The 55,382-nt window shown below is 41.1% G+C and overlaps 3 protein-coding genes across 5 annotated transcripts; 2 read left to right on the top strand and 1 right to left on the bottom strand.

The window, feature by feature from the left end:
- The first annotated feature begins 32,859 nt into the window (after positions 1 to 32,859).
- crygmxl2 (crystallin, gamma MX, like 2) lies at positions 32,860 to 34,556 on the top strand. Its single transcript, XM_035955397.2, has 3 exons — positions 32,860 to 33,012; positions 33,499 to 33,741; positions 34,231 to 34,556. Exons 1-3 carry the CDS (start codon positions 33,004 to 33,006, stop codon positions 34,504 to 34,506), a joined length of 528 nt encoding a protein of 175 aa, XP_035811290.2. The 5' UTR covers positions 32,860 to 33,003; the 3' UTR covers positions 34,507 to 34,556.
- Positions 34,557 to 34,695: 139 nt separating this feature from the next.
- Positions 34,696 to 36,881, top strand: crygmx (crystallin, gamma MX). Its single transcript, XM_023286118.3, has 3 exons — positions 34,696 to 35,013; positions 35,723 to 35,965; positions 36,245 to 36,881. Exons 1-3 carry the CDS (start codon positions 35,005 to 35,007, stop codon positions 36,518 to 36,520), a joined length of 528 nt encoding a protein of 175 aa, XP_023141886.2. The 5' UTR covers positions 34,696 to 35,004; the 3' UTR covers positions 36,521 to 36,881.
- A 2,455-nt stretch (positions 36,882 to 39,336) lies between these two features.
- aldh18a1 (aldehyde dehydrogenase 18 family, member A1) lies at positions 39,337 to 54,473 on the bottom strand. Of its 3 annotated transcripts, none has more exons than XM_035955395.2 (18): positions 54,089 to 54,473; positions 53,771 to 53,875; positions 52,160 to 52,311; positions 50,235 to 50,384; positions 49,357 to 49,461; positions 49,081 to 49,239; positions 48,155 to 48,245; positions 47,578 to 47,702; positions 46,690 to 46,834; positions 46,511 to 46,584; positions 45,351 to 45,450; positions 44,654 to 44,874; positions 44,370 to 44,507; positions 43,990 to 44,185; positions 43,687 to 43,808; positions 42,668 to 42,854; positions 41,008 to 41,103; positions 39,337 to 40,827 (listed from the first exon to the last, which is right to left on the bottom strand). In XM_035955395.2, the coding sequence occupies exons 2-18, from the start codon at positions 53,859 to 53,861 to the stop codon at positions 40,631 to 40,633; spliced, it is 2,349 nt and encodes a 782-aa protein (XP_035811288.1). In that variant the 5' UTR covers positions 53,862 to 53,875; positions 54,089 to 54,473; the 3' UTR covers positions 39,337 to 40,630. The 3 variants fall into 3 exon arrangements, with proteins under 3 accessions (XP_035811288.1, XP_023141923.1, XP_035811289.1); XM_023286155.3 differs by having other exon boundaries at positions 49,087 to 49,239; XM_035955396.2 differs by having other exon boundaries at positions 54,094 to 54,473.
- Between the last annotated feature and the right edge of the window lie 909 nt (positions 54,474 to 55,382).

Raw genomic sequence — 55,382 nt, 5'->3', positions numbered from 1 at the left:
ACAGCCTCTTCCTTCTACTGAGCTTCTTTTTAAAAAAAACAAAAAACTCTTCTTTCTTCTTAATATTGTTAGTACAACTAAAGCTTTTACTGTTAACAATCCATTTATCTGCAGTCTTGCAACCATTATCTGACCCAGCAGTTTAGAACCGCCGTCACTCTCTCCCTCATCACTTTCCTCTTCTTACATCGTTGAGATAATGGTCTTGTCCCCTCTGGGGGGAGAAGGAGTGACTGGTCTTCTCTGGGACTGGAGAAGATCAAGTTCACCTCATTATTAACCTACACACCCCCTCTGACCTTTTCCAGCTCCCACCCACCAGGCAGCAACATGTGCATCTCATTGTGGGAGGATTCATTGGCCTCCTTTCTTTAACCCCAGCCCTTCCTGCGGTTGGCTCGTGTGGAGATCCAGAGCTGATTTATGGGCCTAACAGATTGGTCCCGAGTGACTTAGATGCTTTGCAAAATGTGACGCATGACTAAGGGCTGGCACAAGCGCTTCTCGCATGATTGCATGATTGCTGAACAAGCAGACTCACAGTGATTTAAGATGTTGTGATTTTAGAAAATGTGAAAAAGTCCCGTTAGGTCACTCGTGTTGTTTTTTTTTTTTTGTAAAAACAGACAACTATCTTCAGACAGATCACCAAAAAGAAACATGTATTTACTTACATATACACATAAAAAACACAAAAACAGTGTCATTACCAATGTTTTGAGTGTTTCTGTAAACCCCCATGAATGCTGGAGTGATGAAAGCTTAAGCTATTGATAATCTGTGAAGTACATAAACCCACCCAATGATAAAATATAATTATGCCCTTTGGGTTTACTTCTAAACGCATTTCCTTACACACATTTATTCATCATTGGACTTGCACAGGAGGCTTTTCTGTTGCATATTAATTTTTAGAAGCGATGAGGCAGATGGTGATATCCAGCAAGACCCAAGTGCATTGATGTGTTTGCATGATGGAGTGAATATCAGCTTTTATAACGTGAACAAACGTGACACACTTGTACTCGCTGAAAAATTTATTCAATTCTTATTCACAGTGTTGAGAGTAATAGTCTATTGTAAATTTACATTCAAGTGTGTGCGGGTGGATGTTTTTGTTTGTGTTGTAAGCATCCTGAGCGATCGCGGCCTTCAGCTGCACTGTCGTGCATTCGCATCATTTTGAGAGTTTTATTTTTTACATTGAAAACAAATACCAGAAAAAATGCTTGGACCATAGAGGGAGGCATTTCTTTAAGTCAGACACAGCTAGATGAGACGCAAAACAGAAGGACAGAGGGCCGACAGTTTGGTAAAAGAATAAATATGCAAAAGGAACAAAAAAAGTAGAGGTACTGTACAAAACACACAGACACACACATCCACACACACAACACAGATCCTCTATTTCTCACTTACTCACTCTCTCTTTCACTCTCTTTTTCACTCTCTTTGTCATCCAGTCTCAGTGCTAGCGAGAGTGCTGGCATCCACTCAGGCTGGGAGATGTTCTAAGACCTCTTCTTACTTTGTGCCAGCTCTGCTATACCCTAGTGGGTGTGCGTTTAAGTTTCCCCATCTGCTTCTGTTCACATTATCTAGCTCCAGGGCAGGCACCTTGCCTAAAATACACACATGCGCACACACATGCACTTCGCGCACAGACACACACACCCCAGAGTTTCATCTTTGTGCTGATGACGCAGTTTTAGAGTTGTGTGAAGCCCACACACACAGCATAGCAGGGGTGTTTTTTTTTTTTTTTTATCTTTACCTTCCCTTTCTTTTTCGACAGAACAGGCAAAATCAAGAGGAAGTGCTGGCCTCTGGAGAGTGGAGGCCGCTAACTTCCTCTGAGCGTTGTGATCACTGGCTGCTCATCCCTGGAGGTTAAATCAGCGGTGGAGCTCAGAGGACGTAGGGGAGCAAACATCACTGGCGGTTCTGCTGTGAACGAGGGGCCAAATTTGCATCAGAGTTCTTCTTTTTTTAAATGCCTCCTCACTTGGATCGTATTCTTCCAGCGTCGGGTTATGACTTTCGAGGTACGGGCAAGACATATAAAAGCGGCAGACGCTTCAGATTATTAAAGAGCACTGATTACGAATTGGGAAAACAGAGGGAGTGAGTAATGTATGAGACCAACGCGTGAATGCCCAAAGTGATTCGCCATGTCACGCTATTAATTTAGGGCCTAACGTTGCAGCTATGTGACTGAGGAAAGGTTAGAGTGAGGAAGGAAACTCTAAAGAGGCAGCCGATGTGTGTGTGTTTTTTCACCCAGAAGCATGTGACGTGGCTGTGCTCTCTTCTCTCTTTTCTCTGCTTTGACTGGTGCCATAAAAAGCTGATTGAGCTGTCTGCTCAGGGGGTCAGAGGTCAAATCCATCCTGTCAGAAGGAGGCTGGTGGTGAGCCGCAGGGAGGGGTTAGAGGGTTGTGACCTGTTGATTGTCCAAGATATGATGGACTGGGAGGGGGCAGAGGGAGGCCGCGGTGTGTGGCTCCCGTGAACTATGAAGAAAATCAGCGGCGACATGAGGTGACTCTGGGTGGACGGGCAATTTTGTCACCACCTGACGCTCTTTTCCTGGTAGCAAAGGAAGCTGAAGAGGAGAGAGAGGGGGGAAAAAAGATGTCCAGCAGGGGGCTTGTTCTTCTAAGAATATTTTAGTTCAAAGATTGAAGGCAGACATCATTCAGAGTTATTTGAAAAGACATCAGTTGAAGTTAAAAATAAAAAGCACCATGAGGTACCTGGCACAATCACATAGCTATTATGTAACAAGCTAAAATTCATGAAAAAGACTTAGTCCATTTCTGGAAGCCTGCATCTCGACAAATTTATGCATGCACGCTATTTCCGCCTCTGCTAACTAAACCTCGAGGGCAACGTCCAACGGGTCTGTGAGCGTAGCAGAGCGTCAGCAGCAATACCTTCCACACTGTATATGTGTGTGGAAACCAAGAGAGCCTGACAGCCATGCAGCACCATCAAACAAACAATTTTTTCCCCATTTAAAAAAAGGAGTACCTTCACATGCTTAGTTTTCATGTCTTTTTCAGTTGCTCATCTGGGCCCCTCACGTTTCATGGCCAACGAGATGTTGCATGTATCCCTGTGTGCTCGTCTCCCCTCTCCCTTTTTTGCTTTACGTTTGCTTATCTGTTTGCCTTTACTTATTCATATCTGTGTTTTGGGCGCTCCTTTCTTGCCTCTTGATATTTGTCAATATGGGCTTGACCTCAGCGGGCCAAGTCTCTCTTCTGAAGTAGAAGCTGGCGATAGCCTTGAAAACAGACCTTTAAATTAAACGAGGGAGAACACAGATTGTTGTATAATTCATCTAGACCCCCCGCCGAGGATCCTCTGTGCAGTCGTGTTACTGTCTAGATTAGAATTTCCTTTTGTTGCTGCCTGTTTGTGTAATACACAATGTGGATCCTGCCAGGGCCCAGTAAATTACCTCTTTAAACATTCATTTGCCTTAACCAAGAGGAAGGGGAAGCCGGAGCGGAGGGGAGAAAGGAAAAAAACCTCTTGATTTCACATACAATGAATAAGTTAATAAAAAGATTTTTCCCTCTCCTGTGCATGCATTTTTTCCCCCTCCACACTTGAAATCATCCTTACCAAATCAAAAAGTAAGAGAAAGGGAGGGTAGAAGAAAGAAAGACAGAGAACTAGAGTGAGACAGAGAATGTCTGCGTATGCAGAAGTACAACAACAACAAGAAAGAGGAAAGGAGTGAAGCCGATTGGAGAGGAGAGAGGAAGCAAGAGGGAGAGAGACAGAGAGAAAGAACCAGATGAGCTCTTGGAATGATGTGCCTTATAGTTCCCGCTTGCGTATCCCAAAATACCTGGTGCTGGAAATGTGAAAGCCAGGCGCACGACGGACGCCATTCCCCAGAGAGGCTCCGCTGGTATCATTAGCGAGGGAAACGGCGGGCTCAAGTGGCGTACAAACTTCAGCAAAACGTCAAGCGAGAGAAATGTGCACGCACTGCGCCTCTTTTTTCCCCTCCCCTCCTTCCCCCTTTTTCTCACTCTCCCTCTCTCCTTTTTTCTTTCTTTGTGTTGTGTTTCAGATACGACACCACTCTTCTACCAAATTAATATTTCTCAAAATAAAAGCCAGGACAACTTTAAACTAGCGAGTGAAGAAAGGGGAGGGAAGAAAAGAGGAGAGACGGGGTGGAGAGAGAGAGGCAGAGGGAGAATTTGGTTCGGTTTGCACGCCTCTTGTGAAGTGGAGTCTCTGTCTTCCTGCTCCTCTCATTTTGAGGTCTGTGGTTTTGTCGTCTCCGTCTTGGAGTCAGCTCTATCTAACTGATGAGGTCGTCACAACTGCTTATGAATGCCAAATGAAGGAACACAGCAAGCATCTGTGCCAGAAGAGGGGACATTTCCATACAGTTTGTATCATAAGCAAAAATCCTCCTCGACCTGGACAAAGAATTGTCACATTGAGAGACTGTTCTGCTATTTCCAGAAGAAATTTAAGCACAAAAACAGCATTATGTGCCAACCGGACCTCCAATTGCATTTACTTTGGTTTGTTAGTCTTCCACTTTCTCAGGCATAAACTTAACAGATACCTGTTTAATGGTGAGAAATCAAAGTGTTCCTTCTGTCATGTAAAATATTCCCTGATACTAACACATTCAGAACAGTTGAGTCACTTACAATTGCCACTTAAACGAGATCTTGGTGGTTCTGTTCTCCCAGAGCCACTGGGATGGCACGGCTACAGTGCACAGCTGTAATCAAACGGGACAGCGAGCGCCCTTTGACGATTGGCTGGCGAGTGGAGCCAAATATGTCTTTTCTACGTGCCGCAGTCTGTCGCAGACGTAATTACAAGTTAGATCTAAATAAACAAACAGCTGCAGCCTGACCGCCCCTTCAGGAGCTGTTTGGTGGCTGCTGCTGGAGATGTATGCTTGCTTTGCTGCAGCACAATCACAGAAGAGCAGACATGTTCTATATCGAGTGCACACAGCACAACAACTAACCCTGTTATCATCCGAGACCTCACATGCACTGCTCACTTCTTAATGACAACTCTAGTACTGAGGATAAACATACACAACGCATAGATTCAGACGCACAATGTGTAATTTCAGCCGTGACACCCTATAGAGGTGAAAGAGGGGATTTTGCTGTCAGACAGAAAAGAAGGCGGCTCGAATACGGAGAAATTGTTGAGCAAACTAACAATTAGCCCTTTTATTTTAATTGGAGCTTTTCAAAGTGAGTCAGAGGGCCTCTGAGGCTAACCAAAAGTGCCCAGTGGTGCTAAACTTGGAAAGTGCAGGTCTGGTTTTTCACCTCTCCTATTTTAGAAAAGTGCAACTGACCGGGACGTATAGAAGTCAGGAGAGGTGATGCATACTGTGAAATTCCAAACAGACTCTGCCCCCTCAAAGAAGCATATTTGTGGCGAACCACTACAGAATCACTTAACATACGACACATCCACCCTCCTCCGGGGAAAATTACAGGTGGTGAACAATCTAATCAGCGCGATGTGTACTTAAGTGTGATGACATGGAGTTAGATGGTCATTAACAGCTAAATCTGTTTAAATTGGCTCAAAGCTTAAACAGCTGGAACCTGTGGTAATAATGTAAGTCAACCTGCTACTGGTTAGTGTTAAAATATAATCTGATGTGACATGTCACACGAAAACAGATGTCTGCTTCTTGTTTAAGCACCAAAAAACTGCTCTGACATTTAAGTATGGATGTTATTTGTGAGTTTCAGGTATGGGATTAAGATAAGATAAAACCTGATTAATCCTGAGAGAAATTCTTTCGCTAGACATTGCTGAGAAACTAAATTCTATAACATTAGGAAATGCAGTGCCTTCTAGAAAAGCAGTAAGAAATAGATTATTGAAAATAAAATAGGTATGCTAACATAAGGCTATAGAATAGAAAAGTAAAAAGCAATACTGGCAATAATACTGACTGAGGTAGTAAAGTAATATCACACTATTGCACATAAAAAATCAGATATTGCTCGGGTTTCTGTTAAATTGCTTGAGATAGGGTCAATTGCCTTTAAAAAATGTTTTTAATAATGTCATATTTTGCTCAATTACTAGTAGGCAAACAGCCGGATGAAGTCTTTCATCATACGATTAGGAGGCAAACAGCCGGATGAAGTCTTTCGTCATACGATTAGGCTATAGATATTTATTTTATCTGACATTTCTACACATTGAAATTATCATTGCTTTCATTTTATATGATACAAGAGGTAATAGGTCTCAGTCAGTCATAACAAAAATAATTTAATTAAAACCTCATGTTTTAGAGACATAATGTAGAATTTTATAAGTGGCTTCTTTGCAATCATGACATGAATCACTATGAGTTAGCAGTGTAAATTAGCCACCGGAATCACACTGAATCTGCGGTGTCATGTTTACTTAATGCATTTCAAAAACAGAACAAACAATTAAGAAAATCTAATTTCTAGACATGAGAATTACAAAACCAAACCAAGCATTTAGGCAAACTGCAGCGAGCATGTAAAATAACATCTGTCCATCTGACCAATCAAAGATGCTGGAGGAGAGTCGACTCAACTGGCAATAAAGGAAGCTCCTACTGCTCAACGGTTAATCCAGATGCTTTCTGGTGAAAGTGGTTGGAAACTGTCTTGGGGAAATGGACCCTGCAGATGTGAATTCTTAGAGCTGCTGTCTTTCAAAATCGTGTTATTACTGTTCAGCTAATTGATGAACTGGCAAAGCAGTTGGCATGATTCTCTTAGTGGTGCTGGATTTGTCTTCTTTTCTAACAGATGGTCAGCTATGTCAGAAAGCACAGAGCACAGCCAGCAACATCTGAGATTCCAACTATGTAAGGTACGTGTTTATTTGTGTCAAACTGCTGTTTAGGGACTTCATTTATCTTCTAGCATTTTGCACTAGTTGATTTCTGGTGTGTTCAGGCAATCAGTGTCCAAGATTGTCCAGCACTAAACACAAACCTGCCACTGACGGAGGAATGGCAAGTGTTTTAGGAAAGTTACTGGAAAGACATACAAGCAGTAAAATGAACAGAAGAATTGCAGAGGGATGACGGTGTTTCCCAGCAAAAACAAGAAGCATTCTGCAAATTGCTTGAGTGTCGTAGCAAAGTGGACGGTGAGAATCCAGTGAGCAGAGTTGAAAGGTCGCTCGCCCCTCTTTCTTTTTTCAAACTGTGCTACATTGTCCCCCTGCAGAAACATTAGCCATTGATAGTGGTTTTAGAGCAGCTAATGCGCGGATAACACATTACATTTGAAGGTTTCAGTGCTTTGAAACACTGGAGGGATGAGTTGTGGGAATCCAATCCATTAGATAAAGCTAACAGTAATAGGTATCCCATATCAAAGGGATATAGTTTAAACTGCAGGGGCTTTGGATGCGCTCATTGCTATTTATTGTTTTAAGTGGAGCTTTATGCACAGGAGGTGATATCAACACACTAACAAAACCCTTTCAACACCAGTGGGCTTTGAGTGACATCAAATGTGTCTATTAACCAACCTCTTGACAAGCCAAGGTGATTCATCTCTACTGTGGTGCATGTGTGTGTCTGCTCCGTGTGTGTGTGTGTGTGTGTGTGCGCGGATGTTTTCTAAATCTAGATAGCGATTTCAGTGTAGCCTAAAAACAAACCAAACCGAACATTAACTATTATAACCACTCTTTAGAAGTCATTTTCAAAGTGACTTTTTCCTTTCAAATTGTTTCCAAAAATTCTACTTTTCTTCTCAACCGGTGCAAAATAAAAAAAAAAAAAAACAACAACAATAATAATAAAAAATAAAAATTGAACACAAAATCCTAAAAGAAAAAACCTAATTTCTCCCCTTCAAAAGGATTGGACTTGGTAGTGGCTTAGTACAATAAACTGTTAAGACTCCAATCTCTTTGTGTGAAGCTTTCGGTGTGTTAGAAAGAAAAAAAAAAGTTAACCGTCATACGCTGACAGCTCACCAGATTCCTGACGCCCGGCAGCTAAACCCAATGCCATTCTGAAAAACAACAAGAGGCCCTAAAATCAAAGTCCCCCTTCAGCTCAATCACTCTGGCTGCCTCTCCCAAACACTAATAATCACTTTCCTCCCTTCCTTTTTTCTCCCTTGTGTGAAACATCGCATTGCCTTTGATTGGGCTGTTTAAATGATTAGCACACCACCTCGGCAGAGACGGCTGGCAGTGGCACCGGGGAGAAGGGGAGCGCGAGCCTCCCGCTGAGTGTTCTGAGATGCACGGTGTAGAGATGAGGCATGGACCCCCCCGTCACATCACAAAGAAGATGGCGTCCAATAAACACTTGCGACGGCCACAACTCTTCCTGCACAGTTTGCCTAGCTTACCTACATGTTTTCACTTAGTATTTGTTCCCTGGAGGGTTGTTTTATGAAGAGGGAGTTGTGCGGGTGCGGGTGGAGGGGGGCCTTGTTTTGTTGTGTGGCTACTAGTGTGATGCAAATCTGGGTGCAGGTACGGTGTCACAGTTGGCAGCTAAGTGTAAGATTTAATGGATGTCCTCAGAATACATAGAAGAGACCAAAAAAGGGGGCAGTTTTCAGGAGCTGCATTGTTTCCGTGTGAGGAACAGGCCCTTCCCTTTTACATGTGATCTGACAAAACACCAAAGTGCAACATTAGGACTGTTTTTAAGGAGTTGATTCTACCCAGAATCCTCTGCACTTGCAAACGCGTGCAGTGACAATACCTTCATACAATAATGGCTTTGTAGGAGGAAAAAAAACATGCAGCCTTGATCCTTGACTACTTGAGAATGAGCGTCTAAAAGAGGTGAATTGTGGTGACCGTTGGTATTCGGTGGCCCTGGTTCCTCTGGGCAGAGTGGAAAAATACAAGTGGGCAGACAATTGGAACAAGCAAAAATATGGAGCCAATGCCAAAGCCAGATTTGTATTTTTTTTCCCCCCACTTTGAGGACACAACTTTGGTCTCAATGCCCAGAGTCTTAAATGAATAGCATGGAGGGAGACTTTGATGTCACAATCATTCCCAAGCTAATTTGTCTTCAGTCACAAGTGCTCAGGGCATCTAGTGTGTTATCAGTAGGAAGACAAAGAAACACTACAGAAAAAACTGTTTTCTGAATAATGTTCCCACTTTGATACGCCGGCTGATCGGTGCCTACCTAAAGGCTAGACTGGAAATTAAGATCTATAAAGACGATGCATCAGTCGGAGACGGTTATTATGCAATATCTACATATTCATCAATTTCTTTACATTGCATTCATTCCTGGACACACACACACAGTCACATATGAGCATAATAAAATGTTTAGATAAATGAGTAAAGTTACATCTGCATTATCTGAAAGGGAACAGACTACATTTAGTCAGAGGGAAAAAAATCTAAAAAAGACACTGATGTAAATATCATGTGCTTTTATGTTGCATACGAAACTATTTCTGCCAGTATATTTTAAATACATTTGCAAGCTAAATATTTATATTATTATTATATTAATAAGTTATAATTTAGGCTCAACTTTAAGAAATTGAACTTGAAAGCAACTGCAAACTGTGCACAATAAACAGGCCTATGTAATGGCTCTTGTTCATACATTTTTAAAGAACAACTATTAAATTATATAAAAATAAAAATGTGATTGATAGATGACTATGTGTGCTTCTAAAAAACCATTTGATTTTTACCAACGACATACATTGTTCTCACTTTTATCCTCACCTAGTTCAGTTTTTGTGCCTACAGCATCATGTTTTCATGCTTTTCACCTTAACCCATTGAATTGTATGGATATGCTAAAGCTACGTAATTGAATGCTGTAAATCCTTTTATCTGATCCTCAACAATTTTACTTGACGCCGCCTGCATTTTAGTTCATTATTGCAATTCAACAACTCATCTTTTTGCAAAAACAAAAAAACCTTTTAAGATGAATCAAGGCCTTGTCTATTAATGCACTTGCATGTGTACAACTGCAGCCATGTGATCATGAACCATATCTGCATTCTTCACTGTAACTTTAACAATAATTCCCAGGGCTGTTGGGGTAGTTGTTTTTTTTTTTATTTTTTTGCATTTGGTTTGCACACAGTTAAAAAAGAACCTCTCCTTGCTGTCTCTGGTGAGCAAAGCTGAGCGGTTTCAAAGAGAGCGGTGTTCCTTGTGCTCTTCTGCCACCCGGTGGCCGCTGGGGAGAACAGAGAAAAATCTCCTAAGAGCCTTTGCCTGGAGAGGTTGATCAGTCCTCATCCTGCATCAAAATATCATGATTGCATCTTAGGAGATTCTTAGCCATCAGCCTGGAAGGCAAAAATAAACCTCTCTCAACTCTCTTTTCTTCACATCTCTCTGTCTTCCCTTCCTCTTTATGTCTTTGTCAGTGCCATGACAGCTGATACCTCTTTAATGACTAAGACAATTAACTTTCTTGTGGGTGTAAAATAAGCAATAAGGGGTTTGCGGTGGGGGTGGTGGGGTGGGGGGCTCTTAAAGGCAGAGAAAGAAGCTATGTCTGTTTACCCACGTCATCATTAAAGTGACGACCAACACCAGCCCAATGGGCTCATCTGCATAATTGAATAGAGTTAAGAGTTGCACCAAAGCCCATGATTTCAGGCTGTGTGTGGACTCTGGAGACTCAGTTTCTTCCTCTTGGTACAAACGTCATCATTAGACCTCCTTAGCCCAGCGCATAACAAAGAGTTAGCTCATTACTGACAAAAATATCTTTGCTAATGTCCCCCTCGCTTTGCCCGACTCTCTTCTAATCTCTCTTGGCACAAATGACTTCAATTTCATGATGATAACATAGGAGGGTGGGGGGGGGGGAAGAAAAAATGCACAGAGGAACTGGAAGAGAAAAAGAAACAGCTTCACTGACATGGCCACACTGTGTACAGAGATAGGCATGCCAAAATACAGAGAAAATAAAAAGAAATGAAAGAGCTTTCTTCCTGGCAACATTCCTGCCAACATCTGTCACAGGCAATGCTCGCTGTGTGAAGGTGTGTCTGTGTGCTATACAGTATGTGCCATCCGTGTGCAATGGCGGTGTGTTCGCTTTCTTAATGCGAAGGGAATACATATTCATGTTGTGTGAGGAGCGTGTACATCTGCGTACAAATGTGTGTTTATGTGATTCCATTTCAATGTCTGCGGGAGTATGCATTCACACACACGGGCACTTGTGTTTTTTATATGTACATCCAAAGCCTCTTCTCCTCATTTCCTGCGTATTTTCTGTGTGTGAGAGCGAGTGTGCAGCTTCATGTGCATGTAAGTGTGTGCGAGGCCAACCCATACATACAAAGCTTCCTCGTTTACCCCATATTTGTAGGTGTGTGTGTGTGTGTGTGTGTGTGTGTGTGTGTGTGTGTAGGTTTTGTGTATGTGTGCTCCAGCATGCCATTAAGATGAGCAATGACAGCTGTAGCCTCTTCACCCTGCAGCCCTCCTTTCTGCTTCTAGAAATGCGCCTCCTGCTTGTCATAGAGGATCTTGGCCTCTCGCTACTACCATATATCAAACCGCCGAGCAGAGGTGGAAAGAGTGCAGAAATATTTTACTCAAGTACAATCGCTGCACCTTCAGTAAGTGCCCCTTTTTAATGTTGTCGCGACGCTGACTTCAGTGCGAGCTGAATGAAATGATAGAAAAGTGCTTTTAAAATGAATCACAGGGAAGTAAAGGCCCTCAGAAGAAGAGGTTGTGTTACTCTCAAAATATCTTCTCAAGTAGAATAACAGGAGATGAAATAACGAGTTAATTTCTACCTCTGGTCTTGAGTGTATATCTACAGGAAAAGAGGGGAAAAGAGAAAAACGCATGTAGCCCACAAGAAAGCCACTAGTGACTCAGGAGTGAGGACACATTTCCTGGATTTTTATAGCAATCCATAAGAAATTTGAGCAAAAGAAAATGACCGAAGAGAAAAGAAACACGATTGATAAAAAAGAAAGTATCTAATAAGCAAAAGGAAAACTTTTAACATCTATTTCATTTATTTCCAGTTGGCCTGTTTAATTTGGGGTAAAAGCGACTTATCACAGCTACAATCCTTCCTAAACTTGTAGCCAAAAGAGAAAAAAGAAATCTAAGGTCAATTAAAAGACATCAGAACGTCCGCAAAAGCCATTACTCAGAAATGAAAAATAAAGTGCAAATTCCACTGAGCAGTGAGAAGTTAGAAAATGACAAATACAGCTAGGATGATGGGATAACATCATAAATTTAAAGGCAGTAAATTTCAAGCTTCAAAAGTGTTTTTTCCATTTTCTATCAATAATACAAGCAGTACAAAGTCTGCCTTGAAAGTATTATAGCAGAAGTCTGCAGGAGTGAGAATATGCTGTAGGCTCCAAACTGAGGCTGGTGGGTTCATGTTGATACTGATTTTAAATACTATTGGTCACATTACTTTTGGCTGTTCAGATGTTGGTGGTGAAGATTCTGCTCTGATACGTTCCAATGATTTGACATAACTATAATTACATATGTGTATTTCTACTCTGTCAACACAGGAAGGATGAAGAATCAATATTAAATCTTGCTGACCCACACTTATTATTGATCATTGGATCAATGTCCACAAACAGTCGATCAGCACGCAAGGAAAAGCTTAAAAATGACCATTTGTGGCTTGAAAATAGCTCTGGTGACCACAGCAGGATTTTAAAACCTAAACTCCATCCTTTCCATCTGTAAAAGCAACTCTCTTCCAACCCCAGCCTGACCTCTACACCAGCATCACCCACCCCAGAGCCCCGCAGGTCCAGACGAGGTCTCTGTCCACTCAGCCATCTCTAGTAGATGCCTGAGATCCAGCTTCTCCTCTAAAAGTCCATCTGAAAAGAGGAGCAGACCTGGTGATGCTCTGGTCTTCTCTCCACACATCACCCCTGTTCGAGAAAGCCTCAGTGCCTCTGCTGGGCTGATTGGCCGGCTCAGCGCAAGGACCAGATAGGATCTCTCTATTTGCCCAGCGGCGGGGCCGCCTCTCTATCAGCACTACCTCTGGAGGGGGTTTATCTGGCCTGCTGATAACAATGTTTTCCCCTGCCTTCCTCCCCTCCCTGACGGTTTGTTACACTAGTAAATGGGAGTCAAGGCTGGGGCTGAACAGCAGCAGCAGTCTGCAGTCCGACGCTACTCCTTGTAAACAAGATTGGCTCGGTTTGCTTTTACGACTCAGTGGTGTGTGTGTGAAAGAAAGAGAGAACAAGAGAGTTGAAAAGAGAAACTAGAAAAAAAAGTTTTTACACAATCAACACTTCTTCACCACCAACACAAATTAGCCAGGATTATGAGTCTATGAACATACTTATAATTTACACTCCTGTGCAGTGTAGTCTGAGTCCTGTTTTTACTGTGCTGCTGCCAGTACATCTGTCGCTGGAGAGTCGCCAGCTTGACAAATCTGTGCACAACAATGTGCACTGGAGCCCATGGAAGCAGCACTAAAAAGCGTCTGTGTCAGATGAAACCTTGGCCGGTGCATGAGGTAGTACTTAGCAAAGTGCACCCGAGTATAAGTTGTAGATCACTCTCCGAGCTTGGCTGGGGCAAAACCTTCAACATGCTTTTTCATTCATGCCGTGGTGGGAAAAGCCTTGCGTTGTCTGCATGGCCGAAACATCTGTAAGCTGTTGCAGAAACAGAGCCCAGAGGAAAACATTTACCGAACAGAATACTAATTCTTTCAGGCCCTAGTGTCAACACTTCGTAAATAAGCTCGCACATATGGTATTGTTTTCGTAAGGTGGGTCTGGGAGAACCATTCTGGCTGTTGTAGGCTGCCACATCGGCCCATGAGGTTTTCCGAATGCGGCTGTGGCTCTTGCTCTGGCTGTTTTTGGCTGTTTATACTTTTTTCCTCTCTTGTTCTTCTGCTAACACCTGCCTGTTTCCATCCTCAATCCTTCCTTCACAGTTTCCTCATGGATTTATTTTGCTAAGACATGCACAAGTGTTGACCTTTGTTTTGAAGTAAATCGTACAGCTGTAAGAAAATATTAATATGCTGGAAACTGCACCTGTACGAATGAATCAAATCCTTCTTTCTGGCTGCTCCAAACCAAGTCTTTTCTGACAGTATGAATTTGTGATGTCCAGATGTTTGGCTTTTATAAAAATGCTTTTAGCATAAAAACCGGTGCAACATTTTTCAAACGTGCGGGGTGCCGGAGAAGTCTTCACAGAATACAAGAATGGCATCCAGCTAATGGCCTCCCATCCCCATCTCCCTTGTAGCACAGCTAAAACTCTGCTTTTATGTCCCTGCAATGAGTATGTGCATTCCTCTTTGGGATGACTGTCCTAGATTTAAAGGCTTGTCAGACACCACTAGCCCTTTATTTTTCCATAAACTTGTGTTTCTTTTTTTTAATCTTTTGCATTTTACACAGGGGAATTCTCGCTGCAGGAATGGTGTTGCAATGGATTATACGAAAAATGTCCACAACTGGGAGTTGAAATAGAAGCCTCCTTTATCTTTGCCTTGCAGCATCTTTTGTTGTGATGCCTGTGTGTTGCAGCACTGGAGTGCCAAAGTATTAAAATACACAAGAATTATGGAATTGAAGGTTTAATTTCAGGTACTGTAATGCGAGTAATCGCTTTATTAAGGGCATAAGCAGGCGATTGATGCAGCTAGCAGTTAACAACCTTTCAATGAGTGCCATTATAATTGGCATTAGTCAAACATGTGTGAGCCTCAGCAGCTCATCAGTGCTCCTTGATAGCCAACTAGGTCACTGTTTGTCTGAGACGGAAAATGGAGATATTCGATGCTGACAAGTAATTCTGTGATTGTGTCAGCCGCTAAGATACATAATTCAATGCTTTTAAACTGGACCTGTCTGGCGAAGCGAGTGGTGCTTGTGTTGTTTCTTTAGTTCATCTGTCTCCTCGTCACTTCTCCAGTCTGACATCTCTCTCAGCACCATGGCACAATGGAGGAAAGAGCACTTCCATGGCGCAGGTAAAAACCCGCCAAGAGATAGAAGGTCCCCCTCATGAATAAATGATTGTGACACGCAGCAATAATTTGCATCCGTGTAAAAGTGACGCATCAGCGCTTTTGTCTGCCAAGGAGTCTAGAGGTGTGTTTTTATTTTATTATTTAATGGAAAATGGCTTTCATTAACAGTGGCAAACCAAAAGGTGTTGACAGCAATGCACCGACTTGTCAAGCCGATCACAGCCTGTTTTTCAAGCCGATCACAGCCTCTGCCTTTTTTTCTCTAATTAGGCATATGCTGGAGGCATCATAACAAACGCTGAAACAGGTTTGTCCTTGCCTAATCCGGGGAACTAATTTTTAAGGTTATTATGCAAATCGATACTGTTTACAAACATGAAAGCCGGCGTCCTATTTTTGATCTGCCACATCGGTTTTCGATAGCTAAAAGCCCAGCTCGGCAGGTGTCATGTCAATAACAACCAGCGATCGATCAGCGGCAGTCTGAGGGGGATTGGGACAGCGGGGCCTTGAGGTGCAGAGGGGAGGGTTTCATCAGCTAAAGACTGAGGCACAGTCACAGTATGCCCTTAAATCTTTTCTGCATGAACACATGGATGACAATGTGGCTATTGTTAGGCTGAAACAGGATTGAATGTTTGTTGCTTTTGTGGGACTCCTCAGTTCAATGTGATGATTGAGGTCTATGCAGAGAGATCACATTTTTAACATCACACAACTGTGACTCTGTAATCAATATTATCAGCAAGCCTTTCCACATTGCCTACATGTACAATAGGAAGATCTAGTTTGGAGCCACGAGAGGATTCACAGCACACTGGCACAGATTGAACCTTTAAAATTGCACACTTGCTACACTTACTAGGTACACCTGTGCTTTTGTCTTGGCAGGTAAGTTGTTCCAAGCATCTTGGAGAACTCACCAGAGTTCATCTGTGTAGTCAGGCTTCTGTGTTTGCATCTAATCCCAGATTGACCTCCTGAACCTCAGATCACGGTTCAGTGTGAAAGAGAGCATCTGTTGGCGGATTCCCAACATCTGATGATGCCTCTTTTTCTTCAACTCCACCAAAACTGCGTTAAAAAAATTCACTACATTTCATAAGAAAATGCAAAAGGTACCTTCATGTTAATGGCAGATTGTGAAAATTCTTTATTTTGACAGGCTACTGCAGAAAAAAAAAAACAACTAAAACCTAGAATCAGATTTCTTCTATTGTGACATCTACTGGCTCCACTACGATCTGCGATGGTTTGCTTGTATTCTCTTTGCTGTTTGAGTATCCAAGCCTGTGAATGTGCTGATGTGAATGCATAAAATGTCTCAGAAAATTCAGATATAACAGTCTCATTTAGCCTACAGAATATTTAATTTAAATTGATTTGACAGGTTAATAATAACTCCATTTGTTTTTAAAATTAAACCCTATAATCGTGCATGATTCTGATTTATTTTTAGATCTGAATTTGCTACAGAAGACGAGGAGCAGGCAAATTGAAGAAGAAGATGTATGTTTTACGCTTTGCACTCGACGCCCAAACAAATGTGGAAAAGTTATCTAAAGACTGACTGAAAGGCTGTAAATAGTACAAAAATAGGAAGCCGTACTTTTGAAATTAATGCCCGTACGATAATTATTGAGGCAGCAGAGGACCTGGCAGTTTGCCACGACTGTTTGCTCTATTCAAGCACATGATTCTTGGCCTTTTCATGTACATTATAGTAGCCAGATTGTGTGACATACAGCTGAGGTCAGCGAGCTACACTCAGTTTACACAATAACGTGTGTACAAGCTGAGGTTGAATTCTTGGCCTCCACGTGGATAAACTGTCACTCTGTGTACAGTAAACTTCTTTAATGGCTGCTCTGGGTGCTGTGAAAATTTTTCACAAGAGCTGAGCTGTTTTGATCTGCGATGCACCACAATGTGCACCTGCCCCTCACAAGAGTGGATCAACAGCATACATCCCATGATCAACGCGCGCTGCAAGCTGTGCTGGCCAAAGCACAGCCTGCACTTCCCCGTATCATACGCAACAGCGTTTAGCCTCCAGAGCTTTGAAGTTCTGCATTGTGTACTTTCTGGCTCTAATATATTTCAGTAAATCCATCCTGATAACACTTTTGTTGTTTCACTGGCTTATAAAATAGAAATTTAAAAAGGAAAACAGCACCCTAATCGATTTTAGCTTCCATCAGTTCACATTTAATTTATATGCAGTGGAATTTTGAATAAAATAGACATGATGTTGGCCTGATCTATAATTAGATTTGATGCCTGATTTCGAGTTGTTATTATCGACTTGGACCTTATTTTATGTATTTTATGAGTTACAGGTCACAACATATTGTTGTAGCCGCACCACAGTATCGCTCCTCCACTATCGAATTAATGTTCACTTGATCAAACTAAAACTAAAGAACAATTTTAGGATTTTTTCCCCCCTTTTCCTGCACAACTACACATTCAACTTCAATCTCACACTTCTGTCTTGTGCTTTCAGTTGAGCTTTTCATTAATCAATCAAAAAAACTGTGCTTTTCTGATAAGAAATTTAAATAGCAAGTTTCCGAAGTGAAACGAGAGCACAGTTTCAGTTTTCTTTTTTCCCTCCTTTTTCTCTCTACAACTCCTCGGTCAAGTTCAAATCTTTGCTTCTTTTTTTCTCCAGTGATTTCAGTCCAGCCATTCATTTATCAAGTAATTTATTCATACATTTATTTGAAGCATCGCTCAATAGCATCTGACCCTGGTGCCCCATCATCCAACTCTCCCTTCCGAGACAGAGCACAAGCGGTCCCTCAAGAGTGAGGGAATGTGGGTCAGAGGCAGAGTTCACTTGGGGAGGGGGCGGGGGGCAATTTTCACAATGCGGTAGTGTTAAGCGGGTAATCATAATGTGAATGTGCTCTAGCTGCTGGGGTCATGTATGCTTATGAATGTTAAGGAGGACTGTTTTAAAGGCCTTCAAAATTACCCCTGATATCAAACGCTGACCTTCTGTGGAGACTACAACATGCTGTGATGATTAGAATTACAATGTGAGCAGTTTTTGCCAAATTTCACATCCGGAGATGCTAACCCCCTCAAACTGTCCTCTAATCATGCTCAGATAAAAAAAAAAGTATATGGTATATATAGTATAACAGCATGTATATTCATTGTAAAGCATTTGAAACAATAGCACCAAATTAAGTCTACTTCTCGTAATAATTTGAAATATACGCCCTAAAAAACACCTTCAGACCCAGATATTCACTGTCAACACAGGTGTTTACCGGAAGTCACTAAATTATCACTCATTTGACATGGAGTCAGTATTGTAGTGAGGTTACCAATTAAGCTCCCTGTCCCTTTCAAGTCTGCTCCACAGATCAAAATGTCATGTTCCGACGTTGCACTTTAAATTAAAATACAAAAAGAGTTATAGATCTATTTATAATGTTCGGCATCAGCTAGTTTTCTTTTTTCCCTTCCAAGTAATCCAACCTTCAAATGCTACGAAACTGGGGCTTGGAAGTTAGAATACACAAGACTTTGTCACCAATGAAAACTTTCGGTTAACTCTACGAAGCACACATCCAAGGAGTTCAGCTCTTATCAGAGAGCAGGATAATTGTTGAAACAGGTGTAACTGTCGAAGTGTCAGCGTGCCTCTCTCTGTGTTCTGGTCCCCGAACCAACCTCCGCCTATGACTCCATCTCATAAGTCTTTCAGACAACCTTGGTGTGATTTCTTGACAAAAGCGCACTCGCTCTCAAGGTGCACTCGAGAGCGATGTAAAAAGGGACAAAGACAGAGCCTGAGAGAAGATAGGAGAAGAAATGGATTTCTTCTCTAATTATGCAAGAAAAAGAGACTTTGTGAAGATAAAGTTGGGTGACACAAGGGCATATTGAGGGACACACTCACTTTAGGAAGATTTTTCAAAGTGGGAGGCACAAATGGATGTTTGTGCTATAAGCTATTGCTGCTAATTGGTACAAACTTAATGAATGCAGGGTGCTGTGTGGAGACAGATGCTTTGTGCAATGTGGCAGATTTCAGTGGCTGCGCGTCTCTCTCCATCGCTGGAACATCAAGAAGAGGAGAACATTTGGCAGGTCACAAAATTATGCGTGGAAAAGGGGAAGCCCGAGAAGAAAAAAAAATGTAAACAGTTGTTTGTTTATTTTTTCGTTAATTTATGGGTGACTGTGTGTCTGTGTACGTTCGTGTGCGTGTGTGTGTTTGAGTGTGAGAGCGAGCAGTTCTCAAGCGCTTGTCTGTTTGTTTGAGCCATCGCTTTTGTTTTGGCTTTCTTGCCTCGCCAGCTCAGTGGCTCTCAATTAGCGTGCAAGCCTCAGGGACCTAATTAACCAGTTCAATTAATAAATAATTTTCTTAAAAATCCCATACAAGCCATTCTGACATTTGTCAGCCACTCAGGAGCTGCTGTGTGTGTGTGAGAAAAAGGGAGAGAAAAAGGAGAGAATGATTAGCTTGTTTGCAAGCTCTGCTTATCCCCCAGGTGGCTGATGCAGGGGACAGTGCGGTGCGTGTGTGTGTGTGTGTGTGTGTGTGTGTGTGTGTGTGTGTGTGTGTGTGTGTGTGTGTGTGTGTGCGTGCGTCGTTGCATGCATGTGTGTGTGTGTGGCTGGATGGAGAGGGGCTTTACTCGCAGCGTTGGACCCCACAGCAGAGGAGGGCCCCCATGACCTTTTATCGAGTGTCCAATCAATAATGTGCGAGCGTCCATCTCTTTGAGTTGCAGCCTGAGCCCGGGCTTCTGAAGGCCTGTGGCCAGCAGCAAAGCAGGATGGGAACAGGCTACACAGTGGGGCAAAAGAGTCCTTGGGGGGCCAGGAGTGGAACAGAACCAACCGCCTCATGTCATTTACTCATAATGATGTCTTCCTTTAGTCGAATAGGGAGGGGGGTGCAAGGGATGGAGGAGGAGGCAGTGTCCCCCCACCACCCTCCTTCCTCCTCCGCTAGACACTGCAGATTCAGCCTCTCTTCCTTTGTCTGAACGGTGAAAGCATCCTCTTTGGTCTGTCACCGGGCTCTGTGATTAAGCAGTCGAAACAGACCCTGGCTTTTTTCACATTAGAATCCCATTTAGCGTTTCTTATCGCAGCTATCTATCTGGTCACATGTTGGGATGGAGTTGTATTTCATTGTTTCGTGAACTGTAACGTATATTCCCTTGTGGGCACAATAGGACAGATGTGCTTGTTTAATTTGTAGCATTATCTCAAAACATCGACTTTACAGGATCTGGTTGTCACCGCCAAAGAGCCAGCACTGATGGATCTGACTGTGTACTAGTGTTCATTAAACACACTCCAAACAGCCTTCAAACCGACTCTATTAGTGGCTGCCTCTAGAACAAGAGGCGCCTGAATGCAATTTTTGACCATGAAATGCTCTTTAAGCAGATGAACAAGACTTGAAAGATGAGCGGGACTTGAAGTTTCCTTTTTTTTTTCTTGAAAATGCCAGTGAGGAGTCAATCATTGGATATCAAAGCGGCAGGGACACACAAGAAAATCCAGTGATAATACATAGGCTTCCCACACCCACTGAAGACTGTTGAGATGGCCATCACAAGTATCAGCGGCGACACAAAGAGCAGACATCGGCCTTTCAGCGAGCAGCTAGCTGTCGCTCTGTATTAGCTGCAGGCGCACGACGACAGTTTGCATTGAATCGAGATCCTGTTTGCCGTGCAGCTGTGCAGAACGAGACCAGAGACTTGTTCAAGACACTTGGCTGACCCACACTGCCTACAGCAGCAGCATATGGCTCCCTGGTCTGGGCATTGTCTTGTTCGTTGTATATGCATGCTGCAATTTATTTCTACACCGTTCTACTGAGAATACCCACACAAAATGAAGTAAGAAATATATTCTGGCAGCCAGATAAGATAAAAAGTGAGTTAAATATACCAGCAGACAAATAACTATTAAAGTCTGCGTGTTCATATTAAGCATCATCTGTGGTAGTCATTCCTCATCACAAGTGGGCTAGAGAGATTTCAGCCTATCGATCGGTAAGAGTAAGTGTGTGAAAGAGAGTATGAGTCAAAAGGGGATCTGAAGGTGGGCTGACAGATGCAAGACACATGGAGGACCTAAAGATGGAGAGATCACTTTTGTTCTCTGTCAGGTTTGACCGAGGCCTTCTCTGCTCAGAGGTGACTGTTGCACTCTCTGGTGCCCTCTAACACCCTCCTGAGATCACTCCACTCAACTCCACTGCCTCCACTTTGATGCAAAGGGGGGGGTTATTGTGTAAATATTTTGCTTGAGCATTTGAGCATCTTAATCTTCCATAAGGTGATCTTTGGAGTGGAGCAACGTGGGGTGCTGATGTTCAGAGGAGCTCCCAGTTGTAGAAAGAAAGAGGGAGCGAAAGAGACAGAGAAGGGAGGGAGAGGAAAAAGAAGCAGGTCTGTGTACTTGCTAGAGTGCTGGGAGCTAGAGTTCACTACGGGGGCGTAAGTGTGTCAAGAAGAGCGCTTTTCCCCCATCCGCAAGCCCCGGGCCCTCTCCACAACATTAAAAAGCATAAACAGTCAATACTGAATGTAACTCAGAGAAAGAGCAAGAGAGGGAGCGTGGAAAAAAAAGAAACAAGTACGAGAACGCAAGGGTGTTTCAAGCGTTACACAACATAGTGAGATCAGAGAAATGGAGGCTGGGCTGTAGTGTATAGTTGCAAAGCTTTCTGATGGAGGAAGGGAGCCTCTCCAAGTGAATCATTCATTGCGGGCGGCAGGGGTGTAAATATGAAGGGGAGGGTTGAAGGAGAGCGGGATCAAGGAAATGCACACCTGGTGCAAGACAGGGGTCAGATTGGCCCTGCACAAAAGGAAACGAAAGGGAAAAAGAGAATGAGTTGTTTGGCATACCTCCGTTTAGACAGCAGCACTGCTTCTATCGGTGCGCTTGTACGAAAGCAGGACAGAATGGAGTAGGTAGAAGGTGCATATGGTGGTAGGCTGTCTGTGCCCATACACATGCTGAAAACACATGCTTTCCACGCCGATGAGAGGGAGGCTCGTCTTATTTGAGAGAGAAAAAAAGGAGAGACGTTCAAACGTTCAACATTTTAGACTTCCAGTTTTGAGATGTGAGGGCTTGTTTATCTGTGGCACATTGTTCTTGCTCATAATCGCTCAAGAGTCTCAATCAGTCACTCCCTCTCTCCGTCTCTCACAAGTTTTTCAAACGATATCTCCCAAACACTCGACACCTGGCTGGCTGACTTCAGAGCCGAAATCAGTGGAGAAGTCTGTGTGTCTCAGTCTTTTTTAATCATCCATTCAGTCACTCCTCACATGTTCAAGCCTATGCATTCGGGGAGATCTTCCTCTATAGACAAATCATAAACAGACGCAGATTACTGGAGAGCAGGTGTGGGCTGACTGGTACTGAGGACATGTGCATTGTTTGGGTGTGTGTGAATAAGCAGATCACTATTTTCTATCTTCATTTTAACGGTTTACCATTTCATTAAAGTCCTGAAAAGAAATTTAAACTCTGCTAAGTCCCACAAAAAAATATTTAAAGTAAGATTGCTTGTTAAAACCACCCATCCTTAAAATTACAGCAAAAAGAAAAGATGATGGCATACAAAAATATAAACAAGGATATCTCAGCATCTTTATTTTCAAGGTTCTCCGGTTTATTCAGAAGTCATGAACCAATGTTTTCCTTCCATAAACTATTCCATCCCAAACCAAGGACATTCAGACCACATACTATTTTCTCCTTGAGAGAATGTTCTCCTGGTTTATGGCCAAACAAAAGTTACTTCAGCGCAAAGTACTGTTTGAGCCACTTCCCTGCCAGAGCAAGACTCCATATTTTAAACATTTGGAGGGTGGAACAATATCTGTGAAAAGTGTGAAATTTGATTTCTACCCCATGGAATAGGCCGTTTCCTTCTGTTGTCAAACAGAATGACTAAACATGCTCATTCACATGCTCCCATGGTAGGACGTTATTAATTTATCACTTCAGAGTTATCTGCGCTCTTGCACACACACACACACACACACATACACACACACACACACACACGCACACACGCACATATATACATACGCACCCGTACACACGTTTGCTTCGTGATGATTGACAATGTGATAAATTTTATTTGAATATGGCTGACATGAATTATGTAACCATAGAGACTGGTGGCTTTGTTGCTCCCTCTAGCTCTTCGCTTTTCCTCCAAGATAACATACAGTTGATAATTTACAGTAGAACACATTCTGAAACTATAAAAGATATAGCGACAATGCCCCACAGAGAACAAAACACAGTGCTTCAGTGCAACCAGCTGAGCAGACTCTGAGAGCTGCAGAGAAGAGGAGAGGAGAAGGTTCACAATGTGGCGATGCTGCAGTAAGGTTAGGTGGTTGACACTTTTGACACTGGAAAGTGATTTTTCTTCAGTTCAGCTCTGATGGTAGCGATGAGGTCTCTGCAGACTGGGTTAGCCCAAAAAAAAGAGAAAAATAAACACAAATGAAAGAAAAAAAATGAGCGCAGCACCCGTGGTATCTGATGTCGATAGCTGTGGCGAAAGACTGCCTTTGAAAGGCTTGAGGAAAGTGACAAAACTGTATGTTTTTTCCTTGTTGCTGCTCCTCCAGACGGCTAACATAAAAAATGAAAAAAACTCATCTGATTGGTCTGAAAAGACTGTCAAATGTCAAGCAGTTATCAAACAGCAGACATGTTTTCTTTTAAAAAGATACCGGCAAAAGGAAAAGCCTAACCTTTCAGCGAGTGAGTGGAAGTCACTCATCCCATCATGTGCGGTACTCCACACAAGGCTTACACTTTCACCTCTGATTCAAATCTAGAGTTGTTGACACAAGTCCGCAGTTGAAATAAATGGAACTGTAAAAATACCTACTTCTGGGGAATTATTTAATTGGCAGATTGCACCAGAGAGCAAGCACACGTAAAAAAAGAAGTTTTCATGTACAAGAAGATGCGGGAGCTTAAAATTAAGTCATTTCACTCTAAGTAACCCTCGCAGAACTCAGCTGAAACAAGCGTTTCCCTCAATTCACGGTCAGTTTTAGATCTAAAATTGCTTCAAGGTCTTTTGCAGCACCCCTCGCTCTACTATCTTGTATTTACATTTCAATATGGGGTGTGTGGATTTCAGGGTGCGATGAATGACCCAGACTGACAGAAACAGCTTGTTCGACTCCGGGTTGTACAGTTGTAATGCTGCTGTTCCAGTTCCTGTGGCTGATGTTGCTCAACTCCCCTCACACCGAGCCACGAAGACAGAGATGGGATGTTGACGTCCTTGATTTTCAAAGCGGTGAGACTTTGTTAATGCCCTTATTTTTATGTATACCACTGAATCAATCATTACTGCTCTATTGCACCGTTCAAACAAAACTTCGGCGCAACTTTCACATGAACCTACATTTCCATTCTCATTATTTTTGATTTTATTCGGAGAGAGCCTCTTTGTGCTTTGTGCTCGCTGCACAGGGAGGTCAGAGATCAGGCTGGAGCTGGCAGGGATTCAGTGTCTTGCTCAAAGACACTTTAGCAGACTGGCTGCTTGCTACTGTGGGCCTCGAGCCCAGCTATACTGCCCTGCAACCCCAACACTGACAGCTGATATGAATCTCAAAGTACTGCGCTTCACTGAATATTTTTATCTTGCACTTTTGTTCTTGGATTGTCTAAAGAGGCAGAGAGTAATCAGCGACTTATCTTCAGATAGGAAATTACAACATCTCTGCAAATGTTTAAGCTGACCTGTAATTGAGAGAATACAACAGCCACATGCAGTTCTTCACAATAGTCTGGAAAAGGTAATTACTTAAGAGATCCAATAGAAGCATCAAGTGAAATATCTAGCAAATACATCACAATGAACAATACTGCTATGTGTATTTCTTTGGCTTCTGAACAAAATGTGTTTGCTGGCGATGGAAACAGAGACGAGGAAGAGGATGGAGGTTTGTGTTGTCACACTCTCCTCCATCTCCGAGCTGCTAAATCGCACCAGGGGAGTTGGAAGAGACAGTTTTGCACCTCCAGATCTCTCTGAAGCTGTCTTCGATATTGATCAAACTCAGTCTATCGATATTGCAATTTTCAAAAAAAGCATAAAATTAATTCTCAAATCCGCCTTTAAAATGCCGAATACTTGAGTCAACATTGCAAAAATTTTTTAAAAAGTGGATTTTTTTTGGTATTTTTTCCACCAGATCCAAGAGGTCACCTGTTTTTATTTAAAACACAGCAGCTGACAAGGCCACAAACATCACATCTACAGTTTCAAACAAAGGTGAGTCCAGGACAAACTCTTTACTTTGGAATTTCTCTGCATTGAAGGGAGGTGATAATGAACATTAATATGTACAGCTGGCTCTTTATACAACTCTTGCTGTGCTGTCTTTGGTGTCCTGTTGAGAGGGTGTCTAAGCAGTGCACCATCAATGGCAGGGAACAAAGCCAGAGAAAAATATCAAGTCTTTTTCCACAACTGCCTGCCTTGCCTTGCTTCTGCCTTAAGATTAATCTAATTTGGTCTTTATTGAGAAATGGGTAAGAGCAGTTTTGTTTTATTTATGTATGTTTTTTCCTCCTCTGCTCCTTTCCTTTGTTGCTTCTCCTCGGCTGCCTCTGACAAAAGACAGCCAGCCTGCCAAGCCCGGTGTTGCTCTGGGACGGACCTGTCAATCACTCCTGACGGCACCCTGACAACATGTACGTTAAAATTTCAAACGGGACTCAAAGGCGGCGCGTGACAGCCGAGCCTTTGAAAGTGGCTGTAGCGCTCGGCGACAGCCAGAGGAGTACGGATGGAAAACAAACTAGAAAACAACAGTGCGGAGGGAAAAGAGAAAGAGAGTCAGAGACAGAGAGGAGAAAGAGAGAAGAAAAAAAAACAAAAAGTTAAAAGCAAAACTGTGAAGAATGTGGGTCTTGATGATGGGAACTGGCATTAGTTTCTCCCGTAGTGTATCATTGTTTTTTAATTTGGCTGAAACTCCCCTGAGTGGAGCTTTTCGGTCTTCCAGGGACTCTGCTGAGGGCCTGTTCTCGCTGCAGTCCAGGGACAGCAGCAGCAAGCGCCTCTCTGCTGCTCCTCTGAGGCCTCGCTCAGATCAAGTCAAGCCTCTTATGCATCTCGCTACCCCATCCTTCAACACAAAACAACTGCGCACGAATCTTAATAACATGCTTGATTCCGTCTCGCATACCTGAGTTTTATGCTTGTGCAGTTAATTCCCAGTAGAAATGGAGGCCAGCGCTTCGCCACTGAGATAAGCCTGTTCTGTGGAATTCATAAATCTCAGATGTGTAGCTTCCAATACTAACAAGAAAATGGACAACTCAATTTAGATTCTTACTCCAGTGTCCCGCGTGCACCGAAAAATCCTTTAAAGACAATGTATCCGGATGCCATATGGAGAACAATGTGCACATACAGGCTTAAGGGTGTACTTTTAAATGATCACCCGTCGCAACACACAAGGCACAGACCACCGCCACCTCTTCAACATGGCTAAATGAACAGTGTAAATGGGGTAGAGCACAAAGGCCCGGGCTGTGCCAGACCCTATGGGAGAACTGCCATCTCTGCAGTCCTGCAGTTTGTGCACTGATCCTTCAGTCAGCGTCCACATCTGCAGTTCAAAAACACACACTGGCTTGAAACTGCTACAAAGCTAACTGTTCATTGTCTGTTTGAGACTTTGACCATGCTGTGTGTATGTGTGTGTATGTGTGTGTGTGTGTGTATGTGTGTGTGTGTGTGTCTGAGTCTAAGTTTGTTAGAAACTAACATTGTAAAAACAACTCTACAGTGTGTGTGTGTGTGTGTGTGTGTGTGTGTTGCTTCTACAAACAAGTGGACAAGCAGCATGTGTGCAGGAACACAGGTCATGTCAGCCTGTTAGTGATTTTTTTAACTTCTCCCTTGGTAAAGCTATGTCAGACCACTGATAGGCGTCAGTACAGACGGGGAGCCGTGGCACCGACAAACACGGAGCTGCACCACGTGAATCCGTGCCATCGCCTAACTCGCGTCTATATACATGTGTGTCCAAGCTCACCTACAAATGTATACATGCAAGCAAGTAAACACACATACACGCAGCTCAGAGGTATGGCTGTTGTATAAAGAACTTAAAACAGCCACCCTGCAGACAGACCATGCTTTGGCTTCTAGTGCCCTCTAGTGCTTGCAGCCGACTGGCAAATTAACTGGGATGTCTGCTCAAACTGGCCAACTGTGAAGACAAAATGAGTGAAACTGAAACGTACTGGTGGAACAGAAAGGACAACTTCATGCCTGTATATAGTTTTACACTTAAAAGCTGCAAGAACAAGTTGGAAATTTCCTCAAAAATCCAGCAAAAGGTTTAAAAATGTAAGCAGGAATTTCACATGAATTTTTGTCACTGCATGATGGAACAACAAATGTACTTAAATTTAAATCTCTTGAAAACATTTGAGGCATGATGAACAACGAAAAACACATGAAGATCATAAAAAACATCAATGTCCATCCCACAATTGCAACAGTTCTACATTAAATTTGAAAGATCTAAATTTGAACTGGTAACATAACTTTGTAGCATTGCATGTCCCATGTTTGATATTTGTATTAAAACTGATTGTTGTCACTATTTAGAGCATTTCTGATTTCTGACTGATTTTGAAATATCAAAATAAACGTTCATTTTCTTTAAATAAGATTTTTTCAAAGTAAAGCTGGCTCTTTAAACACAAGCTTATTTCAATGATTTTGATTTTTCCAGCCTGTCCTACCAATTTGCTTTATAAGATCTAAATAATTTACATAAATTCACAGCTTTCATTTTATATTCAACCCTTCAAAAAGGGCTGCAGTTATAGGACTAAGTTGAGATTACATTACATCATTTCTAAAGAAAAAAAAATATAGTCAAAATGCTTTTTCACTTTCTCTTGATTGTTAGACTGACAATATCTCTTTATCACATGAAACTGAATGTCTTTTACATTTTCGGAACCTAAATGCTTCTCATTGCCGAACCGCAAGCGGCGACATAACAATGTTCAAAATATTAAAGAAGTTAATAACTACAATAGGCTGTTTTAACTGAGTCTTATGGGAAAGTGATCTAAGACTTATATTATTTTAAACTGTGTGCTCTTAAGCAAACCAGTGTGTCGGACAAAAAACAAAAAAAAAACAAAACGCATCCTCTGTTGTGTATTATTAATGTGGTGCATACAAAAAACCTCTGAAAAAAATCAAGGTGTCAAACACTACAAACAAAATTTGGAACAAAAAAATTTAAATTTTATATGTTGAGTCATAAAACGTAGCAATATTAGACTTTTTGTAATTTTATGTGTCTCTTGAATAGATTCAATTCCACATATTCAACGCATTGGACATACTTTTTAAAACATTTTTATTTTATGTAACTTCTTGACACATATTTCCCTGCAAGTATACAGATTGTTTGGTTTTTAGAATATGTGCTTAAACTGTTTAATGTGTGAGAAGTTTTAGGTTATTAAGAGAAATAATTTATGCAGGAAAGTGCGATGTATGAAAGTCAAAAAATAATTCCATTCTGGAGTAAAAAGAAAAGAAAATCCAGTCCAATAAATGTTGACATATGCAGCCAGAGCTAATATAGCCGAACATATTTAGGTCAGCTAAGGTCACTGCCTTTGAGCAACTGGATCCTACACACGAGGATATTAATGTAGTCTTATCTACCGCTTAATTTACGATAATAATGAGGGTTTTTTTGTAAATCATATGCGTGTGTTTCGTGTGCATGCATGATAGAGCCAGCAGAGGTGGGATTTGAGAGGCACCTCAAAGCTATGATTATCCTGAGTGTCTCTGCCCAATAATGTTACCTGCTGGGACAGCAGCACTGCTCCTCTAAATAAATTGCAAGTGGCCTTGGGCAATAAGAGGAACCCTCCTTTGATCTGCCTGACTGCCAACGAGGAAAATGTGCAGGCAGTCAATCAAGCTCTTAAGGCTTTGCAACAATGAAGCCGACCCCGGTTTATTATTTATTTTTTAAATTGATGTATTTCATTATCACAAGGTGTCTACTTGGTGGGGTAGTGGGGGGAGCAACATGATCAATAATTGATATGCGGTGTGAAAAAGCTGATTTGCTGCCTCTCCTCTGGTGCACTTGTCACTAGCTGTTGTCAGAACACATTTGCTTTGATGACAAATTTGAAGAAGTGAACAACAGCATCACATCTTATTACAAATTTAGTGAGTGGTGAAAGGCAGGGGCCCCTTCTCGCCGAGGCTCTGTTTGTTCAGGGCGCTCTGGAGGAATGACTACCAGGCGCTGAGGTGAGTTACAGTCTTGTAAGCAGAGAGATGAGAGGGGGTTGAACTTTTTTGTCATGTGTCAGTAAACAGCGTGACTTGTTTGAAAGGCACCTGGATTACAGGGTGGAAAAAAAGTTGCTCTTTAAACCTTTAAAGCTTTGGGGTACGGGGAGACACGCCACGTCAAAACAGAGTGCGGAGATGAGGAGTGAGAGCAGCTAAAAGCCATCACTCCCCCCGGTGTGTCTGCTGAGAGAAGAAGGAGTTGTCCTGCTTTTATTTATTTTTTTTTTACAGAGTTTGGGTCATGCTGCATGGTGGAGCATCTCAAATTGATTCAGGCAAATAAAGGAAGATGCTCGGGTGATTCGAAGAGTGCAGGTTTTCTGGATATATGAAGAAAATCCTTTTTGCACAAGAATTTGGTGGTTGCAAGACAAGTTCAAATTTAGACATGTTACTGAAACTTTCAGTTTTGGAGAAACTAGATTTGGTAGAATTTTGTCGCAAAGTGTGGGATCTCTAGTTACAAGAGCAAGTTTATTGCATAAAATTATGAAATAAAATCCATTTAACCTTATATATACAGCAGTTCTTTCAGGATTTTTTCACTCTCACAGTTGGACCTTATTGATCACCTGCAGGTCACCAGAATCAAACTGAGAGACAATCTCTGCGGTGATTTCATTGCTGAGAGTAGTTCTTAATTAGCATAAATGTTTTTAATTACATGTACGGAGTGGAGATTTACGGCAAACTTTAAAACTAAATCCTGATGGGGAAACAGTTCAACACGCACACACACAAAAAAATCTCAGAGAAAGGAAAAACAAACATATCAACAATTCAACATAATTGACAGCTGCATCCATTTGCTCAGTCCAAGCCCCCCCTTCCTCCCTCCTGCTTTTTCCACTCTGTTCTTCCAACACCATTTCCTCTTTTAATTATCCCCCAGCAAAAAGATGGAGCACATCAGACGCATCGCGGTAAATCCTGGCCCTGGCACGGGCTCACAGTGGCTCCTGCGTCTGGCAATCCCGATAGAGCCTGTGCGCTGGCAGTGACAAGAGAGGGAGGATGCCTGGAGATTTTCTGACAGAAAGAATGGAGAGGATGATCTCTCAGCAAAAGAGAGGTCCTCATTCTACTCCCGGCGTGGGAGGCTTTTTGGCAAGCACTTTCCCATCATACCACATTTTCAGCACCAGATTAGCCAGTTCTCAGGAGCAAAACTCACATAGACCCCTTGTTTACACCTCAGTACCATAGTGTTTTTGTAATGACTGTTCTGCAAAAGAGCACATTGGAGGCTCTGCAAGCACGGCTGCTCTCCTATCTCTCCCTACAACATTTTAGGGGTGAGACTTACTGTATATAGCGGGGTCACAGAGACCCCGGTTCGGATTAAGGGAATATGATTTGTTTTATATTGAAAGAAGTCTCCGCTGGCCCTGCAATATGTTTTACTGAGTGAATTGCACATTCACATTCTAATTAGGTATCAGCCACACGAATGGATTTTTCTTTTGGAAGCCGGAGAGATGAAAAAGGCTGCAAGTTAACTAGTGCTGGGGTTGCTATCTGTCAAAGTTTCTCCTCTCTCTGTGGGGTGCACATCAATCACAGAGGTCCCCAAATGACAGTCATTCTGCAGGCTAATAGTGTCGTCATCTCCCACGCGATTACACAGATTGCACAATGAGATCCTCGGACACAATGGAGCTGTGAATCTAGCCCCCCACTCTGTTCCCTTCTCCTTTCCTTTTCTTCCATCATTCTGAGATGAAGGGTGGAATGCTCCACAGTGGGTAGCTTTCTTCTCCTCCGGGGGGAACTGAGAAAGCAGGCAAGGGCCTCTGTGATGTTAGTTTCCCTTCAGGGTGGGGAGGAGATGTCTTGTAGCACAGCTAAAGATGATCATTTGAGATCCTGTGAAACAAGGTTCCCCTCTGGAAGCCACAGAGACATGGAGAGAGCCAAGGTCCCGGCTAATGAGTTAGGGTTAGCTGATGTTCCTCAGTGATGACAATGAGAACAAAGACGATGATGACAGTGGCAATCAGCTCTTTTTTTTCTTGGTTTAGACATTGTATTGTGCCTCAGCTACACGCTTCTCTCAATGCAAATGTCAAAGGTCAGAGCAGCTGCCGGGGAGCAGATAGAGTCCAGCTCAGACACCTCAGCACAAAAAAAATGCTTGCAACTGTATTCCAGTGTCAGAGCTTAAACAGAACTTCTCTGTCACTCTGCTTCCCAAGTTCAAAGATTTCACATCTAATAAGCAAGATGAAAGAAATTATTAATCAATGAACATGAGGGAAACCTAAACATTTGTTTCTTATATATTCTGATAAAAACCTTTCCTCCTGGAGTAAATATTTGCTCCAGAAACTCACAAAACAAAACTACATCCCATCTGATAATCTGCAGCAATTACACTGCACAGCGTGATGAAAGGATATCAACGGTCTACTTATGTCATAGAAAAAGAGTGGCGCTTCAAACATGAAACCTATTGAAGCCTACGAGAGTTTCAAGTCGATCGAATGATCAAAGGAGCGATAGCTTATCAACGCCGTTTCTTAGCACTGAAACAGTGTCATATGGCTTTGGATGTTACTACCAGGCTAGCAGTGTTTTTGCCCAGGAACAAAATGGCTATTGTGCTTTCTGAAAACATTAGCCTTTTTACAGAGTTGAAGCTGCAAAAAGCACACAAAGTGGAGAGAGGGCAAAAAGCTCTTTATCCTGATGAAAGGCTAAAGGATGGGACTGACCTTTCTGGCATCAGCTGGGCTTTGGAAACACAATACATGGCGGCAACTCTTTCTGGCCTTTTCCCCTTCAGCTCTGGGCTATGCTTACAAGCCAAAGATTCAAGTCCAAATATCTATCATTTTATACAAAGACTCAAACACACAGATGCCCCAAAACCCCTCCTTTTATATCACACAAACATACACACATACAGACTGTGCAGTTCTGTCTGTACATGTGCAAACAGACCAGTCCCGTCTGGCATCACAGTACAACTGCAGGCTATGGAAGCAGAAAGAGACAACAGATCACTGTAGATTATATCAACACAAAAGCTCAACTTAGTCCACAGTATCAACTCACCTCTCCTTGAACACTACAATTATTAAACTGTGGCCACTTGGAGAGACTCAGGGCTTAAATCAGGACTGAATGTGGAGCTACTGTGTTACGATTTTTTTTTTTCAACCGGTCAAGACGTAAAGTTAAAATCACAAGCTGGTCAAGTACTAGTTTGAGGGAGTGCCCCCCAAAAATGACCTAAGCCACTGTACACTTTAACCCGCTTTGTTGTTGGGGGGCCACATACCAAAAAGGGCCTTTTGTGTGATGTATCAAAAGGGCTGCATCACAAGGTCATGGCACAACAAGGGGCTTGCAAACACAGAATAGCACTTGTGTGGCGTTCATTTTTTTAGGAGGGCGGTGTCAATTCTATAGGTAAACTCTAGCAGACAGGAGATAAGTTCCCCACGGGCCATCGGACAAAAGGGCATCTGAAAAGGTAAAGAGTAGTAGTTCCTGACGTGTCAGAGGCCTCATTATTGGTGGGAGAGTATAAAAGGACCTACAAGGGTGTCTCGGGCAATAGTGCGCAAACATCCACAGGCCTACAACCATGGGAAAGGTATGAACTCACATGCATGAAGGCATCAGCTTTAGGCAGGAAAATGGTACAATTTGAGAACATGGGTCATATATTGAAACAAGGAAAAGAAATGCAGCAAAGGAGAAAAAAAGGGCAGCAAAAGTGCTAATTTGAGTACAAATAGGAATTATAGGCTGGATTGCTAAGTCTTATCTGTGACACCTTAACCCTTTGATCCACAACATGGGTCAAGAGATACCGATTTTCCATTGAATATGGGTCACTTTTGACCCATATTGTGCATCAAAAGGTTAAATTTTGAGAAGTCAGCTGTAAGTTCAGACTGGATAATCATGAAACATGTTGAATTTAACATACAGCACTGAAGATTGTTGTAAAGTCAAACAACCCATGAAAAGTAATTGAGTTTGTTCAAGGGAGAGCAGTGTCCCCTACAGTCTACTCATGAGTATAGCAACTATATAGACAAACTTTATTGATACCTGCTTCTCTCTCCTTTCCAAGATCATTTTCTACGAGGGCCGCAACTACCAGGGCCGCCACTGGGAGTGCAGCAGCGACTGCATGGACACCTTCAGGCACTTCAACTGCTGCAACTCCATCCGTGTCAGCGGCGGTCACTGGGTGGCCTATGAGAAGCCCAACTACATGGGTTACCAGTACATCCTGGGCCCTGGCGAGTACCCCGAGTACAACGCCTGGATGGGCTTCAACAACTGCATCCGCTCCTGCCAGATGTTCCCTCCTGTAAGTCAATCAAACAGACAGATAGGATCGGTGGTGCCTCCCCCACCACCAGCTACCCCCCCCTCACCTTGTACATCAAATGCCTCTTTAGAAATGAGTGTCAATCACTTGCTTTTTGATGTCATTTACAGATACTCGCGCAGGTCATAACATAAAAGTCTCTGCTGCAAGGCCCACAAGGAGACCCAGTCAAGCCTTTAAAAAGAATATGATAAACCCCCCATAAGACTTGGCGCCTTCAGTCTAATTCTGTTAGTCACATTGAGTGTTTCTGGCAGTTTAGGGAGGGAAAAAAAATCTAATTCTGTCATGCTCCAAATGAGTTGTTGCTCATTCTCATTTGTAGTTACTTAAAGAAACCAAGTAGCGCAAGTACTCACTTGAATTAAAAAATCGGCTTGGTGTAGAAAAGCTCTACCGAAGTGCTCCCTGGGGTTCGAACCTACCACGGCGGCATAATAATTAGGTTTTCATTTCTTTCACACACAGTATAGAGGATCCTACAGGATGAGGCTGTACAACAGGCCTGACCTGATGGGACACACCATGGAGTTCATGGACGACTGCCCCAACGTGTACGAGCGCTTCCGCTACCGTGACATCTACTCCGCCAACGTCATGGAGGGTTACTGGATCTTCTACGAGCACCCCAACTACAGGGGACGCCAGTATTTCCTGCGCCCCGGAGAGTACAGGGCCTGTGGTGACTGGGGCTGCCACAACCCCATGGTGGGCTCCTTCAGGAGGATGAGGACTCAGATGTAACGTCTATCTATGCGCAACTTAACATTAAACGTGTAATTTTCAAATAATAATACACTTTGTGAGCTTATTTGAATCATGCAACATCCAAACATGAGGTACTCAGAAAAGCCTACTTCTGCTTGATGAACCATGTCGCTGTCAAACGCCTATAGAAACAAATCAAATCTGTTCTGATCACTGCCCTGTTCATCTACACAGTCTGCATGTAAGGTTTCCGGCATTCACGCCCAATAAAGGCACATGTTGCAACTCTTATTGTAAGGCTTTGAGAAAATGCACTTGTACAGTGCTTTCCATAGACAGACAGACAGAGCTTTGACAGAGACAAAGCAGCTGCTGCAGCTCACCAGCCCTATAGTGCTCTGCAGTCTATAGAGCTCATTGTGCTGACACGGCAAAGCTTTGTTTCACGTTTGCAAAGCACTGATCCCAGCAGGGTCTATAAAGAGGTCTGATACAGCCCAGTATCTGGTCTGGTCTGAACTTAACACAGTTACAATGGGCAAGGTAAGCGTGACATTTAATATCTATGCAGCAACAGCAAGGGAAATATTTGATGTGTGGTACACTGGTTTTCGTTTTAAGTAAAATAATAACTGTAAAAATGTAGTGGAATTGATTTTAAATACAAAATGCTATGAACCTTAACTGATAATGGAACCATTTCTGGAGAAGAATGTACTAGACAGCAGTTCTACAGGATTCTTTACCATATTGGATGACACATAAAAGAATGTACATTTCTAATGAATCAAATTAAACAGCATGCAAAATAAAAGCTGCAGAATAAGGAATACTTATGCCTTTGTTTTCTGTTAAACTGTAATTATTTGAATAAGCTGGTTTGCTGTGAAAATAGGACAAGAACTTTTGAGAAAGTCTTGTAGACTTCTTTCTCTTCATTAAAATATACCACATGCTATACTGTATTTTATTTAACTTTGCTTCTGGCACATCATTTGGGACATTTTTTCATTCTCCCTTCAGCTCATCTTTTCTAAACTTCTTCACTTACAAATATTCTATTCAAGAACTTATGTTAGATGAAACTAACTTGCATACCTGGCTCAGAGTACCAAATGGTGTGGTTATGGAAACTATGCAAAGTTCAAGCTGTTATTGTTTAAGAGCCCATGAACAGGTACCGAGTCGTATGTATGTGTTTTAGTTTGTCTTTGCGGTTATGCTGTAACGTCCAACCATCTGTCACGTGCAGATTATCTTCTATGAAGACAGGAACTTCCAGGGGCGTCACTACGAGTGCAGTAGCGACTGCCCTGAGATGCAAAACCACTTCAGCCGTTGTAACTCGATAAAAGTTGAGAGCGGCTGCTGGGTGGCCTATGAGAAGCCCAATTATGGCGGCTACCAGTACATGCTGCACAAGGGAGAGTACCCCGACTACCAACGCTGGGCAGGCTTCAATGACTGCATCCGCTCCTGCCGTATGGTGCCACCTGTGAGTTTCAACTCATGCCCTAACCTGTTTATAGCAATGTTCCCACTAGAAGTTTTTTCTGTAAAAGTGCCAGTTTAGGATCATTTAGTTCTCAAGCCTAATCCTACTGCTGAGGCAACTCAGTGCCAGTAGCTGTGGTTACATAACACATTTCTCTTTTTTTTCTTCTTGAACTATAGACTAGGTCATTGGATCAGGATGATTTATTCTACTTGACTGCTGTTGCAGAAAAGTTAAACAAATTTTGACCGTAAAAGCTGCTATTATATTCTTCCCCAGTATAATGGGAACTACAGGATGAAGATCTTCGAGCGATCTGACTTCGGGGGTCAGAATATGGAGCTAATGGATGACTGCCCAGATCTGCACGAGCGTTTCCACACCCGTGACATCTCCTCTGTCAATGTCATGGAGGGCTACTGGATGCTGCATGAACACCCCAATTACAGGGGACGCCAGTACTTCTTGCGCCCTGGAGAATACAGGAGGCACAGCGAGTGGGGAAGCACCAGCCCCACCATCGGCTCTCTGAGACGTGTCACCGAGGTCAACTGATTCCCAGTTTGTTTTAACCTTATCGAGCCCCACTGTTTAAGATTCCTACCCTTTTGTTCCCCCCAATGCCAGCAACTGTTTTCGTGTGGTCTCAACACTGTCGTGTCCAAACCTTAACCTCATACATTTTAATGATGAGGGTTTTGGTTTGTCTCAGGTTGGGTTCTGGTTTTGTTGGGTTGCTTTGCATTTGCTGGGTAAAATTATCACCCAACTCAGTGCTCAAGCAACGCTCACAATAAATAGTGATGATCTTTTTTTGCTTTGGTTGTTCCATCGCAAAATGGTTTGCCTTGCCAGTCCCCAACCTCCTGTCCTACTGGAATCACAATAAATGAAAACTTGATGAAAGTCAACTAAAGGGAGCCTTTGTTAATTTTCTATTGACTACTACAGCTGTCACTATCAAAAGATCAGGGGGATAGGGCTTGTCATAAATCTGAGAGATATTTTTCTTTTTAATATGGTGATTGAACTTTAGTTTCATCAGGCCACAGAGTTAGTAGTGTAACCACTGAGGTCCTCGCAAAGACCAAGAGTTTCTACAGTTTTTCGTGATATCGTCGCTCCACATACACAAAGAAATATTATCAAGGAAACAGAAGCTTATTCTTTGAAGTTTGCTATTAAAGACCAAAAAAGGGTATCTGAGGCTGGGCATGTTGGAGTCTTTATGAGATCACATGGTACAGAGTAAGCGCTTTGGGTCCATGAAAGATGCCCATATTAGATCCACATCACAAGGCCAGTGCCAACTCAAAGAGTCGGAGTCAAAGTGGCCTGGTATTAGCCCCAAGCATCAAGCTCTCTCAGAACAAAAAACAAAACCCAGTCCACATCCCTGCTCATGCATTTTTCATCAGCCCAAGATACTGAACCCTTTTAGAAATAAATATCAATTATTGAAATTGTTAATTAGATGCTGCGTAATTGGCGAAGATACACATGAATAAATAACTTTGACCATTAATTATTGATTCAAAAAAATTTGAAGCCCAGCAGGGAGTGCATTTGAGAGTCTCTTAAGATCAAGCATAACAAGAAATATGAGTTTTGGCCTTGAGTAATGTCCAATTAAAGGATTGTCGGCTTTGCTGTACAAGTCCAGCGATTTGCCCTCATCATCTTTTTTATATCTGTGGACAACAATGCCCAGAAGACAACACAACATCAACAGGGTGCTACATGGAATCTGATAAGCGATGATCTGGGGGCAATACCTGATAAGAGATGAGAGGAAATTTTACAGGTTGCCTGATCTGAGACAAAAGTGGAAGTTAAACTAATGCCATAAAGCGAAGTGGCTTCAGATATTAACCAGGGTGAAAGCATTTTAGACTTGTACAGAACTACAAAAAACAAGTCAGTGGTCATGTGCACTTAGGGATATAACTTTCCAAGTTGCACAAAACGACAAATGGCAGTGCAGGAATATTTAAAACAGACATTTTAAATTCATTTTCTACCTAAAATGTGACTGAAATCTGCCCTCTGTTCAGAAACGTTTGGTGGAGCCATAGAGTGGTATATAACTTCAGGACAGTGGAAAAATCAAATCCCCAATATGGATACAACAGATTTAAAGCAACAGAAGCAGTAAAATAAGATTTGTGTTGCAATTTAACCTAAGAAGTATAAAGTTTAAAACCCCACATTGTTAAATGTACCTGTATATATTGCATATTATGGTTAAAAGCCTACAAAAGGAAGTAAAGTATAAATTTACTTGACTAAATTAAATTGTTCAGTTGAGATCCTACAGTTTCATTCATAGAGAAAATTTACCTGCTTGATTTTAACAATTTAAAAAAAAGATCCTACAACTTAAATTGGCAATGCAATAGTTTCTAAATTTAACACTATTAAGCTAGCATTTTTCATTTTCTGCAGAGCTTCAAGAGAAATGTATAGCCCTTGCAGTCGTTTAGTTGATGCTAGGATTCAAAGTTTACAACACTGTGGGAACACTTTAACCAGGCACTTGTATGATCTGAGGGTCACGGTTTATCGATGAGTTATGAATAATAAAATGCCAAATGAGAACTGACTGTAAAATAGAAAATTCAAGTCTGTATATTAAAATGGAAACCTTCTATTTTACAATAACGCATTCCTGTTCAGCAAATAAACTGAATTAGGTGTATACATGTACACCTCAATAGTTACTGTAATAGTAGCAAACAACTGATACATGAGATATGGTAAAATACTATTTTATAAAACACTATGCATCAAAGAGGTAATACTCAATGTCCCTAGATTGTTCCATCTCTACCTCAAGTCATTTAGATGATATTTTCAATCACTTCACACATAAAAAGGACAAAAGAGTGAGATCCGAGTTTTGTCTCCCTCTTCATCTCTGAACCCTTTGGACTTATGATGGGAAGCTGATTGAAGGGTAAGTAGTGCGTTTTGGAGAATGAATTCTTTAGATGATAGAAAAGAGAAAGGGAAAAAAAAAGAAACAGAGAAACCCAGAACATAAGTCTGTGATTCCATTATTAGTCTCAGTTCTCCTTTTCTCTCGTTTCATTTCTGATGGCTGGATAATTAAACCTCTATAGTATTGTCTTCCATCTTCCTTGCCCCACTTCCAGCAATGTGAAATCCCCTATGGGCAACTTTAAAAAGGCCTTTTTTAGACATCTGTTTTTCAGATCAGTATGACTTTTTTTTTTCTCCCCCCCCCCATTAATTTGTGTTCTTTGTGAAAGTAGAAAGAGTAGCGCCAAGACAGAAATGAACATACATGTTAAAATCCTCAACAATTCAACTGCCAACAAAATAAAAAAAGTAAGAAAAATATCCAAATATTCTTTTAGAACATTTTTTTAATTCTACAATGCTGCTATTAAATAACCCAAACCAATCCTTAAGTGTGCATTGTAAGACATCAGATAGCAGCTCAGAGGCTGGAATGTTACAGAGCTTAATTTAAAAGCATTCTCCCCTCCAGCTCGAAGGAGGCAGCTTGTCAATTACTATTCCTGCTCTGACAGAGGCTTTGGGCGCCACGAGGAACAAGCAGGAAAGCAACAAAGCATGGAAAAATGAGCACAACTTGTAACAATAATCAAATAAAAAAAAATAGGAAATAAAAATGGATGCATACAAGTTTGAGTGGATTTCACTCACGTTGCTATTCAACAGATTACAGATTTTCTGACTAGTTTGTATGTTTATCGTATATTCTTTTAATTTCAATCCTGTAATTAGGTTTTGTCCCAAGAAATTTATTTTAAGTAAGCACCAGCTAAAAGGAGGTCAAATATAACCTTCTTCATGTTTAAATGCCCAATTCCCACACCTAATCATATATCAAAATAGCTGTAAATTCAGGAAAATATAGAAAATTGAACCTAGAATTACAGCAAATAAAGGAAAAACAGTTATACGAACAAAGAAAGCACTTGCAGGACAAGAATACGAGCATTGTGGGTAATGAGTCGATGCAATCTGCTGAAATAAAATTGAGCCTTCAATTTGTTTCTATATTTAAAGCAAATATTGCTTTTTGAGAGGATAGAAAATGACATTAAATAAAAAATATATTGTAGAGAATGTAGAGAATCGCTGCTGATCATTGATCAAAGATGCATTAAAGTTTGAATAGCTTTACACAAAAAAACTGTGAAACAAGTCCATGGTGTCATTGATAATTAGGAATATTTTGTTAGTCATCATGAAATTATAAAGTCACTTCCAAAATTATGTCCTGAGATCATATTATTGTAAAAAGCCCCTTTGATACATTGCATGGTAACAATTGTGTTTACTTTATATATAAAGTAGCTCAGTTTCCCTACTTAATGCATGAGCTTCCTACATGAATCTACTAGGCCAACTTGCATAACTCATATGCAGATACAAGAGGAGGTAGAATTTTAAACATTTGTAAACTCTTAGTCCCTGAACAACAGAATAAACTGCACAGGAACATCTTTCTGGTAGTGTATATAAAATCGGTGCTCAGAGTGACTTTTTCCATATCGTGTGCTTCAGAGGTTTAAACATCATCTTCCACAAGATCCTGGGCAGCTTTTTGAAGGTAACACAAACAGTTTTTACTGACAGTGAGACCAAGTGAAAGATGTCAAAGTCTCTGGTCTAGTTGCTGTCCCTCTGTCCGGCTAAAGACTGCCTGACAGGCAGGTTTTCATGCAGGTACTTCATGTTGCCGTGCTCTGAGAAGTCGGCTGCTGTATGCCCATCACCTCTCAGGACCCACTTGGTGGTGAGGAGCCCCTCTAGGCCTACAGGGCCTCGGGCATGGATACGAGCTGTGCTAATACCTACCTCCGCTCCTGGAGGCAGAGAAAGGAAGACAGTGAGTCATAATGAGAAACAAAATACCATGTGTGGAGAGAAAGTGTTCAATTATCTCTGTGGGATATAATTAGGAATACACAGGCTGATGAGAAGACGATCTCACAAAGAATGAAGCAAGAAAAGATAGAAGATACTGTGACAAAACCGAAACATACCAAGTCCAAACCGGTAGCCATCAGCAAAGCGTGAACTGGCATTCCAGAAAACACATGCGCTGTCCAGCTGCTGCAGGAACTGCTCTGCTGTCTCCTCTGCAATAGAAAGATAACACATTGGTGCTACTCACTAATAACTTTGTACTTCTGATCAATACTTCTGAACGGCCTTGTAGGCATTATAGTGAACAAATGACCGCAGAAACTGTGCTAAAATAATACAATAATGCACCAATTAAGAGCAGAATTCTGAGGATGTCATCGTAGAATTATAGGTGTTGCTGCCATTGCAATCACAAATACTTCTATTGACATAACTTAAGTACACACCCAGTGCTCTTAAATCATGCTGAACAGTGAACATCCACCCAAAAACACACCTACACAAACTAATAGCTCTTATTTTGGACAAGTCTATATATTGAAATGTCATCTGGAGAAATCCTTGAATTGCTCATTTAAACTTAAACTGCACATTTAGCTACAAACATAAAGCCAACATTGTATTTGTTAACTGCAGTTTTTACATAAGGAGCCAAGGCAGGTTTTTCTCCAGTTGATTTCACAGATTACCACTTATCAGTCTACATGTATCTTGTACCTGCAACGACTGTACAAATAAATCTATCTATTCTTCTGCTTTTATACATTCTATCTGTACAATCAATATCTATCCAACATTAACTTGATTTCTAAATCTCCCCAGTGTATCTATCAGTTATCAATCTATCCCTCTCTCTCTACTCTGACATCTGCTAATATTGACACAGAGTAGTTTAATTCATTGAGATACCTGGTGTGGTCACTAGATGGCAGCAAAACATCCTCCACTGCAGGTGAGATACTCCTCAGTGTAGAAATATGAACAGCACACTTTGTCCTGCATTTTTAAAATGCTGCTCAAAGTCAATATTGTTCGCCAAGACTGAAGTGCAAAAACAATCGTAATGTTTTTATTATGCACACAATTCTGCTCTTTCCTTAGATGTTTATAGGAAACCTTTAGTTCACGTCAAGGTTTCACAAGATTTCTGAAAATCTCTTACCAAATGAACGCCTTATAAAAAGGCCGACGTGGTAGTCATCAACACTGTGCACATGCAATATGGCCACAACCTTAAGTCAGGAAATCCTCTGTGGACTCTGCACTGAATAGTTTCCATCAAAACGAGTTAGGAAGATGCAGCGTGATGGCTCACTTCAAAGGCAGAAATATGTTTGAGCGCGAGTCAAAGTTATGACAGGGACAAGTCTTTTAAACTGGTAATCACCTGCTCTACATTTTAAATGGGCTCTGTCCACTACGCTGGAGTCACAAAGGGAGGGTGTGCACTCACGCTGACAACAAAGTGTCACCGCTCATTACTCGCTGTGGCAGAAAGTGAGATGGGAGGGGAAATTAATTCAACAGAGTGAGAAGGACAGCTTGATGAATGTTAGACACTTACAACGAGAGGCATGGAGCGGGACAAGATTTAGCAACTGTGACAGCTGCTGCAGAGTGATGGTGAGGTAAGATATGAAAAAACATTACTCGAGTGCGCTTCTTTCCTGTATGTCTTTTTGCCATTTTAAAATGCAAATTGGTAGTATGTACTTTTTAACGAACAAAAAGACAAAGACAACACAAGTACATGCAGAAAGATGTTGTGCCACCTACCACATTCTGTGATGATAACATCTGTGTGGGAGCTGCCATACTTGTGTATATGGTCCACAGCCTCCTGCATGCTGTCCACCACCTCCATACAGCACTCCAGGTCACCGTACTCTGTCCGCAGGGACTTGGCCTCGGATGGGCTGAATGTCAGGTAGGAGGCGAACCGAGGGCCTGCATGAATCTTCACCTAGTGACACCAGACAAAAAGATAAATTATTCCCACTTTATTACAACAAACTGAAAATAAGTGTATTTAAACTGAAAAAAGGCATGTTATTTCAAAAAAATGTTGATGATTTATAGAACTTGTAGCAAAAAAATGGAAAAAACAGGAAGAATTTTCTGACAATCCTTGGAACAATCATGTGTGACTTTTGGTGTTGTCAGGAAAAACAACTAAATCTAAGCTAAAATGAAGTAACTGCACCAAAAATAACTGCATTCTAGAAGTCTCATTTTAAAAATTGCCTAAAAATATTAACATTATGCAGTAACTAGATTCAATAAAGAAACAAAAGCGGTCAAGAGCCCATTAGTGGCTAAGCTGTGACCAACAGGTGACAAAAATTTTGAGTTTTGCAGGCTGTGTTTACCAGAGCAGATAAAAGCCAAGGATGGAAGCAAAAGTGTATATAATAAATATCTATAGTATGTAGAGCCACTTTTATTCCAGTATTGGCAATACCTGTTGGCACTTCGACAAAGCTTGATACCAGTTTTTTTAAATTTGTAAAACAAATAGAAATTTTTCCTTAGTTTTTTCTATTTGAATGACTTATTGCATAACTTTGGTATACTGGGAAAAAGACATGTTTGAGTTGCCTCTAGACACAGACAGAGGTGCAGGACTTTATATTGCAGTGAAAAATGAGCCCACACAGTGAGCAAAAATATGACAAAAGCCAAGAAGGGCTTAGAGAGTTCATATTTCTTTTGCTCAAAATCAACTCCAATTCAATGTCTTGATTTGACTGTGATAAAGTGAATATGGAATAACATCTATGTGTTTGGTATTTTACCCGTTCAGTCCGCAGCATGTCAATAATCTGGTCAAACAGTGGTGTCCGGAGGATGTCTCGGTGAATCAGCAGAGTTTCCATGGCATTACATGCAGCTGGGTAGTCACACTTGGAATCTCTTACTAGAAGGGAAAAACATCCTGATTTGTTGTAGTACAACGCATGTCTGGCAAAACTGGTCTTCCAGTGCCGTGTCTACAGTATGTTAACATTTAGCAGAGAGTTATTGGTTTACTAGTGTAGAAAAAATAGAAATAAGGACTTAGATGCAGGGGAAATTTACACTGCATTGCATTTACGGACCAATTTTTATGACTTTGTCCACACTGGCGTCTGCATCGACGTAGACGTGGCAGATTCCCTCACTGTGACCCAACACTGGGATGCCCTTGGCTGCCCGCTGAATGTCCCGCACCAGCTGGGACGAACCTCGGGGGATAATCAGGTCGATCATCTTGTCCAGTCGACAGAGATCCTCCACCTCCTCACGAGTGCTAACCTTGTGAGAAATGCAGGATTGTCAGTCACAGCAGACAGAAGCTTATGTTCTACTTACTAGGGATGTGAACACAAAAATCAGGTCAGGTGGCCTTCTAACAGAGGTGAAGCATCTTCACCCAGAATTATGAGTTTATATAAGGTTTGTGTTGCCGTTTAATAAAGGTATAGAAAAACTGTTTTACCAGCTGTACTGCCTGTGTGACCCCATGCAGTGAAAGGGCTTCCTGGGTGAGCTGATGGAGAACACGGTTGGTGTTGGACGCCTCTTTGCCTCCCTTTAACAGAAGGGCGTTTCCACTGGCTATGGACAGTGCTGACACCTACAAATAAATACAGCAGGGTTGTGTGACATTTACTGCAGGTATTTCAAGAAAGAGTAGCAAAAAAAAAGCTTTTCTTTATGAATAAACAAATCAAAAAAATCATACTATGTTTAACATGCCACATCTGCTTATGTCACAGATACCTGCGGCAGGCAGTCAGGTCGAGCCTCAAATATGACCAGAAGAACCCCGATGGGAACAGTGATCTGCTCCAGCTCCAGGTGGTGAGCCACCCTGGTCCTGCGCAGCACCCGACCCACACTGTCCTGGGCCGACACTGCTATCTGCCGCAGACCGATGGCCAAGCTGTTCAGTTTGGCTGGTGATAGGCTGAGACGCTTTATCATGGCTGAAGGTAAATGACCTACAGAAAGAAGGGAAAGCACAGTTACACTCAGGTATAAAGTGATGAGGCATTAAACTCTTGATCTGAGATGGAAGAGTGATAGTCGCCCTCTGGTGGAGATATGGATCAACTGGTGATTTGGAGATTTTTTTCCAAAATTACCATGTCTTTTGCAATATTAATGCAGAAAGGACAGGTTTGATTCCTTACTATAAGACAGGACTCTGGCAATTCCAAGGCATTTTTTTCTGTTAATTGATGTAATGTTTTCTGGTATCTGGATACTGAAGTTTAAATATATTTTGATTGTTTATGATTAAATAAAGTTACACTACCCCGGAAGAATCTAGTCCATATTTTCCTCTGCAAAGAATTTGTTACTTCAGTGCTAACATTAAAAAATAAGCATGAAATAGAGCTGCAAACTTTTCTAAGTGAAGACTTCTGCACTGCTTCAACCTCTCCACACCTGACTCGATGTGACATTCTGTTACCTGCACTGACAGCCAGGTCCATGTCCGTCTTGTTGGCGGCCAGAATGTCTTCCTTTCTTTCAGTCAAAAGGTCTGCTAGATGGCAGATGATCTCACTCCTCTGACAACACAGTCAACCAAATATAGGCAGGCTCAGAACGTAGCACACATATTCACAAAAGTTCAGTGTTGTGTAACTGATAGGGTAGTCATGGGACTGACATTCTAAATTATGAATGTTTAGAACCTCTGTTCACTCTGTGAACCCCAAGCAGTTTCTTGGTGTTTTTTGCTCCCATCACATTTTTACTCACTGTGGGCTTATTTTTCACTTCAGTATAAAGTCCTGAACCTCTCTGAAAACAACACAACCACGTCTGGAAGCAGGGAGAACTCAAAAGGTTTTCGGTGCAGTTCAACAAAGTTATAAGGCCCTAAAAATGTGTACAACATTTTTGTTCTGACTGCCCAATAAAAAAAACTGTTTGTTCCACATGCTATAAAACTTCCGTATCCAATTTACTGCAACAAATTGTACCTTTCCTGCATGACTCTGCACATCTAGAAAGATATTTCACTGTGCTAAATGTATCTTATAACAACTCGTTCCTCCATATACAGTTTTTGAGACATGCTAAATTTATTTTGTAGCTCAACCATCCTATATTTTGCTCTGTCTGTAATTTGTTTTCATATTTGTGCTCTACCTGCTCTGTGTAAACACACTCCTGCAGTTCTGCTGAAAAGTTGCTTAATTTTTGTTAGGCGACTATTGGTCACTCATGGATTAACAGTTGTGCTGAGGAGCACAGAATTCTTTGTGTTTTACAGAATCTGGTTAGTGCAAATACTGTACAACAAAGTATTTTTTTATAAAACACCCCAATTTTAAACCTAAATTAGGTTAATTTTTCTGACAGATTCATGTTTTACACATGATAAATTCAAGAATCATTAGAAACATGAATATCTGAGGACTTTTTGTTTTCAGTTTCTGGCTCAGATAAATGGTGTAATTTGTGTCTCTTATAAACGATAACAAGCCTTTTAAAGTCACTGTCAGGTTTTACAGTTTAGAGGGTTAACGTATTCTTAAGCTAAAGTCCTTTAAAACAACCAATATTAGCTGATGGTGTTAACTGCTACGACTTTTTCCATTCTCATTTAAAACAATCACTCACCTGGTCTGGATGCAGAGATGCCAGCGTTCTACCAGCGTTTCGAGCCATTTCTGTCTGCTGCTCCACAGATGGGCCTGTGGAAGAGTCAAAGATAGGGGAGACTAAAGCCATGGAAGCTGCAGCTTTATGGTGGCTAAAACAGACAGGAAAAAAAAATCATTCAGTGCACATGAACTCACCAGCAGGTTTGATTTCGGAGAAGAAAGTTCCCACTTTCTTGCCCTCCACAATGTCAGTGATGACGTGTCCCGTCACTTTGGGGTTCGTGCCATTAGCAATGACCACTGAGGTACCACCCTGCAGCGCCCAAAGAGCAGCTTTGACCTGCAGAGGAACACACATTTAAACTGACACAAGGAAACTATGAAGAAGGCCTTTTCAAAGTCTGCACATTTAATTTGACAAATTAATGAGTTACAACCTTAACCTAAATGCCCAAACATCACAACAGATCACGTTACATTAAATAAGGGATGGGGCACTTAGGAGCTAAATCTGTTGTTCAAACATATGGTTTCATGGTTTTATGGTTTTATAGTAACCAAATTGTATTGTTTTGTTTTATCATGCGGACAGAAAGCACTTTGGTCTTCTTTTATGTTGCTGTAAAATGCTCTATAAATAAATTTTGATTGATTGAATACAGAAAACTGAAATAAGATTTTTCTATTGTTTGCATCTCAATCGAGTAACTTTAGTATCGAACTGATAATCCGGCTAACCATTTTTGTGGTTCTGAGCCCTTGCAGCACAATCATTTCAGGTCTTGCACTTACACTACCTATGCAATAACGTTTCCCTTATACATGCACGTTGAACACAGGTGAGGTTGTATTTAAAACCCAACTTCTATGTTTATAGGAAATTCATCAATATGTCTGTGACATCTGCACTAAATCTCCTTGAAATGTTTTTGAAGTAGAACTTTCTGAGAAAACAAACTTGAGAAAATCAATAGCACATCTTTGCACTTTGCCCGGCTGATGAACGTCTACAAAGATAAGGCTTTAAACTTGAATGTCAATAAATGCATCCTTTACAGAAAGACCCGAGGATCTTAAATATACCTTGGCCTCCATTCCTCCAATCCCAACTCTGGACTTCGTACCGTAGGTGATAGACTGCTGGTCTCCAGGGTAGAAGATGTCAATGAGTTTGGCATCATCTGTTCCAGGAGGGCTGTTGTAGAGTCCTACAAAAAGAGCAATTCTTAAAAAATGCATTCTCTCATAGACAGCACAAAAATGAACTAGATCGCTCAGACAGAAAAAACAAACATCTATCTAACAAGCACTTTATTACTTGGTTGTATCATTTATGAAAACAAAATGATTAAATGTTATACTCCAATTATATTTTAAAAGAAATGGCCTTTGTTTGTTGGGCTGTCTGATATTTAAAGAAAACCTCTTCAGTTGATGCTGAATGGCTTCTATAGCTGTGACATTCGTGTGCACATGGACACCTTGTGTCAACCCCATCAGCATCCATTTCAAACATGAAGGCAGAAGGTCTGTGTTTGTCTTTCTCATATGACTCTCAGTTGACACTCAGAGTGATGTTTTTTTCCCCAGTGAAGAGTGCAGACAGATGGTGTTGTTACCTAACAGCTGACCCAGACTGTTGTTGTGGTAACACACATACCTTCCACGTCAGACAGTGCAATGAGCAGGTCAGCCTTCATCTCCACAGCTAGCCGTGCTGCCAGGCTGTCATTGTCCTTAATGCTGATCACCTACAGGGGCAGAGAATTGCTGATGTAAGCTCCAGAAGACAAAACGTAGTGGCAGTAAGTAAGCCATCTGTCATGAACTAGACCGAGCCTTTTCCAAAAGGCTAGAACCAAGCTGACAAAAAAACTAAAGACATATCTAAAAAAAACATGTACTGTCCAACTGTACACCACTGTTAGCAACTCAGGAGGGAAAATGTTAAATCCAAATTGTCAGCCAGACAAAAAGTGAACATCTCAGAAAGCAAAGCCAACTTAAATCCAATTAAGTTTTCCAATTACAGTAACCCTGTACTACACATAAGGGGAGCATTAGCTGAGTTGGCACTGAATGATTCTTAAACCTTTAGACCTTCATTATAACAAGAAAATATAGAATAAATTTTATATTGTTGTTTTCTGCCAATTTGCCAAAAGACAATATCATACCAAACAGTGTCTTTTTTAGCTGTGTATCTGTGACATTTTATATGCGCAAAAAAATAAATAAAAAATACAGACCAACAGAGAAAGAGGTTTAATTATCTGAGAAGAAGATGTTAGTTATTTCTGCAGGAGAGCGTGTAAAGGAGGCATCCACCACCAGAAGTTAGTCCTGGTCCCTGCATCTCCTTCCCAGACTGCATGCACTGCCATCCATTCCCTCCCTGCATGCACAAGGCTTAATGGTTGAGTGCAGGGTGGCAGAGGTGTTTCAGGATGTGTCTCGATGATAGAAAACACTATAATGTTAATGAATGGTGCATGTAAATACTACACAAACACCGTCTCTGCCAACCCCTGCTGCCACCGCCGCCATCAACAACACTAGCGTCGCCCCCATGCTGTCTGTACCCACATTTACCCCCTGCAGGTCGCTGTTGGGCTCCGGGGGGGGCACCACAGCGTCGTTGGTGTTGATGATGGGCACGATGTTCATGCGCAGCAGCTCCTGCAGTGTGCTGTTCAGGTTCTGTCTCTTTTGGTCATCGTAGAAATCCAGATTTGTCACCAGGACCTGACGGCACAGAGGGAAGCAGAAAGAGCAGAGTGTGAGAGAGAAATGAAACAAAAATAAAAACATACTTCTGGAGCGTCTTCAACGTGTTATTGTGATGTATATATACACAAGTACCTGTGCAGTGCAGGTGCTGTACTGGGTGAACATGGCTTCATACAAGGCCATCAGGCCACTCTGTCCTGCAGCCGCACAGGCTCGGGCCTCCAGCACCGGCAGAGACTGCGACACAAATGTCATAAAGGTCTTAGACAAATCATCTCTCTAGCTTTTTGGTTCCATAAAGACGCTTTAAATCCACACACCCTCACTAAATGTAAGAGTGCAGAGATTGCCTATGAAATGACTTTTTTCACAGACCTTTTGAAAGCACAGCCAGAATTAATGATAGCTCAGTTCCATTAAGTTTTCCAGTAAGCCATGAAGGGGAACCTGCAAGAATAGAAGCAGGAGCTCCCCCATGTGGAATGTCGCCATCATTAATAAACCTGTGCTTTCCATCCTGTGGTGAGTCAAAATATATTTATAATATATAGGTAAAATTAAGTTAGGTCTAAGAAATAACTGAAGATTTATGTAAGCCAGTACCATACTGGTCACAAAGTGATTTTCACAAAAAACTAAATGATATGCTGCAGCTACATCCAGTGGCTGATAGCACTCATATACACATATATGTGTATATATATGTATGTGTATGTGTATATATATATATATATATATATATATATATATACACACACATATATACGTATATATGTATATATGTATATATGTATATATATATATATATATATATATATATATATATATATATATAAAATAAAAATTTATTTATTTATTTATTTATTTATTTTTTATTGCAATTTACTGAGGCAACTAAGTGCCAAAGATCTCTGCTTACATGATTCTCCAAGTAGCTGCAGCTGCATCTTTACTTGTGATTTACACTTCAGCATTACCTTCAGCTCCAACATATTCCTCTGCCTCCTTACCATGTCTTTGAGCTGATTGTGTCCGGAGTGCAGCGCCTGTCGGACACTCTGGGACAGCAGGATCTCATGTCTTAATCTTTGCTTGCCAAAGGCCACGGCTCCACTGGTGACAATCATCATCTCTCTGCCTTGATTCTGCAGCATCGCCACCTGGACAACAACACAACCAATTAGCAGTAATGAACCAGAGCTGGGACCACAGTTTTTTTCCCCCCTGCTCAGGCTCACACCAAGGTTTCTGCTTTAAAGATCGCTTCAACTAAATTACAAAACCACATAGTTTTTTCACTCATTTTCTGGTGGTAACTCGCCACACTGATTTCTGCTAAATTTGTCAAAGTTTAGAGCAACCGGAATTATGCTTGTGATGCTCAAAGCAAGAAAAGCTGCATTTACAAATTCAGTGCAGTGTGCTGGTCCAGACTAGAAGGAAGAGTCAGTTCCTTCAAAAACAGTTTTCACCCTGTTTTATGTAACAAAGCCAGTGGTGCTACAGAAAGATTTTGCTGTCAAGTAATTTAAATGTAAATGTTCTATTTAAAAAAAAATAAGTAACCTGTTGTACTGTTTTCTCAATCCCTGGGAAAATAACACTATGTGCATGGCAAGATTAGACGTAAAAGTATGTGAGAAAATGTTTAAAGTTCCAAATTTTATTTTCTATGCTCGTAAAATTTAGGCCTTGATGATATGAGAAAAATATGCAATGTACAAAAAGACTGTTTGACACTACAATGATGACTGGTAGCCTGTACTATGAAGCAAGTTTAAAATACCTAGGGAATCGTTTTTTTTGTTTGTTTTTTTTAAAATCAGGTTTCATTGAACTTTACAACCGCTGCACTTAACAACTGACTCTCACTGTCTCACAATGTTAGCGTGTTAACATTAAAGAGATGGAGTTGGCACCAGAGCAGACCAATCACAAACATGGACGGGTTTAGAGCTGCATATTTGTCACAAGGAAAACAAACTATAATTTTAAACCACTATGAGGAGTTTTTAAATACAACACACGTTTGCTGTAGCTGCAGCTTCAAAGTCACTCCATTGTTCCACAGACATTTATAAATTTATATAATCCTAGAACAGAGACTGATAAAGCTTGTATTTCTTGACTTCATAAGATTTGCATCAAGCCTAGGTATATGTTTGAAAAATGTTTTACATTTGTTCTTTTCTGGCTCTAAAAATCTTTTAACATGAGCAACCAGCTGAAAGAATGAGGCTAAAAAACTGTCTTACACACTATAAGAATATCAAATTTAACTCATCCTCCACATCAACATGAAAAAAATTTTTATATATATGTATTTTTAAAAACATGACAATAGTTCTATTTTCATGTTAAAAAAAAATCATTGTATTGGATTAGGCTCATAGTTTCTTCTTTTTATAGAACTGTCCATGTTTAACCAGGTTCAGAAACTCTGGTGTTGACATACGGAGTTGATGAGCAGCTTTGTGCGGTCGCTTAGAGACAGCGGTTGTTAGGTTTAGTGAAGCCAGATAAGGAAAGACATCCTGGGTATTTGCTTCATCTTATGGGCTTCATCTGACTGTGAATGCATGTCGCGTGCACATAAAATTAATTTTCTTATCGCATTTCAGGCAGTATTTGACAAAGTGATTACAGTGTGTGTTCACTCTACTATGAAAATACAATTTACTGGTCAGCACTGAGACGGTACAGTGAGTGAGTTTGAAACTGGAAAAAGTATACAGAAAAATGAAGATATATAAATGTGTTTGCAGCTTGTTTGAAGATTGAAGAAAACACCATAAATACCCACTGATGGTTCTACATGTCATCAAACTTAAAACACATGGTGTCAAAGATTGTTTTTCCAGCTGATTTCCTTTCATGCTAACAATTTTCTGCAGGACCCAAAAGTTAGTTTATCGAAACAGAGTCCATGTCTCACCTGCTCCACAATAGAGGCCAGCCTTCCCAGAGCCAAACCACACTCATCGCCTCGTGTGACCACAGCACTGCCGAGCTTCACCACGATCCTCTTGGCCTGACGCAGTTCACCGCGATGTGCAAAGGAACTGCCATGAGCCCTGGTCTGGACAGCTGTACAAAGGGGAGAGATTCTATGTTTACCTTACCTATCAACTTGGAAAAGCAGTTTTGCTGATTATAACACAACCGTTTTACTGAGAAGCCACAATAACTTTTATTTCTTTCATATGTCACATAGTTGGAAAATCTATTTAAAGCTTTAGAAAAAAAACTGCTTCACCAATTTGCTGATGCAACAACACTTCGGTCAAAACTTTTCCTTTACTTAAGATTTTGCATAACTGTGCAAACCAGAGTGTTTTGCTGGGTTTTCGTTTCATTGATTACAAGAATGAGGCAAACAGAGTGCAGCCCTCCCTTACATCCATCTGTAACCTGGGAAACAGATAATCACAGCCTTCAAACTGCCACATCAGCAGGGCGAGTAGAAAAGGCCTGTGCTGACATTACACATCTCTGTGGAGCAATGAGGCGCATGACAGAGGCAGGGAGACACATCGGAGAGAGAGAGAAAAGCCTCTGACGCCTTGTACAGAACAGAGTAGGTCAGAAACCTGTCCGCAGGTACAAAATCTCAAAGTTTTCACAGCGTGTTGCGACAGCAGTTTTACAGATGTATGCCTGGAATTCACCACATGTGCACTTATCCTGATATACAGCAGTCATTGGCATACAGTGGTCCCAACCTAATTATGGACTTTCATGACAAAACAAACATGTTTTCTAATTTAAAAGCAAACTAAAAAATACAAATTGTTAATATGGCATCACAATACTTAAAAAAAATGGGGTGACATCTTTAATTGTGTGTTATTTTGAGCAACATCCAAAGATGTTTACAGCAATTTAAAAATAGCAAAGAGGCAAACTGTATTATTTTGGAGGCTGGATCCAACAAATGTTCAGCTAAATATAAAAAAAATCTAAAAACTTTCTAGGCTGCAACAGATGACTCATTTCTTTATCATTTTCTCTTTTGATTTTTCTAATAACAGACTTCTTGGGTCAATAAAATGTCAGAATATATTGACAAACAGCCACCAGATTTTCCTGAAGCACATTGTGCTGCATTTAAAATGTCTGTTCTGTTGACCAACACTCCAAAACAGATAAATGTTTGTATCTATAAAATGTCAGAATATTAACAAATAGCCATCAGAATTTCCTAAAGTGTTGCATTTAAAATTTCAGTTCTGTTGACCAATACCCAAAAAAACAAACTTAAAAAAAAAAAACAGAAAGAAATCACATAAGATGCAGAAAAACCTAAAAACTAAGAAACAAGAAAATCTTTGTCATATTTGCGAGAAAGATTATGACTCGTTGTACTAACAACTGAACTAGTAAATAACAGAAACGCAGTCTTTATAATACAACAAAGTCCTCTTTTAGTATCTGAGGATCTGGTGTTGAACTTTGTTGTTTTACTCGTCTGTAACCCAGGCTGCAGAACACATAGATCAGCAGAAGATTTACTGTGACAGTGTGGAACAGCAGCAGCATTGCTTGCCTTGTGTCAGTGGCCTGGTGAGCAGCCGGCATACGTGTCTCCGTGGATCCAGGGGGATCCTTGAACACAGGCTGAGTCTCTGCAGCAGCATGGTCACTTTAGAGCCTTTCATTTAACAAAGACAAGAAACAGAGTGAAAAACACACAGGGAGACACAAAACATCAACATCAAATGCATTAAACTGTCACTTGTCTGAGAATTTGAAGCTGAGTGTTATATCTAAACAACTTGACCTCATTTATCCACATGTACAGTCAAAATATTAGTAAACCACTTCTTCCTAGGATGGAAAAGTATTAAATAGCATTTGTTCTTACTTAACCTCCTGAAGTTTCAGTATATCTTGTCTTGTGTGTGCACCAGCCCCGTGTAACCTCTTCTATAAAGTCTTGTGCATCTTCTTTAGCCCGTTATTGCTTCAATTATCACACAAACAGTGAGAACAGAGGTGGTGCTCTGCCATGTGCACGACTCCTCCCCTGGAACTGTCAGAGCTGCTGATGAAACCGTCGCTGCAGTTTACAACAAATACAAACTCACATACCGTCACTGCAGCGTCTGTAAATCGGTCATTTAATTCACGCAACGAACAGCAAAAGCAAACGATAAATTACACCATCTGAACAGCGCAGACATTAAATGTAATGTTCAAGCAAATCTTCGTAAAGTGGCGAAGAAGTGGCAGGATGTGACGTCGAGCCGGCAGGCGAAATACGGAAGGACAACGGAAGTGCCGCGTAAAGGCTCGCATTTCAATTTAAAATAAAAAAAAAAGAAAAGAAAAGACAACGTCATTACTAAATGACTTTTCTTTTTTAAAACATAGTTTTAGCTTTTTTTTTTTTTTTTTAAACTTAGCACATTCAATTAATACAGTTTTTTCATGAGTTGGAAAGACGGAGTCACTTAATTTCTTGGGGTGGCACACCAAAACCAAAGGACATGACTGAATCAGTTCAATTATGCTGTTGTTGTTTAGAGGCTAGATCAAAAATTATGTCAGCATGAAAATTTAAAAAATCTCATGCTGATATACCTTGGTTTCTTATTTGATAGTTAATATTACTAATTATCTGATGTGCTTACCCTGGTACAGTTGTTGGTACATTTTGACTATGGGGACACTGTTAGAAATATCTACATATTAATGATACGTCCACATTTTATTTATGATTTCAACATTGAAATTGCTTTCCATGTGTGATGATAGTTTAGCAAACTACAGCCATTTATAGTATAATAAAATGTGTTTTAATTGTTACCATAATATTTTGGTTAGCCTATTTCAAATATCAGAAGTCATATTCTGTAGCACATCAACACTTGCATTTAATGAAATATTAAATTCTATGTTTGATTTTTGTTCACTATGCTTTTTGTCATAAATTTTCAGCTTCAAATTGTCCAGATGCAGATGAGGGAAAAAATCACTCAGAAACTTCCGTAACACAATACCCCAATTACATAATGATTAATAATCAGAACAAATCAGCTGTCTGTGTAGCTGATAAATTCTGTCCATTGCCTACTAATAACTTATCTAACAGCAACTCACAATAAAGCCAAAAATAGTTGTAATAATGGGAAACATCAGTACACACAATAATGTCA

Source organism: Amphiprion ocellaris, chromosome 18, assembly GCF_022539595.1.
Source record: "Amphiprion ocellaris isolate individual 3 ecotype Okinawa chromosome 18, ASM2253959v1, whole genome shotgun sequence".
Taxonomy (NCBI): Eukaryota; Metazoa; Chordata; class Actinopteri; family Pomacentridae; genus Amphiprion; species Amphiprion ocellaris.
This window is presented reverse-complemented; position numbering and strand designations above follow the sequence as displayed.

Bases quoted from the DNA above. Each gene is read 5' to 3' on its own strand.
- crygmxl2 (XM_035955397.2), top strand. The intron at 33,742-34,230 runs GTAAGTCAATCA...TTTCACACACAG, and splicing joins CCTGCCAGATGTTCCCTCCT to TATAGAGGATCCTACAGGAT.
- aldh18a1 (XM_035955395.2), bottom strand. From the start codon at position 53,861: ATGCTGCTGCAGAGACTCAGCCTGTGTTCAAGGATCCCCCTGGATCCA. The intron at 44,875-45,350 runs GTAACAGAATGT...TTCTTTCTGTAG, and splicing joins GGACCTGGCTGTCAGTGCAG to GTCATTTACCTTCAGCCATG. The intron at 40,828-41,007 runs GTATGTTTCGGT...CTCTGCCTCCAG, and splicing joins TGGCTACCGGTTTGGACTTG to GAGCGGAGGTAGGTATTAGC.
- crygmx (XM_023286118.3), top strand. The intron at 35,966-36,244 runs GTGAGTTTCAAC...ATTCTTCCCCAG, and splicing joins CCTGCCGTATGGTGCCACCT to TATAATGGGAACTACAGGAT.